This window comes from Suncus etruscus, chromosome 12 (assembly GCF_024139225.1).
Source record: "Suncus etruscus isolate mSunEtr1 chromosome 12, mSunEtr1.pri.cur, whole genome shotgun sequence".
In the NCBI taxonomy this organism is placed as follows: Eukaryota; Metazoa; Chordata; class Mammalia; order Eulipotyphla; family Soricidae; genus Suncus; species Suncus etruscus.
The window spans coordinates 83,959,533-84,031,621 of NC_064859.1; the positions used below are offsets into that span (position 1 = coordinate 83,959,533).

Below are 72,089 nucleotides of genomic sequence, written 5' to 3' on the forward strand. Positions count from 1 at the left end.
CACTCGTAGGTCAGCCACGTGCAAGGCAAACACCCTACAGCTATGCCATCACTTCGGCTCCTGATTTTTTATTTTTTAGAATTATAGAATATTTTATTAATTCCAAGGAACAGAAATATGGCACATACTATATTCTCTGACCATAATTCAATGTAGCTGTATTTTATAATAAAATGGTTGTTTAAAGTAACCTGACCACTTAGAAATTGAAAATGTTTTTTGTAATCTATTTTTTAATATTTTTCTTTATTTAAACATCTTGATTACAAATATGATTGTGATTAGGTTTCAGTCATGTAAAGAATACCCCCGCTTCACTAGTGCAAAATTCCCACCACCAATGTCCCAAATCTCCCTTCATCCCACCCCACCCCCACCTGTACTCCAGATAGACTTTCCAGTTCCCTCATTCATTCACATGATTATGGTAGTTCTCTGTGTAGTTATTTCTATAGTTGATTTTTAAGACTTAACATCTATTTTAATCTGGAATTACATTTGTATTTAATACTGCTAAGGTTTCTAATTGCATTACTTTTTTCCAAAAGGAATTTACTTTTCACATTTACTTAGAGCTACAGTCCAAAGGCATGCTAACTGAGGCATAATTGTTTCCCAGGCACAGATAAGAGAGTTCTTTTTCCTTTTTATAAGTCATACAGCCTCTCCATGCATTGACTCATCTGGCGCAGAGCCAGACACTAGGGGGTGCTTTAGAAATATTATTTGATGATGAACTCGGATGTTGTCCACTTGCTTTTCAGAAATCATTCCTGTAATTCATGGCTGTGAATACTTGTCAGCATTTTGCTTTTTCTTTTGACGATTTCTTCAAAGGGAGAAAGAATGTCTGAAAAGTAAACATTCAAAGGCCATAACTGTGTTCCAGGGGGGTGAAATAAAAAATCGTGTAGGTACTTATAGACATATAAATATTTCTGTGAGATAAAAAGAGATCCCTGCGGCTCACTCACAAAGAGCCTACAGGAATTTTATCAGTCAGCTGGGCTTTGTCAGAATAAAGTGGGTTTGTGAGGGCCCAAGAGAACATGTGTTTTTCTCTGTCCCACACCCTTCTTTTCTGGAAGCTGGATGTAAGTAAGCATCACCCATCACATTCGTATGAAATTTTGCCTTTGTTTTATTTTTCATAAATGATGCGTTTCTACGTGTATTCTATCTAAAGCAACTATTCGCAACCACCTACACAGGGTAAGCATTTCTATACTTATTCTCTAGATGGAAAAAAACAACACACTTTTTAGCAAGGATAATGAAATTACCCATAAAGTTAAGTTTGACAGCTGATTCACACTTCTTTCTTTCTCTTCGTTCTTTCTCTTCGTTCTTTCTTTCTTTCTTTCTTTTTTCTTTCTTTCTTTCTTTCTTTCTTTCTTTCTTTCTTTCTTTCTTTCTTTCTTTCTTTCTTTCTTTCTTTCTTTCTTTCTTTCTTTCTTTCTTTCTCTCTCTCTCTCTCTCTCTCTCTCTCTCTCTTTCTTTCTTTCTTTCTTTCTTTCTTTCTTTCTTTCTTTCTTTCTTTCTTTCTTTCTTTCTTTCTTTCTTTCTTTCTTTCTTTCTTTCTTTCTTTCTTTCTTTCTTTCTTCCTCCCCTTTTTATTCTTTTATTATTAGTTTTTTAAATGTCTTCACATTCTTAAGCACATAAACCATCTAAATCAGAGGTTATAAAAAGAATTGTGACACATTTCATCTACCTGCAAATTTTGCATCATCTGTTGTGGAGCTCGCGCAGTCTTGTGGGAACTATACAGAGTGGAACTCAGGGAAGGAAAATCATGGGTAAGATATGTTATATGGGCTTGGGTTTCAAAGGAGGCGTCCTTCTGATTAGGAATAGGAGAAAGTGCTTCCTGGGGGATCACTGGCATGTCGACATTTCAAAACAGCTTTGTAAAACATTCCAAGCTTGGAGAGATAGCACAGCGGCGTTTGCCTTGCAAGCAGCCGATCCAGGACCAAAGGTGGTTGGTTCGAATCCCGGTGTCCCATATGGTCCCCCGTGCCTGCCAGGAGCTATTTCTGAGCAGACAGCCAGGAGTAACCCCTGAGCAACGCTGGGTGTGGCCCAAAAATCAAAAAAAAAAAAAAAAAAAAAAGCAAAAACACACTTGCCAAAGTACAGGGGATATGCATAAAGCAATGAATATTTAATTTCTTGGTGGATCTCTTGCCTAAGAAACACAGGAAGAAAAGTTGACAAGTATGCTCTTAAATGTTTCCCAGAGCAGGGCTTTCCAAGAGAATTATCTAATTATTTTCCTTCCTTCCTTCCTTCCTTCCTTCCTTCCTTCCTTCCTTCCTTCCTTCCTTCCTTCCTTCCTTCCTTCCTTCCTTCCTTCCTTCCTTCCTTCCTTCCTTCCTTCCTTCCTCCTTCCTTCCTTCCTTCTTTCCTTCTTTCCTTCCTTCCTACTTTCCTTCCTTCCTTCCTTCCTCCTTCCTTCCTTCCTTCCTTCTTTCCTTCCTTCCTACTTTCCTTCCTTCCTTCCTTCCTTCCTTCCTTCCTTCCTTCCTTCCTTCCTTCCTTCCTTCCTTCCTTCCTTCCTTCCTTCCTTCCTTCCTTTCTTTCTTTCTTTCTTTCTTTCTTTCTTTCTTTCTTTCTTTCTTTCTTTCTTTCTTTCTTTCTCTCTCTCTCTTTCTCTCTCTCTTTCTTTCTTCTTTCTTTCTTTCTTTCTTCTTTCTTTCTTTCTTCTTTCTTTCTTTCTTCTTTCTTTCTTTCTTTCTTTCTTTCTTTCTTTCTTTCTTTCTTTCTTTCTTTCTCTCTTTCTTCCTTCCTTCCTTCCTTTCTTTCTTTCTTTCTTTCTTTCTTTCTTTCTTTCTTTCTTTCTTTCTTTCTTTCTTTCTTTCTTTCTTTCTTTCTTTCTTTCTTTCTTTCTTTCTTTCTTTCTTCCTTTCTTTCTTTCTTCCTTACTTACTTTCTCTTTTTTTTTCTCTTCTCTTTCTTTCCTCTACTTAGCAAAACCTAGGGACTACTTCAGGATGGTGTTTGGGGACTGCCTGATCCTCTTATTTCTTAATACAACGCATGTGCTCTGTACCTTGAACCATCATTTTAGTCTGGAAATATTTATAATTAGTATTTCTAAAATGCAGTTCTTAGTGGTCATCAGTTGACTATCTTGAACAGTGGTTCCTTGACTAAGAAACATAAATTTTAATTTAAGTTTTGCTGAAAAGACACAGGAAGATCTGGGCTATCATACAATTCTAAAATTGTAAAAGAAGATACTTATTGGTTAAAGAAAAGAGATGGGCTAAAGGAAGTTGTAGCGACTAATAAGAAAAGTGATAGAAAAGGGATGGAGTGATAGGGCACTGTATAAGTCACTTGTCTTGCTCATGGCCAAACTGGGTTTGATTCATGGCATCACATATTGTCCCCTGAGTTCACCAGGAGTGATTCTTGAGTGCAGAGCAAGAGTAAGATCTAAGAACCACAGAGTGTGGCCTCCATATTAACAAAAATAGAATTATATATTTGAGACAAAAAGAATATTGATTATTACTACTGAATCTATAATCTCAGAGTTCTAACTACAATTTCATACACTTGTTAAACTTGTATAATAAAAGAATATTCTTCCCAATAGTTAGACTCTGTAATGTGTATATATATGTAGATATATTATACAAAACATGTTTGCCTATAGTACTTTTGAAAATATGTTAATATGTTATATTTATTATAATATACTTTATTTAAATTAGACAGAAAAGTGATGGGAGTTAGTAGTCATCAAACACGTCCAGAAAATCTTTTAAAATGCATTGACTTTCATTAAGAGTATGTGTTCATACCTGTATTCATTTATCTTTCTCAAATCTTTCTTTGCCTCTAAAGGACATAAAGTTTAAATCCCCATATAGTTTATATAGCACATTCTATAACATTATATAACACAGTACTTATTTCTTTTACAACTCATAAGAAATGACATTCTTATTACAGCTTTTTCAGATTATTGAATTTGCAATGAGCTATTTAGTATTTAATAAAACATGCAACCTATGTCTAATCCTTCAGTCTATGGGTGAAATTATTGTGAACAATGAACAAAAAATCCAGGTCTTTATAATATTTAGGGTTAGCATACTAAGACTGCAAAAGAAAATTGATGATGAACCTCCTTATTAGTTTTCTGCTATACTTTGCAAAAAATAATATAGGAATAGTGTATCACTTTTTAAATGCCACAAGTTTAACCATTAGTAATTTTTATCTGAAAATGGATCATTATTTGTCTGCCAGCCTTCTCAAATAAGTCATGTTTTATGCTGGTAAATCCTCACATATTTGGAAGTAAATGAACAGTAAATAGCTCTTATGCCAATGCTCACATCATGAGCCAGCCTCTCTACTCCCACCCAAGAAAATGAGCAAAATGTGAAGGGTTTCAGAAAGAAAATTTGAGAAATCAGTTAATTTTTTTTAACAGTCAAATGATACTCTCATTAACCTGTATCATGAAAATGGCTAAGTCTATCTGGAACCTCATGTAAAGGTCAACTCTGTTCTATCTCCCACAAAAACTCATTTTGGAGAAATTGTTGCAATGAATTAATAGCCTCTTTGGCAATGGCAAAAGCAAAACATGTTCCCTTTGAGACATGATGAGAAAATGAAGATCAATTTATGAGGCCTTGGGTTCACCCGAGTGATAATACATTTGTAATGAAGCAAAATCAAGTTATTTAAATAAGTTTACTGAGAGAAACATGAGGGCGTTAAGAGAATGCTTGCTCAAGAGGAGATGACAAGGCAAAAAGCCCTTAGTGATAGTACTTTGTGCTCCGTTGTAATCTTTGTCTCACAGTAAAGATCCTTGAACATCAGAGATTGTTTTCTAGCATTTTAATTTTACACAACTTGTCTAATATATATTTTAAATATTGGCAACTGAACTCAAGAGGGTTTTAGCCTGAGAGCCTTGATTATAATTTCAATATCTGTAAGCTTCAGATTTGAGTTTCCTTATTTTAAGGAATATCAAAGAAACAAGGGAAAAGTCTAAACAAAAGTAAATCAGACACAAGAAGATTAAAACGTGGCATCAATTCCTTTTTTTAACATATTTATATGAAATAGGGTAATTTGATATCAATATCTAAGGAAAACGCTGTCATCAGTATTAATGAATTAATGTTGGCTTGTCTCAATTCACAGAATCTTAAAATTAAAACTGATCATAAAGGAAATCACATTAAATCATTCTTACAAATGGATGTAGTATTTTAAATATTAAGTGCCTAGAATAAGAAATGGGAAGAATGCTTGTACATGTTCTGTTCCTTTTTTTTTCCTCCCCTAGTGTCTAAGAAGCCAAGTCTCTGGTATGTATCAGAGAAACAGGCAATTTTCAGAGTGAAGTCAAGTGAAAAGTATGCAGATGGCAGTGTAAATGTTAGGAGAGTTTGGATAAAAATATGCCAACTATGTGCTATTTTGCTACACTAACTATAGAACCATTTCACCAATGCCATAGAGAAGATCCTTGCCAAGTGGAATACCCTATTTATAAGTCTATCAAAAAGAGGAAATAGTGCCAAGAACAAGATAAATCTATTAGCTGTATTAAGAAAAATACTTAAAAGCATACTTGCTTTGAAAATGAATGTTAGCGGTTAAGAAAAAATATATAAGTAGTTGTATATCTGGGTGTTGAAACCTGTTGCAAGAACATTAATTTGTCACCATCTTATCTTCACTGCCAGAGCTCTGCCAACTTGCTTGTTTGAAGTCCTAAATGGAGCTCATAAATGGACTCTTTGGAGATAATGTCAAGAATAAACCATCCTCCCTATTTGGTAAATAGTTAAGAAATCTCTGTGGATTCATATTGCTTTTTATTTTATTTTTTTTTTTTGCTCCCTCACCTGTTGGCACTGTTAATTTAATACTCATCTGGAACATTCTTCAGATCTGTCTTGAATCGTCCAGTCTTTCTAATGCTAGGTATTTTGGCTGGTATCTCAGCTGCAAAGAGGAAAAAAGAGGCCTAGTCCAAGAGAGTGCATGAGCACACAGACTCATGTCACAGTGTCATGTTGGGAGAAGCTGAGCTGCCAGCCTGCATGTGCCAGCATTGAACACATGCCAAGACAGTCCACTCCACACCATTCCTTCTTTCTTCCCTAGTACCCCATAGAACAATGTGTTAAAAAAAATGAGAGACTGAGAGGAGGGTTGGATTGTCACCAAGGCCTGCTTCTGCTGCCTCCTCTACTATATCAATAAAAAGACATACTTAAAGATAAAATTTATTTTTTTGTTTCAGCCATGCCTCTGAAAACAAAACAATTAATTTTCCTCATCTATCCCTCAATTTTCTTTGCACCAATGTTATCTATAATCATAGTTTGTCATGTAGTTTAGAGAAAGGGATGTATAAACTGAAGTTCCTAGCAGACACTATATGATAAATGTTAATTTGCCTCCTCAAGACACAATACAATAAACCATAAATAATCCACCTCACTAATGATCTATTCCTATTTTTAATAATATACTTAAATTATCTATAAATCAAATGAAATAAAGAATATTACCCTGTTAATATTAATTTCTACATGCTGGAGTAGTTTAGACATTAGCCCTCTATCAAATTATTTGATTATTTTAAATAATACCCATAGTTATTTGACAAATAATTATCACATGTTACATAGTACAGACATATAGTTTACAAAACTGAATATAGGGACCAGAATGATAGCACAGTGGATAGGGCATTTGCCTTGCACAGAGAGCACTCAGGTTCAATCTCCAGCATTTCGTGTGGTCTCATGAGCACTGCCAGAAGTAATTCTTGAGCACCACGCCAGGAGTTACCTCTGAGCAATGCCGGATGTGGCCCAAAGACCAAAAAAAACTATTCAACTTAATATGCCACATGTTTTATGTATATGATTGTACTATGATTTAAGACATAAATCTAATTATGAATTATAAATATGTCTACATAGTACATTAATATTAGTACATATGAATTATAAAATCATGTGTACATAAAGTTAATGTTACTATGCATGACTTTATTTCACTTGAATAAGTAACATATAAAGTGATACAACAATTTATTATCCTGTATTTTATATATTATAGTCATATTCACAATTAAAACGAGAGATAATATTCCAATAAAAATATGAATTGAAATATATTTTGTATATGCCATTGTATAAATATAACTCATAGATCAAATTATTTAATGATCATCTATGCTTAAGAGCAATATAACAAAAGGACAAAAACTAACACCTTAAGAAATGACCGCGTCACCCAGCATTAAGACAAATGACCGCGTCACCCAGCATTAAGACAGTTAAAATCCTGGTCCTGCCCACTTTGGGAACCCAAGTATGCTGATTAACTTCCCCAAATCCTTATTTTCTTCCTCCATTAAAAAGGAAAAGGGAATGCATGTTAGATTGATATAATATGTGGGAAATGTTCGACATAATTTTTAAAACATAATCAATAAATGATAGCTATCATTGTTTATATTATTATAAGAATTAACCACTATTGAAAACTAATTTTCACTATTGTTTTTGATGGAAGGCTTAGAAATATAATTAAAAAGTAGCCTTTTAACTACCGGAGATTTCTATGTGCAGAGCTGGTTGCTGTGATTTCTGTTTTGCTTGGGCCTCAGTTGCAGAGCAGGGTCGGTTGTTCTCACTTTCTAGTGGTTGGATAATATTCAAACTGATATCCCTTGTGGGGTAAGATCTTGGGGACAAATATTTCTTCTATTTCAAGGTTTCTTAAGTTTCACATGTGATTTAAAAAGCAAATAAGCCCCTTAATTGCTTCGTTAAGCTAGTCAACACAAATTAAGAAAAGTCAAGAGGAAAAATATTAAAAACTGCTGTGCTTGACTTTTGGCCTCTTTCTTCCAGAATATGTCTTGCTTTGCTAAGGAAGGGGAGTTTGTAGGGTGTGTGTGTGTGTGTGTGTGTGTGTGTGTGTGTGTGTGTGTGTGTGTGTGTGTGCGCGCCCTTGAATATCAGTTCATAAGATAGAACGTACTCTGACCTCCTCGGTTCTGAATTTGAAATTGAGCTCTAGCCTTTTGGGGTTCAATTCTGTTTATTACTGGTGAAACATGATTTCTCAACTTCTTGAAAAAATGCCTAAATGCCTTGTAAAATAGTGCAGGGGGTAACCCAAACTATTTTGATGACTTGCATTCAACAAGTTTAAAACATCAGTTTTCTTCTTCTTTGGCACAAGCAAAGCATTTAGAAAAGAATGATCAGGCAATCACCTGAGGAAGCCCAGGCTGAGTGTGGGAGCTGAGTGCTGTGACCATGTTAAAAGCTGCATATTTATAAACATATGGATGTCCTACGTGCAGTGGGGAGAGCATTGGCCTGGTAAGGATATTCTAGTTATCTGCAAGATAAAATGATCCTGAACTTAAACTTTTGTTCTTGCACAAACTTTGGAAAAATTATTTTATTTTGCCCTGATAAAACCTAAAATATAGTAAGTTTGTCATAGAGTTTTCATAGAGCTAAATAGATCATATGTAACCCTGGTTATACTACTACTTCTGGAATCATTTGCTTTGAGTAAGAAAATCTGTTAGTGTGCTTTAACTCCTCTTTATTAGTAAATAGTCTTTCTAGAGAGGGAATTTTCTGCCTACCAAATTCTGCAGAAATGTTTGGTAACCATGACCACACTTCATTCTCACATTGACTTCTTGTTTTGTTTTGTTTTGAGCCACACCTGGTGGTGCTCAGGGGTTACTCTTGATTCTATATTCAGGAATTACTCGAGAGACCATAAGGAATCCAGGGATTGAACCCAGGTTGGTTAAATGCAAGACAATGCCCTACCCACTGTACTGTCACTCTGGACCTTCCATTGACTTTTTGATATATATTTGCTTCTCTCATTTAAATGATGATTATATCTGTGCTAAGAGAAAGATATTTTTCCTTTAAAGCACTGTGATTTACAAAGTTATTCATAGTTAAGTTTTAGACATACAATATTTCAATGCCAATCCCAATCACCAGTGTCAACCTCCTTCCACCAATTTTCCAGAGTTCACCCTATACTTCTCCCCACCCCAGCCTATCATCATAGCAGGCACCTTTTCAAGTTTGGTTGCTAATGTTTGGGTCTCATGGTTTCAGTGTGGTTGACTCCATGGTTTAGAATTTTTATTCTTTCCTTCCTTAACAGCACCAATGCACCTGAGTCCTCTTTATTCCTGCTCTTAGTATTTTCACAGCTGTCTTTTTCCTCCTCCATTCTATTTCTTGACTTCTCTTCACTATGGAATGTTCTAGAAAATCCCCATATAAACTTTTGCATTTTCTCATGAAGTTACTTAAATGCCACATTTAAGTACAAAATAAATGCTTTGTTTCTCATGGTAAGTTGATGAGGAGGAATTAAAACCTACTGTAAAACAAATGTGACTTCCTCTTTTGAAATCTGTTGTTTAAAAACTGAATTATTGAGATCCTCACAAATAAACCAGAAATCCTTGCTGGCAAATAAGAATTACACAAGTTCTTCCTTGTTCAGGAAAGTCCTCTTGGTAAAATATATCTGTTCAACTCTTAAGCATTAAAATAAAACACAGCAGCACCATAACTTGCTTTTTCTGCAGTCTACTCACCTTGGTACAGGTGAGATCCTATAGAAAAATTTGTATTGCTTATAGGAACCTACTAGAAAGCATAATATCTGAAGGCATAAAATCAGATTCATGAGTTATAATCAGAAGAACATTTATCCACATATTCATTGTTGCTAATAGACCATGTTGAACATATATATGTACATATATGTATGTATATGAATGAATATGTATGTATGTAAATGAGTTAGGAATGAAAACTTTGAGCATAGCAAACTCAATAAGTCATAAACTATGACTCAAGTAGCTATTTTTCAAGCATTGAGACCTTCTAAAACATCACTGGGGGAACAAAAGTATGAATGGTATATAGGGTGAAGACATTTCATTTTTAATAGATATAACCAGGAGTTCATATTCATAGTTCCAGGGAAAGAAGTTCAATTCAGTGATTATTAGTATTCAAGGATATTGAATATCCGTTCTTCTGGGATGTCTCTTATATCACAGTTAACCTCTACCTATAACTGGAATTCTGGGAGATGAAAGTAATGTCATTTAGTAAACTCCTAGATACTTAAGTTCTACCCCTGTTTCCTTGGGCCCAAGCCAAGTGGACCAGAACCAATTCTAGGCTCTGTGCTTATTGGACCTGAGTAAATTGACTGGTTCTTTGCCTTCAACTGAGAAAGACAAATTTCTCAGGGAGGGAGTCTGGGTCAAATCTTTCAGGCATGTGTACTTTATCATTGGCAATTACCTTGGGCCAAGAAGTCTATGCAGATAAACTAAGGTACAAAATGTACACAATTAAAACATTTTTCAAAAACTTTAATTAAAGCAAGCTAATAAGGGAACAATCAAGTCTTTCTTACTCCTATTTCTCAGTGTTCTAATGATCTCAGTGTTCTGATTGTATATCTAAAACAACTTATCAGAGAGTTTTCAAATAATTCTCCTAAATATCAGCTAGCATTATGTACTTCTTTATATGCTATTAAATAAAATAAAATTAAGTTTTAATAATAATAGGAAGTGCTTGATATTTCTGTAGCCCACTATTGCTCTAAATAAATGTTCATAAACAAAAGACTGAAAATCGGGTCTAAGCTGGAAGAATGTGTGATGATTGCTTGACCATTGAGAGCATGTAACACATGTGCACCAAAGATAATGTGTATGAGACATAATACCAGAAACATGCTTTTATGCAGAAAATAATCTCTGCTACAATACATGCTGGTAAGTAAAAGACATAGAATACACCAGATATATGGGATGAATTCTTGGCACATTAGTTCTGGCAAGACCTATGATGCTTAAAAAATGGGAGCTCATGAGTAATTAATATGTAAGAGTATATCTCAGTCTTCTGGACAAAGACAGGGAAGAAAAAGTATCAGGAGTGTTACTTAGGGAACATCATACCTTGGACCTCATTGTGGCAAAATTTATGAGAATCTAATCAGAGTCCTTTTCCATCAAACAATCCAATGGTGCTAGAAGCATGGTATGATGAACCTAAATTAAAATGATTGAAGGCCATGAGACACTATTCCATAAATACACCAGATTGATCCAAAGAACCCCCTAAAGCCGTCTAGAAGTTCAAAATAGTAAGCTAAAAGAATCCAGAGAAAGGCAAGCCAAAGGCTTAATGATTTCTTACATCTGTCCCCTGGAAATTCATCAGTCCCAGATCCTGTCATCAGTTCCAGATCCTGTTCTTGGAGGCTATCCTTGAAGAAAGAATGACTCCATTCTGAAAGAAAAGGTGAACATAAGACAATCATTTGAAGGAGCTAGTAGCAAAAGGAATCAGCAGGAGGACATTTGCCAAGTATCAGCATAAAAGGGTCAAACTGCAGCCCCAATGCACTAATTGCACAGGTAAAAAACAGTGAGCGCTTTCTAGACAAGCCTAAATTATATGTTTTGATATTCTTAGTCCAAAGGGACTTCCACACACTCCAATACTGTGTGTTCTTGATGGCAATCCCAGAGATAGTTCCAAAAATTTCTTCCTTCCCACATTAAGTTTTAAGAAAACCACAAGAGTTTTTCCTTGTTTTCTTTCTCCTTCAACCTGCTTTGATTTTTCTCTCCCCAATGATTTGAATCAAGGACCATATTGTACATGTTGGGCCTTTCTTAATTCCTTTGCCTAAATCTTTTTTCTCTCTGCTCTATGGTCTTCCAACTAAAATTAGTTTTTTTCTTTAACTCAAGTCTTACTTTCTCCCCATAATGATCATTTTCATTTCAAGTAACTTTCTAACTTTCATATGTCATTATTGTTTTGCAGGGTTTATTAAAGAGACCTTTTAAAGATTCATAGTAAACTACATATCAAGAATCACAAGAACACTTATATATAATCTAATTCTACCATCTTTCTGATGAGGTAAGCAGACACAGGTCCAGAGATGTGATTTTCTCAAAATCAAAAAAGTAGAAACAACAATCAATTTAAAATAAAAAGAAAAAAGAATGTCATGTCTCCTGAAGTTCTACGAAGGATATTCCCTCACTTTTCCTCCCTTATGCAATACTGGAGATCCAAACCCAATAACTATCATATTTGCAGATAAATGACAAGAAATGAATCAGGAATCTGTCCTGATGTTCTATCTGCTGTGGATCTAGTGATGATCTCTCTTTTTTTGCAGCTCTGATTGAATCAAAAAGAATCTGAATAAGCAAGAAGCCAGGCTTGGGTAAGGCCATGTCCAAGGTCCTGCACACCTACCCCAGAGGGAAAAGAAAGTGATTCATTTCATTCACCTTGAAATTTCCTTCGAAATTCCCTTTAGGGCCTCCTTTACCTCTTGTGTAGTTTTGGGATATGAATGTGCTCAGGGGTAAGAGAGGCTTTAATCCCCAGGGCCTTGCTCTATAAATTTCATTTCCTCCCTTTATTGCAGTTAACTGCCCATGAACTCTATTAATATTTTGCAAATTGAGATCCCTAAAACACATGTTACTGTTAATTTTAACCTCATGTTAACTAGGATGTGGTCAAATTTTCACAATAAATTCCAAAGATATTTTGATATGCGTTGGAAAAATGCTTTTAAAGGTGGCTCTGGGATATATTTTTCCCCCTAAATCCACACATTTCCTTCCAACTCCTGCTGCTAAGGAGCAGACAGAAGTAGATTGTATTAGAAGAAGAGCAAAAAATAATTGCAAAGCAACTAATTATGAAGCAAGAGTGGCAGAAAGAAGAATCTAACATTGTAAGAAGGAGAGTAAGAAAAAATAAAATAAAATAAAATAAAAAAGGGGCCGGCAAGGTGGCGCTAGAGGTAAGGTGTCTGCCTTGCAAGGGCTAGCCAAGGAAGGACCACTGTTCAATCCCCCGGCATCCCATATGGTCCCCCCAAGCCAGGGGCAATTTCTGAACGCTTAGCCAGGAGTAACCCCTGAGCATCAAATGGGTGTGGCCTGAAAAACCAAAAAAAAAAAAAAAAAGGACAGTAAGAGAACTTTGTTTCTAAACTTGCCAGAGTAAAAATTGGTCAACCTGGGCTGAGAGATGGCATGGAGGTAGGGCATTTGCCTTGCATGCAAAGGGAAGTGGTTCAAATCCCAGCATCCCATATGGTCCCCCGAGCCTGCCAGGAGCAATTTCTGAGCATAGAACCAGGCAGGAGTAACCCCTGAGTGCTGCTGGGTGTGACCCAAAACCCAAAAACAAACAAAAATAATGGTCAACCTCTTGGTTAACAAAATTGGAGCATTCTTTTGCAGAGAGGATATTATTTATTAGAAACACTTTATTATTCTATAAACACAATGCTTCCCTCAGGGCAAATGCCTTGGGTTTTTAATAAGTTGAGTTAAGTGGATGTTTTCTACCTCCAATTATGCTAAGTACACTTTGTGGGAAGGTTCTCCATTGACTAGAGCACCTGTCTTGTTGGCACAAACAGTGAATATGATTACTGGTTCCACCCACATGCTATCTGAAATTCTGGAAGCATTGCAGATAGTGACTCTAGGACCACAACTAAGTGTTAGATCTCTGTTGTACTGTGACACAGAATTTGTGTGATCATCACAGCAAAAACAGGAAAGGATAGAATTTTATTTCCATGAACTCACATGTGTAAGCTCTAAAATTGATTCATCAGAAATAAGAACTATCTCCATTCCATCCTTCCTTTTTCTTCATTTCTCCTTCATCCTCTTCTTTCTTGTTAACTTCTTTCCTTAGTTTCATGAAACAATTTATGTTCTTTATATCTACTTCTAGGACTTTCTCTGGTCCAGTGGAGGCTCTTATATTTCTTTAATCTTTCTGTGGGTTGGCCACACCCAGTGATGCTCAGGGGTTACTCCTGGCTATGCACTCAGAAATTGCTCCTGGCCTGGGGGACCATATGGGATGCCAGAGGATCAAACTGCAGTCTGTCCTAGGCTAGCGCAGGCAAGACAGATGCCTTACCATTTGCGCCACCACTTCAGAGCCCTCTCCCCAATTTAAAAAATAATACTCTCTGGAACCTCTCTATAAATATGCCTTCTTTAAGTAAATAAACAAAAAGTACCTTAAATTACATACTATGTGATAAATATCTCCTCTTTCCCTTTGTTGTAGTGGCCCCTAGCAGACAGTATCATCCAGTTTGGGGAATCATTGTTTTAGCCCTCACAGATATGGTACAATAATACTCCTGAAAAAAACAATCACGAGGCCACATTTAATCATTAAATTATATTTAAATTTATGTCATGGTTCAATTAGGTAGGAGCATTAATCTAGTCAAGGCACTCATTTCTACAGAAATATTTCACACATTTAGCATTGAAAAATAAGGCAGACAGGACTGGAGAGACAGTACAACAGGTAGGGCACTTGCATTGCATGTGGCTGACTCAGATTCAATCCTTGATATTCCATATGGTCCTCTGAACCCCACCAGGAGTAACCCTAAATGCAAAGCTAGGAATAAGACCTGAGCACAGCTGGGTGTGGCTCCAAAACTAATAACAACTAACTAACAACAATAACAATAATGAGTTGAGGAAGAAGAGGAGAAGAAAGCAGTGGCCAGAGGAATAACTTAAGAATCTGAGAAAATGTTTTGCAATGTGGAGGCTGGGTTTCTATCTCCAGCAACACATGTTTCTCTAAACACCACTAACATAGAATTGGGAATTGCTCCTGAGTACTGACAGGCATTCCCTTCACCCCAGAAACTTAAAGTAAATAAATATTTAAAAAAAAATTTTTGGTTTTTCGGGCCACACCCATTTGATGCTCAGGGGTTACTCCTGGCTAAGCACTCAGAAATTGCCCCTGGCTTGAGGGGACCATATGGGATGCCAGGGGATCGAACTGTGGTCCTTCCTTGGCTAGCACTTGCAAGGCAGATACCTTACCTCTAGTGCCAACTGGCCGGCCCCAATATTAAAAATTTTTAAACAACCCTTCAGTTAGTAACTGAGTTAAATAAGACATTCAGAGAGTTGAGGAATAATGAGAACATAAAAATAATGTCTAACTTCATCTGCTTCCTGTCTCTATAGAGATCAAAGATACACCTGTGCCACAAGGGAACCCAAACCCTCTGTATGAACCCCTTGAAGTCATTCTTCTTTCCTTGCTCTTACACCTATTGTCTCCCACTCTCATCTCTAAGATAATGTTCACATTCTCAATTAGCCTTCTGGATATCTTCATAAAGCAATTCATTAAGTGGGAGCATGTCATTGCCAGAACAATCAGGAATGAGTTTCCCTAAAGAACCAGTGACAAGAGAACTAAATAATTGAGACAAAACTATGTGACCATTGGACACCCAGCAACATGTCACAGATTTTACTCATCTATTTATACTTGGCCAAGATATGGAACCATGAGATATACTGGATTAAATTACAGAATGAGTTGTTTCTCACTTTTTAATTCTATAATCCCTTTAGGATCCTAGAAATTGTAGATGATCTCAACATTTTATATTTAGCAGATATAAACATTTAGCATATTAGAAACTAAACCTGGGGAACAGATTCAATTGTTCTTTCTTTTAAAATAATAACATTATATTTAGAGAAAAGTAACAATTTTGTGAAAATAACTTATTTTTAAGACAGACTTTATTATTATTTTTTGTTATTTTTAAGAAAGAATTTAATGAAAAAAATTTTAAGCTTTGGTTTAATAGAAATCTCATTCTTTTAACTTTATCAATCTCTTGTGATATTGTAGGTCAGGTAAACTCCGGAAAATTCAACACACTATATTTTGGAACATGTGTTAAGTTTACCATTAAATGGACATATAATTTAAAAATATTGTCATTAAGAAGTAAAACTTGTAATATAAATTCCCCAAAGCAATATATGGCACATTATAATAACTGTGCTAAATGCCATTGTGTAATGCCATTTTACTCCATGAAGCTCTGCTTCCAATGAGGAAGAGCCTCCACAAAGACACCCCAAATTTAGATGAAAGAAAACTGATCACATTTGCACTATATTTGAAGGCAATGTCAGTATCCATGGCTCTATGTCTTTCTTAACTTCCATAAGAAATTAGGGTATCTCATTTTTAAGTATTGACTGAGGCAAGTGTTCATGTGGTGACTTTGGCTCAAAGCTGTCAAATTGGAATCAAATAATATACATAGAATTAATATTCTTCTTCTTGTCTTCAAGGTACTAAGCTGCAGAGAACTCAGGGTCATTATGCTTTACATCCCTCCAGCTGTAAGAATTTTCTGTGCTCTGTCTCTGATATTTAATCTCCAGCCTTGGTTTGAGTACTTTCAGGGATTAGGAGGCCATCTAATTTAGTCATCCTCTAAAGTGAGAGCACGTCAGAAGTTTATAAACCCTAGTTTTTTGCCACTTGGAGTCTCTCCAGTCACTTCTCTAACAGTTCTTAATTTACCAACCCAGGCTATTTCTCCACTGTAGAGTTTACTACTATAGAATTAGAAAAGAATGAGGCTGGGTGGGTGGGGAGGAGGGAGATTTGGGACATTGGTGATGGGAATGTTGCACTGGTGATGGGTGGTGTTCTTTACATGACTGAAACCCAAACACAATCATGTATGTAATCAAGGTGTTCAAATAAAAAAAAAAAAAAGAATGAGGCTGGGGGCCAGCGAGATGGCGCTAGAGGTAAGGTGTGTCTGCCTTGCAAGCGCTAGCCAAGGAAAGATCGCGACCACGGTTCGATCCCCCAGCATCCCATATGGTCCCCCCAAGCCAGGGCAATTTCTTAGCGCTTAGCCAGGAGTAACCCCTGAGCATCAAACGGGTGTGGCCAAAAAAAAAAAAAAAGAATGAGGCTGAGGACCAGGAGCTTTAAAGATAGATAAGATTCAAACTTGAATATAAGCTGTATAAGGAAAGTTTCTTAATTATTATGAGTTTTAGGTTTTTCATCTTAAAAATAAAGGTAAGAGGCATATTATTTTACAGGTTTGTTGCAGGAGAAAATGCTGATCATGGTCCTTGTATGGGTCTCAAAATGGCAAACCCGGGCTTGTCTTGGGCTGATGCAAGAAACATTGCCTGAACTAGAAATCAAAATGTGTTTAGAATATGAGGAATAATATGACAAGGAAGATATAAGGAAGATTGTATCTCAGCTGGAATCATCTTTCAGCCTGATTTCACAGTGGATCCTGGAGCAGAAATAACACCTGAGTCACCTGCTTCAGACTTTAAGGATAATAGTATGCTTTAGTTCTATATCAGGGAGTCATTAGCTATATCTTCAGGAATGAGGAGACTGCTATATGAGAAAGGAGTAAACAAAATCCTTGATGATATGGTTCCCAGTCAATATAATAATTTAAAAAAATAAAAAACCATGATAATGAGGTATGTGTAGGTACTAAAATCTTCTGTACTACTTTTATTCTCAGGCTTTTCACATAATCTCCTCCAAGATTCAGATTGCTTCCCTAGGTTACATGCTAGAAAAGGTAGGCAGGACTAAGTCTAGCTTTTGAAACTGGTCCTGAAAATCAGGGTTCTTTTTTTTTTTCTGTTTTTTTTTGGGTCACACCCAGCAGCACTCAGGGGTTACTCCTGGCTCTACACTCAGAAATCGCCCCTGGCAGGCACAGGGGACAATACGGTATGCTGGGATACAAACCAACGTCCTTCTGCATGCAAGGCAAACACCTTACCACTGTGCTATCTCTCTAGCCCCCAAAATCAGGATTCTTGTTTAATGTTTAGTCCAACATGTTGTAGACCCATCCATGCCCTATCCTACCTTTTCTTCATTACAACTTCCCCCATCCAGGTTACTTTCCTGGGATGTTACTTGAGTTATAGAAGTCAAGATCCTTGAAAGGATGATTAGTCAAGATCTTGTCACACTTTATTTGTTTGTGTAATCCTAATTTTTCATTTACTTACAATTGATTTATTTTATTATAGGATTTCAGAGGGCTGACTCTTATGTTTATGATTATTTGTTATGTGTGGAAATATTTGGTCTCTTCCAGTACTTTTGGCTGATTGCATGGCTACTCACCTACCTGCTCTACTCTAGCTCCAGTCCTGGATGTGATATTATCTATTCCACCAATGAAGTTCAGTACATTTCAACAAAATAAGATCACTTTACTCAATCCCCTCAAATCCTTCCTATATCTCCATTAATCATCATTTTTTTATTAAACCTAAGAGTTATTTTTGTCCACCTCCTCATTTATTTTATATGTGATTTATAATCCACATATAGGTGAAATCACCCAGTAGTTATTTCTCACATCCTTACTTATTTCATTTATCATAATCACCTCAAAAAAGCCATTTATTTTTTCCCCAGAAGTCAGTGTTCTGGGGGCTGGAGCAGAGAAGGTAAAGCCTTTCCATTTTATGCGGCTGTACCAGGTTTAAAATCCCTGACATTCCACATGATTCCCCAATCCTAGTAGGAGTGACTTCTGAGAGCAGAGCCAGGAGGAACCCCTGAGAGCTATAGGGTGTGGCCCCAAAACAAAACAAACAAAAAAAAAGTCAGAGTTCCTCCTTTTTAATGGTAGAGGTGTGTGTGTGTGTGTGTGTGTGTGTGTGTGTGTGTGTGTGTGTGTGTGTCTGTCTGTCTGTCTGTCTGTCTTTATTCAGACAAATATGTATGCACATTTAAGTTAATTCCATATTTTGGCTACTGTATATTTTATCTTAAATAATTTAAATTACTAAATGGCCTACTTTTTTATCCAGTGATTACAACTCAGGCCTGGTAACAGCCATAGAGTTATAGTAAAATGAATCTGTTTCTGGTAGAAGCATTTAGTATCCTGGTTTCAGGAATAAAAATCATCAATCCTTAAGGAAATCATTGAAAATGATGCCACAGTGTTGCCTCCTAGCCCTAAGAATGATATTTACTTCTCTTAAAGAAATCCAGGACCCCACCTTGCACCTCTCTCCAGTGATATCTAGAAAAGAAATATACTCTCAACAAAGGCTTCCCAATAGCTATGTGGATAATGCAGGAGGCCTTGTTCCCCAGGAAAGTTTCTTGATAACCCATGACTGTGTGGGGATCTGGGCCCCGGACCCCCCAGCTGAAATCAGCAGCCTTCAGAGTATCTCAAACTTACTGCTGGCCTCAAAGCTCAACTTGCTTGGCCCAGACCCCACATCACTCTAGGACACCCAGGCTTCAAAGGAGGCCCCTCAAAGCAGCCCCCTCCTCCTCCAAACACTTCTTGCCAAAGCCCAGCTGAGGCAAGCTTGAAGCTAAATATTTGGATTGAATGGGAGGGAGAAGCCATCCCTCCGAGGGGTATTTTACCCAGGCCATAGGGAGAGAAGCAGCTTGCTGTGCAGGCATGCTGGGCCCCACGGTACTGGAGAACCACAGAATTCTGTTCAGTCAGCTGAATGATGCCGCCTGCACACTGCGCGGAGGGAGCACGCCCACCATGTGCTCTGAACTTTCCAGATGGCCTCTGTCATCTCCATTCACTCTCTTACTAACCTGAAGGACCTACCAGGTGGAATGACTCTCCCTTTGTATAGGCAGACATGGTTCAGCCTCCAGCTCCACCATCACCAAAAAAAGAGGTGTGACCTGCTCAGAGCCTCATGCCAAGAAGGACTAAAGGCTAGACTCTAATTCTGGCCTTTAAAGGCACGTTCCAGTCCTGTCTTGGCAATCTAGGATTTCTGGTTAATAATAAGAAAGCCAGAGTTTCTGTGAGCTTAAGCACACAGCCTGCATACAGCTTCCAAAATCATGGTGGAGGAAACAAAAGAATTTATTTTTTGTCAGTTCTGTGACCAGAAGCCAGTTCTAGTTAACCTTCTCAAACTTTGTTAACTGGAAAGTGGAAAGTGTAGGCAATATGAGAATCCCACAACCACACTTCTGGACTGTATGGTGGACCAACTGAGTCAGTATGCATTCAGGGGGATGGAGAGATAGTACAGAAGGCAGGGAATTTGCCTTGCACACAGTTAGCCTGCCTCATCCCCAGCACTTCACAGAAATGATTCCTGAGCACAGAGCCTGGAGCAGACGTTGGTTTTTTCCAGGTGTGAACCCCAGAATAAAAAAATAAAATAATCAAATAAAAACCTATTTTAAGTTAGAGAAATAGCTCAACAGGATATAGAGCAGGCTTTGTTTGCAGTAGGTAAAATTTAATCTCCAACAACGTGAGTAACTACAAAGACACTGAGTAAGAGTAAATCCTGACAACTATTAAGTTTGACTTCCTACAGAACAAACTGGGGATTGAAACACATAAAATGAATCATTATCCTCTCTAAGAATTTATCTGAAGAATATGAAACCATTCATTTGAGAGGACATTTTCATCTCAGTGTTCAGAGCAGCATTATACACCATAGATAGAACAAGACTTTGTGATGAACTCAAAATATTACTTAATCCAAAAAAAAGATGAAATTGTATTTGGGGGAATGAAAGGGAAAGATTACAAAGTGATTGTGATAAATGAAATGAGGAAAGCGAATGTTGATTATTAAGTGATTTCACTGAAATGCGAAATATGACTTATTAAAGTTTAAAAAAGAGCAAGAAACAGGAAAATTAAGTTCTGTACTCAGTGGAGAACTCAGTGGAATTCTCAGGGGTAGAGGAAAGAAGTGTGTGGTAAAGGGAGAAAAGAAGAGGGGTCTTTTGGTAGTCAGATGGTTTGGGAGATTTGGGGATGTTAGCATTGAGAATCACACAGTACACACGTATATTATGTGTAAAGCTGTACCCATGAAATCCCATAGTACTGTAAACCAGTAAGAAGTCAATTAAATAATGCCAAATAAGAAAACAAAAATCCCTTTAAATAAATAATGCAAGTGATGATGATGAAGAAGTAGGGAAAATGATCATTTTCATAAACTAAAAGAATCTGGGATGGAAGTTATCTTCAACATCATCTTGCCCCTCTCTTTCCTTTCACAATTGTAAAAAAGTAATTTGCTTACACTGACCTAGGAAAATAATGGCAAAGCCAGACTTAGATCTCTCAGATCCACACTGATTAATTGCCCTTATTTTCTCTTCATGTTCCCAAACAGTAAATAAAACACAGCACTGTTCTCTGTTCACTGTCTATTAAGCAGATAGAAGAGAAGATATGTCCCAAGTTTATGGATGAGGACATGTGAGTTATAAGAATGACTTCAAATTGCATGGGGAATAAGAGGTGGCCTGGCCTCTCACTATTCACTTATTTGAGATTCACTTTAAAACTGTAAGCAAATCAAAACACTCTCTGTTCATGCCAACTATTTTTCATCTAAACTTCAGGAAGGTTGTTGCTAGAATAGCTCCTCCATCCATTCCTGCAGTGATCATTCCTTAGGACTGTTTTAACCAAGTCCTATGTAACTCTAACTAGACAAATAAATCCATTATTAACAACTCTGGCTACCACTAATGGTTATGAATAGCCACTGTAGGCAGATGGCTAGATATATGGGTTACAATAAAGTTATCTTAGGTATAATCTGACTCTACATTATATATGTAATCTGACTAGTTATACGCTAGTTGATATTTTGTATCCAGACTTTATTTAATTTTCTGCTGCTCTAAGACACGTTGCTAAGAAATTGGGCAATGTTAACCATTCTTTTCTTAGTATATTGTCTTCCTTCTCTTCTAACAGTAATATTCTAGATGTTTCAGTAGGTTATGCAATTTTTCCGGTTTCCTTCACTCACTCTTCTTCTTTACTACTATCCTTCCATCAAATATCAGTATTCTAAAGCTAATTCCAACTTTATTTTAAAACAATGACTCCAAAATTAGAATTGTCAAAATTTTTCTCCAGACCTCTGAATTGAATAGTTTGAACACACCTTCATTTGAATGCCCTATATGTGGCACAAGTTGGGCATACTTAAAGGTAAATGTTTTTTTTTATAATATCTTGGAAAGTTCTTCTCTACCTTATGTGCCTTAAAATTCTCCATACAAATATCTTTACACTTCCATATATAAAATTTCACTATACATATCCTAACTTCTTTACTCACTAAAACTCTTAAAAATACCATAACATTTTTATATGTCTGACTCTACTCTATTTAAATTGTTCTAATTCAGTTTAGTGACTTTGGAAGATACAATTACTCCAGACTCCACCTTAACATCCTTGCTATAAATTCAACCCAATAACACTCGTTAGATCATTCCAAAGATGATGTTTGATGATGTTTTCCTTTCTAAAATCCAGTTATGTCTTTTTCTTCAAAAGTTAATTCCCCAACTTTAAACTGTATTACAAAGCAATAGTTATCAAAACAGCATGCTGTTGGAATAAAGACAGACCCTCAGATCAGTGGAATAGGCTTGAATACTCAGAAAATGGTCCCCAGACATATATTCACCTAATTTTTGATAAAGGAGCAAGAAATCTTAAATGGAGCAGGGAAAACCCCTTCAACAAGTGGTGTTGGCACAATTGGTTTGCCACTTGCAAAAAAGTGAACTTAGATCACCAGCTAATATCATGTACAAAGGTAAAATCCAAATGTATTAAAGGCCTTGATATCAGACTTGAAACCATAGGTATATAGAACAACATGTAGGTAAAACACTCCATGACATTGAGACTAAAGGCATCTTCAAGGAGGAAACTGTACTCTCCAAAGAATTGGAAGCAGAGATAAACAGATGGGAATATATTAAGCTGAGAAGCTTCTGCACCTAAAAGAAAATAGTGCCCAGGATACAAGATCCAATCACTGAGTGGGAGAAACTATTTACCCAATATCCATCAGATAAGAAGCTAATATTTAAAATATACAATGCACTGACAGAACTTTACAAGAAAAAAATAAATAATCTGTCAAAAAATGGAGAGAAGAAATGAACAGACACGTTGACAAAAAAAAAGAAATACAAATGGCCAAAAGGCACATGAAAAAATGCTCCACATCACTAATCATCTGGGAGATGCAAATCAAAACAACTATGAGGTACCATATTACACCACAGAGATTGGCGCACATCACAAAGAATGAGAACAAGCAGTGCTGGCGGGGATGTGTAGAGAAAGGAGCTTTTATTCACTGCTGGTGGGAATGACGTCTAGTCCAACCTTTATGGAAAGCAATATGGAGATTTCCTCCAAAAACTGTGAAATTGAGCTCTCAATACGATCCCGCTATACTTGCTCTAGGGATAATATACTAGGAACACAAAAAGTACAATGCAAAAACCTTTCCTCACACCTATATTCTTTGCAGTGATCTTTACAATAGCCAGACCTCAGGAAAAAACCCAGATGCCCTTCAACAGCTAAATGTGCTAAAAAAAAAAAAAAAAAAAAACAAACGGTGGTACATATTCACAATGGAATATTATGCACCATCCAGGAGGGCGGAAGTAATGAATTTTTTCTACACATTGGATGTACATGGAATCTACTACCGCTGAGTGAATAATAAGCCAGAGGACGAGAGATAGGTTCAGATAGTCTCCCCTCATCTAAGGGTTTTAAGAAAAATAAAAGACGTGTTTGCAATACTCCTCAGAGGACACAAGAGAGGAGATCTAGAAGGTCCAGCTATGACATGAAGCTCACCACAAAAAGTGATGAGTGCAGTTAGAGAAATAATTATATTGAGAACTGTCATAACAAAGTGAATGAATGAGGGAAGTAAAAAGCCTGTCTAGATTACAGGCGTGAGTAGGGTGGGGAGGAGGGAGATTCAGGACATTGGTTTTGGGAATGATGAACTGGTAAAGGGGGGTGTTATTTACATGACAGAAATCTAGCTACAATCACATTTGTAAGTAAGGTGTTTAAATAAAGATATTATAAAAATAAGTTAATTTCAAAATGTTTTATCAGGCGTCCTGTGGTCCATATTCTATTTGCTTCCTCATGATCTCTGAAACTTGGTTATACTGAACACTGTCATTAAATATACCATGCTCTTATTTCTTAAGCTTCTACTCTTTATAAAATATTTTTTCACTCTCTGGTAGATTCTTCTGTTAAATAGATGCTTTTTATTATCCATTGCTTCCTGAAGGGAGTGTTTTTTGTGAATCAATCCTCAATCCTCTCTAGATAAAGTTGATCTTCTTTGATCATCTTCCAGGTTGTGCTGTAACTTATCTAAAATGACCGATTACCCCATGTTTACTCTACCTTTAGGGAACATCATGGGTGGCATAATATTCATCATCTTTCTGAAAATCAATAGCTTATTCACAAGCCGGGACAGGATAAATACTCACCAAACCCAAATCTCTTGCAAATCATTTTCTTATATTTAAAGGATATATTTATAAAATAATTGACTATTAGCAACCCCTTCTTCTCCCTGGAGATCAAGGATGGTACAAAAATGTTGCAATTGTCTAAACACTGTTGGCTTCTCCTGGCTATTTCTCTCCATTGCCAATCTTAGGTGCTTCACTAATATAGCAAGACAATGATACTACTCTTATTACAATTAATTTTAAAATATAGATGCGAGGGCAGAGAGATAAGAGAGAAGATAAGGCACCTGCTTTGTTTGCCACCCTGGTCTTTATGACTCTGGTTTGAATCCCCTGCATTGTATCTAGTCCCAGAATATCACCAGGGCACAATTCTGATCTCAGAGGCAGTAACAACTCCTAAGCATATATATCGGGGATATATCCCCGATCAGATATATAGATGTGATGAAAATGACAGAAAGATGTTTTTAATGTGTTTAGAAGCAGTAATATCTGTCCTCTTCACATTAGCTCAGGCTATCCAAGATTCCACCATGCTATGGGAAAGGAAAAGGACAAGTTGTCATGGGTTCAGATATTGAGATAAGTGCTCTCCACTTTCCACTCTGGGGTTAAACGTAAAGTAGACTGGAGCTTTCTGCCTAATTCTTAAAAATTAAGTATATTTGCCTTTTGCTCAGAACTCACAGCTAGTGGAGAAGAAAGAAAGGTGCAGTCAAGAAACCACAGATGGCACGTGGTGCTGGATGTGAGGAGGCGCCATTGAAGCTTTGTGAGGCCCAGCTGACGGGTCAGAGGGCAATCTCTGAGGCCTGAATGTCCCAGTATGGAATGAGAGGAGTTTGAAGCCAGATTCTTATTTTCTTTAAAAGGGGGATAAAAGAGGGAAGGCCACAGAACAAATGACCTTGGTAAGGAGACAGCCCAGCAGAGATGGAATCATAGTTGCTGACAAGAAGCAGATGGAGGCCCAGGCCACAGCTCAGGGGGGCTTCTGGAGTGCTGAGGGGCATGAGTTTGACCATGACCAGTCAAAACTGTATGAAGGAGGACAGCACAAAACCTAACCTGAGACAAAGGACCTGCCCTGGCCACCTAGGGTGGATGGAGTGAACCTGAGACTTCCCCACAAACCCCTAATTTCTGCCCTGCTCACTGAGAAAGTTAGTGGGCAATTTTGCATTTGCTTCCAGCAGGAGGAAATGGGGAAATAAAATTGTCTTGACTGGAATTGAGGTTTCAAGGGAAGTAACTCCTTCCTGTTCCCTCACCAGACACCTGCACACACAACAAAAATACTTGGATTCATATAATTTTCCCAGTATGGGAAAGATTTAACATTTACCTCAGATGGAATATTAAGGACACATAATTTAAGATTATATTGATTTGCAGAAAATAATGAGGACCATGTTCCACACACCAAGATTTGTGATTTAATAAATTTCCTCTTATTTACAGATAAATGGAAGTCTTGGTGGAATAAGCAGTGCGGGTTCAAAATTCCTAGAATAATCTCCTTCTTTCTCTGCATTAGGACCACCCAATGACTCAGATTTAAGTTGGAATTCCTTTTTGACACCATTTTTTATCTTTCCTATTTAGCTAATCACCAAATCCTGGTACTTCCATTCATAAGGCATTGCTCCATAATCCCTTCTCTCTGCTTACATGTCACTCACTTGGGCCAAAGGTTTGTCATCTCTTAATATTAAAATATGTTTAATTGTTCTCTTTACTCCAACCTTTCCCCCTTATAATTCATTTGCTGATGAATCTAAGGAAGTAATCATATTATTTCAGTATTGATTCTCCCTCCAGAGTTTATAGAAATTGCAAACTTCTCAATCCATAATAGTCCAATCCAAGTTATATAGCACATAAATTTGAGAAGACAAGGCAATATCTCAAGAGTATAGGTCATGAGCTTAGCTACCCTTGGCTTCTGAATTTATGCACATTATTTTACTTCTTTGGGTTTTAAAGTTCAGATATAACTGTGGGAAATGAAGTATTAAGGAAAATAGGGTGTTGGAGAGAAGACATTTGGTTTAAGACCTCATAATTGCTTTACAGTGGTAATTCATCAGAAATATTTCATCAGGAGCAAGGCTGTCATTGTTGGTGTTACTTCTCCATGTCTGGCCCAAAGGAAGAAGAGGCATATATGGTTACCTCAGAACAAGGTCTAACCTGCTTTCCTGGCTCACCTCTCCCTACCCTGAATGCACAATGCTACCACATACCGTCATTTCCTTTATGTTTTTGTTCAGGATTTTGCCAAGATGGTTCTTTCATAAAGCATACTTTGATTCCACAATTATTTTCTCTCTGCTTTTTAGCCTCAGGACATCAGAGAGATTATCATGCACATTATATGATACCCATTGCCTTTCTATTAGAAGACTATTTTGAGTATATTCTTTTAAACCAAGTAAATTATAGCTATCATAATTGAACACATCCCACTGGGATCTACATTTTTAATTATTTTCATTTGATAATCAAATTATTCCTAAACACTGTAATGAGCATGTTATTTGCATTTTTCTAGATAGTAACAAACATGATTTATTAACATTTATATCATCATGGCTTTATCTTCCCTTATACTTTCTTTCCCTTTATTGTCATAGTGACCAGGGTTTGCACATTTGCTTGCTAAAGGTGCCTGCTGGATGCTAACACATGAAGGCTCAGTCCTGGCTAGAGAATTTATACAATTTAATTGTGGTTCCTATACATGCCTAGCTTAGTGAACAAGTGATCACACATTCTATTGTGGCACCAGAGTTTCCAGATAGGAAAGCTGCTTGCACTTTGCTCACTGCATGGGTATGGCATGGGAAATGAAACCCATAGTCTCAAGCTTGAAGGCAGGTGCTTTTTGCCACTGAGTCAGCCCAAGTTTCCCCAAACTATAGAATCCCAGATGCTTGTTTGTCAAGTTAGGGCCACTCCCAAAAAGTCTAAGAATCAGCAGGGACACATCTAGTGGTTTAGAGACAGGGGCAGGACATTGGATGATAGATGGAACTTACACATGTATCTACCACTTGTGCAACATCCCCAGTCACCCTCATAGACTTTTTGGTTCATTGTTCATGTTTAGGCTATGCTCAGTTTTCCTGGGTTGGAAGGAACAGCACTAAATTTTTTCCAGAATATATGATTTAACTCTTATTAACAGTGCTTTTAGCTTTGCAGTAGTATGATGATGGTGCATACTTATAATTATTTTACGTGTTGGAAAAAAATCCCATGTATATTTATTTTTTAGATAATTCCTAAAAATAAAGGAAATTCAGTTTTGAGAAATAGGCAGGGGGAGAGAGATACAGAGAAATCTAAGAAAGGAGAAAACAAAAGACACAAAGAAATAATAAAACTGGAAACAAGTGCCAGGGAGAGTTTCTCCTAAACAAAACAATCACAGAATCACTATTCCTGAATGAGTGCTTGAACAAAGAAATATTCCTGTGAGAGCAGTAAAGGAGAACAGGCACTTTTACTTTTACAAAATGGCTTTTTAAAAAGAGAAGGGATATGCATGTACGGTGTTAGGATTTAGCAACTAAGACTCAGAACACCCAGCTGGATCTGATTTTCAAGTAAACAAGGGGTGTGTTTTTTAAATATAAGTATGATCCATGTAACGTTCATCATTTATCTAAGCTTTGAATTTAATGAGGCCTTCTGCATTTTATCTGACAACCCTAATGGGTGGATCCTTGGCTTCTGGAACACAAGGAGACTAAAAGAAAAGGCAGTGGGAGGCTGCTGACTTCTGAAATGCATCTGGGAACTCACAGTAATTTGACACATAAAACAGTGAGATAAAAGAAATAAATGATAGAAATAATTATTGCATGCCACTTGCCCTTATTCATCCTCAAAACCAGACTCTCACTGGAGGTAATACTTGGACATATTTGACATTACAGATACATCAAATCTATACTTCTTTTGATTTCAAAATCAATAAATGCATATTTTATAAAATTTGGAAATTAAAATGGATATTTGTAAGTAAAGAGAATTTGGAGGCTAGAGAGCTCATATAGCAATGAAGGTGTTTGCAATGCCTCTAACCCACAGGATTCAAACCCAAAATCCCATATTGTCCTGTTTTCTATGTGCTATTACAATGACACCAACCTAATGGACTTGGCTTGCATTTTGCAGGGTACATTCTGGTTCTATTTGCTTCCAGATCTGTGTGTCATTGTTTGTCTTTTTTTTTATGAGCAAAACCAACTTTTGTCGCTTTGCAGCCATGATGGGGGCCAACTGTAGCTTTGTAGCTTATCCCTTTTGGAATCAAATAGCAGCCTTGTAAAAAGCAGTGTTGCAATCTTTAAATGTCCATAAATAAGGATTTGAACATTTATCTCATATCATGTGATTTGGCAAAAGTAAATAGAAAGTCTCTGTTGAAGAGTAGAAGTGATGACCAAGGGAAATAAAAGAAAACAGGAGACTTAGGCTAAGAATGTGTGTTAATTGCAAATGGATGAAGGAGCAAAATATGGCTGGTATTAAAACATCAGTTTTATATGGTGGGCAATACCACTTTATATGGGGAGAGGAGGCAAGTGACTGCTGGCATTAGAGGGAAGTGCCCCTCTAAGTCTCAGGAAACTTTTCTTGCTTTCTCAGGAAACCTTGTTTTTGTAGACATCCTCCCTTCCATTAGTAGTAGGAGTATATACCAGATCAACAAAAATAAACCAGTTGCTTACTGTTGGAAAGCAAAAGCTTTTTCGGAAGCTCATCGAAGTTCCTGAAACAGTACAGGAATCTCTAATGAACTGCTGACTCACTGAGGCTGGAGAAGAGAAAGCAAAGCACCAGAACGAGACATCCCAGAACTGTCTAAGATTAGAAGCAAAGGGAAGACACACTAACTTTGGTAGAAAGTGAATATTGGGAGTAATTTTAAAAGACTCATAAATATTAAATCATAAAAATAACATTTTAAATAAAATAATTTAGTGGAAGGACATAAAGAGAGAGGAGCTCAAAAGGAAGGAGTATATTCCTCAGATGTTCAAGGCACTGAGTTTGATTCCTGAGCAGTTTAATCCCTGAGCACTGCTGGATGTGGCTTGATGACACGTCCACAAAACTTTGGAGTTCAGCAATGCTGTAGAGCTGGCCTGAGCCACTGGGCCAATTACTATTAGAGTGGCCCTCAAGTACCTAAATACTTTTGGGAAGCTCAACCCCATTAAAAAAAACTCAGAAAATAATTTAAAAAATACATGAACAAAGAGATAGACATTTGTAGGTTAACTCCCTGGCACTGTATATGGTCCCTTGATTACTTACTGACAGGAATGTACCCAGAATGCAAAGCCACAGTGACCTGAGAATCCCCAGCTAATATCAAAATATACCAAGAAGGGTTAAGGAATGAAAACTAGGAGGACCAACGAGATAGGAATTGTATAGTTGGAAAATAGTTTAGGGGTCATGGGTATTCCTCTGATAACAACCTTCTGGACAATGGACAATGGGCATGGAGCCATAGATCAGGTCAAGAAAGAGTGGTTTCGGGACTCCTCAAGAGGGTTCAAGAATATAAGGCAGACAATAGATTTGTGGATGACATTTGAGTGACTTCAAAACAAAGAAGCCATAGTTAGCAGAAATCAGTTTGTTTGTGTTAGTGGAAGTTGTCAAGGTTCATAGTTTGTGAGTTAGATTTCTCTAAAGCACTTCAAAATGAGAATCACTCCTTTTGTCTTTGCTGAGGCTGATTGTGTTCCATAATGGCTTCCTGGCTCCTCCAACTTTAATATATATATAACCGTTATCAAGTGGATACTTTTTTCTTTACAGAAGACTCTAAAGTCTTTCACCTACCTAAGGAAGTTTTAGGTTGGAGATATATATTTTAGAGTAATAGAAAAGGTTCCTAAGGTAGGGAAGATGTTGCCCTTACGTAGTAGGCTGTATTCACTTACTGTTCATTCAACTAGCGCTCCCTATCCACCTACCCAATACCAGAACCATGCTAGTCTTCTGGACCTGAAAGACAAGGGCAATAATTTTTCATCTCGCACCTCATCACTTCAAAAGTTGCAGGGACATCTATTAGTCCAAGTACTCTCAAAATGTTATTGTTTGGAAGCCACATCCAACAGTGGATAGGCTTTGGTTCTGCACTTAGGATCACTCCTGACATTGCTTAGGCCCCAATATCAGGATCATAGTGGGGTTAGCTGATTGCAAGACAAGCATCTTAGCTATTGTACTCTCTTTATATGCTCAGCCCACTAGTATCCTCACTTTCAAAAACACTGTAATGTGTATATGTGTGTGTGGGGGGGGAGATTAGGGACTTAATAAGCATATCTAAGTTCTGCTACTGCTTTGCAAAATGACAGCGAGCATGCAACTTCTCCAATCCTAGGTTCTCAGTGTTTTCATTTGCAAAATGTGGCTTGTATCTATTTTAGAGTATAACTGTGAAGGTTAACTACAGTGCATTTAAAAGCATCTGGCAGCGTGCCACTTTCAGAGTAGGTACTTTTCAATGCGGACTATTATTGTTGCTAGTTTCCCTGAGGGCCTCAGCCCCACAGCTGCTGCAGCTACTCTGTGCTTGCTACCTCAAATACTGCTGTTATCGTAAGTGTTCCCATTACTCTTGTTGCTTTTGCCACCATCCATAAGACCACAATTATAGAAATAATTCACCCAGTAATTTTAGTATTTTATAGGAGAGTTTTTAAAGGTAATATGAACTGGAAGGTATTGCCACTTTACAACAATGAAAGTGGAGATAAATTATATGGAAGCTACTTAATAAGTAGTCAGGTAAAATCGCTTTATGTAATCTCAAGCATGCTTTTTCTTCTTGCCTAAAAAGTATCAGTGTTGCCTATAGGAGACTCCCTATATTAAGTCTCTTGCAGTTCAAATTTAAGAGTTGAAAAGTTACCCAGAATTTTTCTGAGCATGAAGTTAATTAACTGTTTCAAGTTTCTGATACCAGAAGCTCAGAGGGACAAATGTCACACTTCAGATCTCACTGTTTCTTCCATAGGGTCTCTTTATTTTTTTATAATAAATTTTATTTTTACCAAAGTGAATTAGAAATCTTTCACAGTAATATTTTAGGCACATAGTGACATTGAATCAGGGTCATTCCTACCAACAATGTTGTCCTCCTTCACTCTGTTCCCAGCATGCATCCTATATCTCTCTCTACTCCCTGGGCTGCTAGTATAAGTGGTCCCCTCTGTGTCTAGCTTGTGGTAGATTGGATATCGATTCTGTTGTCATTGGCTTTGGATTTGGTCTTAAGTCTGATTATTTTTTATTTCTACTTAATGTTCATATGACTGTTTGATCTTGGTAGCCTCCATTATTTTCCATAGGGTCTAACTCTTAACAAAAAGCTTCAGTGGCATTCACTGTGCCTTACTGTCCTTCCAGTAAAGACAGAAACTCTTCACTCTCCCTGGTCCATATGTCCTATAGTGTCTGTGTGAGATTCCAGAAATGCCAGAAATTCAAGTGAAGCTCACTAGTCAATGGGAACATGAAGTACTTATCAAACAATATTGATGCTGACTTCTAGCACATGCCGAAGAAAAGTGATTGAAACTTCTTAAAAGGAATCAAGGAAAAAAAAAGAGAGAAATTGTAGATCAGGAAAGATGTACAGAACAGGAAATATTTGCATAGTTTTTAGGTGAGATTTTGGTTCTAAAATGATGTGTCAGGTACTTTTGGGCCTAGATATGAGCATGTACAAATTGTGGGTGTAATATTGCATGCTGTTTGCTTAAAAATGGCAAATGTGATTGTGATGAAGAGTTGAGGCTATTAATATGAGCAGTGGATACTTGATAGTAAACATGAAAGCAGACAGAGGGAACACAAGATTTATTATGGTACTTTGGGAGAGTAATGAAGATAATAAAGGATGAAAAGAGAGAAATTGGCTGGGACAAGAAGAAGAAAGCTTCTTAGTGTACTTTTGTTATGGCAGAAGTCCTAATTATAGCTAGTTCGTTTAAGACTACTCTGAGCCAGCATGCTCCTGTCTATTTGGCTGGCTCTTGGAAGAGGATGGTTAATATGTTTGGTTGGGATTGGAAACTGTTTTAAGGGTCATACTAGGAACTCATGTAGTATAGCAGGTAAGGCATTTGTTTGCACAAAGCAAACTCAGGTTTCATCACCAGTATTGCACATGTGTAATACTGAGCACCACTAGGGGTGGTGCTGAGCAAAGATCTAGGAGTAAGACTTAAGCATAGCTTGGTGTTTCCTCTCCCTCCCCCCCCCCCAAAAAAAACAATTAAAAAGAAACAAGGAAATCAGAAGGGTAGAAGGAGTCCAGTAGTTTCAGTATGACCAAAACTTTCAGAGAAGAAAAGCCTCTGGAGAAAATGAAGAGGACAGAGCTGCAAGCTTACATGGGCAAAGCTGGTATCTGTGAGTCCTTCTAGCAGGGGTCTTCAAACTACGGCCCCTGGCCCACATATTGTATTTATTCCCATTTTGTTTCTTCACTTCTAAATAAGATATATGCAGTGTGCATAGAAATTTGTTCATAATTTTTGTTTTTACTATAATCTGGCCCTCCAACAGTCTGAAGGACAGTGAACTGGCCCCCTATTTAAAAAGTTTGAGGACCCCTGCAGGAGCTGTGTTTTTTTTCTCAAGAGACCTTGGCCCTCAAGTCCAACATCTCATGTCTTATTAGTACAATGAAGAATCAAAACCATAAGGAATGATTTTCATCTTAGACACCAAGACAGTGCAGTCATTGTCAAAATTGCTACAATAGTTGGTTGTATAAATATTACAAGAAAGTGACTACAGGAAACTACTTGCAGAATGGCATACAAACAACCTTTAGTTATTTAACAGGATTTTAGAATCACTCGGACTGCACAAAGTCTTTTTTTAGAATTAATGTGGCTCTGGAAACAGTACTTACCTGCAATGTATCTTCACTATGACGATAGCTACATAGATCTGGACCTATGACAAAACAGCAAAGAATATCATACACACAGTCATGGTAACACTTAAGAAATATGAATGTAAACAGGGGAAGCTGCCAATATCAATATCTTGGCTTTAATTTTATAATATGATTTGTAAGACATTGAATACTTTTTTGCTTACTTTTAGTTGTTGTTCTACTTTCTTCTATTGAATGCAGAGAGTGATACTAAGTGAGGTTACAGATCCCTCATTCCACCTCTAAATTCTCTTCCACCTAAGATGACTTCAGTTTTTTAATCTAAAAATATACCTAGAGAGGATGAAAATCATCAGTTAATTAGGATCTTTAATTGCCATAAGTCTTGAGTAATTTTCTGAAAGAGAAAAGGAAAAGCAAGAAAAAGAGTGTGATATTGATTATGGGAAGGTTGGGTATTCACTGGACAGAGAAATGAATATTATCTTGATAGTTCAATTAAAATATTTCAGGCATATATTGGAAAAAAGTGAGTGGTTTCCACAAAGTTATGGCCCTGAAGAATGAATCAGTTTTGAGATATAATGAAGACTATGTTCTTAATATATTACGATTTTTGATGGAATTAGAAAAAGTAGATTTCAGGTATACTTAATGAAGAAGAAATAGTGAATTAAAGAGATGTAAATATTTATAAACTTAGTGATAATTTCAGTAATGTTTATCTATTATACATATGTTTATCTATAAATACAAATCATCCTTTTTTACATAGATACCCATATTATTAAAAAAATTAAATATTTGTTCATATCTAAACTCTTTGAGATTTTAGTGAATTTGTTCATGAATATCTTGCAGAAATGTGGTTAAACATTCCAAAGGAATTTAAAAACAGCTGAGGAAACTGTTTTCCAGTTCTTATCTCCCTATTGATAGTTTTACTCTCTATTCCTCCTGAACACTTAAAGAAAATAAGATGGAGCTGTTCTTGAATTCCAGGTAAATGGAGAATTGGGGAGTGACTCTGCCAGAGCTCTTGCAGGGCCTGTAATTAGGCACTTCCATGATGAAAAAGAAGAGTTGGAAGAGCAGGGCAGCACCCTGGGACAGGACTGACTCTTCATGGCCTGACCAACCCTGCACTCTTCTTCCTTTTCTTTTTTCCCCACCCACCTTTCATCATCCTCAGAAGCCCATGTGTGTGAAAAGCAACAGAGGAATGTGGGTGGGTTGACTTGTATAATTAAATCCATGTTGCATCGTGTTCTTTAAAATTAATAAGGAATTCATCCCATTGAAACTCACCATGACATCTTCCCTCTGACTCAGATTTCTTTTGCTTTTCTCTCCTTTCCTTGGCTAAAAGCATTAGACATGGGGCTATGGTTCAAATTAGTATCCTACATTTCTTTCTCTTTTTTTTTCTAATTGAACTTTTCTGTTCAGTAAAGAGTTTCATTTGTTTATATTTTACTTTTTCTTCTATCCTGCCACCTATCCACCCTTATTTCTTCCCCTTTCTTCTCCTAGAACCAGACTTAATAAAGGAATAAGTAAAAGGTTTCTACAATTTGTTTATGCACATAGTTGTAGAAAGCACAGAGTTTACTGAACTTGTATGTACATGATGACCTCACACTATCGTTTTGTGGGTGTTCATTCCCTGGGTTTTATATCACAACTCTCTGAAAACTGTGCTCTCATGTATGTCCAGGTGGGTCTTAGGAAGCAACTTATGGGAGGCAAAAATTGAGCAAATGGTATTCTAATTTCTTGGGTCATGTTGCAAGACACTTTTTATTAGGGATAATAGTTTGACTTTATTCCCTTATAAAAGTAGATTTATGTAATAGTTATATGATATACATCTCCTGCCACTGTACTTGTAAGATATCAGTTGTATCAGTTAGGATCAAATTCAACTGTGTAACATAAATCCCAAATAAGTCAGTAAAACCGGATTAAAAAAAGTGTTTCCTTCCTCATGTGGAAGACCAGCTGGGCTACTATGGTGGCCTCATGCCATAAAATCTTCCTCAGCAATGCAGACCCCCATTATAATGTGGGGAGTGTCCCTCCATTTCATTATCCAAAGAGGTAGTTACAGCAACATCTTTAGAAGTATCTTTGGAAGCATCCAAGAATCCATCCCTCTCTAGTATATATCCTTCTGGCTTATAACCACAACAGGGGCCTCTGTTCAGCCTCAGACACAAAATCTACTTATCCGATGTACAAATTGGATCAAATCACTTACACTTCAAGAGATTAGATTTTTCTCATACATGGAATTGGTAATATAGATGTATATGATAAAGATCAAAGACGATGATGAATTAAAGAATTGACTCCCTGATTGGCATACAAACAAATACCATTTTCTGTCATTTTCAAACTTCTTGCTGAGTGGTTTTTCCATTGTCAAGGAAAACTAGTGTCAGGTTTAGAGATTTATGATATGTTCCTTGTGAAAATAACTTTCAAAGTGGATAGCCTGTGCTCTGAAATCCTTGTCTAGGTAGTAAACAAACCTCACTAGTGGGTCCACCTCCAGTGAAGTCATATTTCTCTTTTAATTCTCACCTTTTTAACTGTTATAACTCTTTTTTTACTTCCTTCTATTGGAGAATAAAAGGTTAATACTTATTTTTCCTATAGTACTTTTATTGCAATATTTTCTAAACAGCTACTTAGGAGAACTATTGGTGGGTCACACTATTTACTTAATAGGTAATGACTAGTACTGCTTAATGATAAAATAGAGTAGGTTAAAAATTAGGATGCGTGCTCGCTTCGGCAGCACATATACTAAAATTGGAACGATACAGAGAAGATTAGCATGGCCCCTGCACAAGGATGACACGCAAATTCGTGAAGCGTTCCATATTTTTTTAAAAAAAAATTAGGATGCATCACAAATAATGTAATTTCACATTAAACATATTTTATGTATATGTGTGTTCATGCATATATCCTAGGTCATTGTAAAATATGTACATTTTAATTTATTGATGCATTCTAATTTATAATTGTATTAATGTTGATTTTTCAGGTTTATAGTTTTACTGTGCCACACCACTATCCATACTGTATGTCAAATTTTTCCAGCATTATTCCTATGATCCAACTATCCTAATCAACCCCAATATCTGAGTAGTACCCTCAGTTCTGCAAGACGTATTTCAGAGTTTGTTCTTATTAATATATGTATAAAGTGTGAATAAAAGCTGGTTAGAGAGCTAAAAGGATCAAATCTTATATATTGAATATAGTAGCTTAGAATTTTATCCCCAGAATCTCATGGCTCCATAGAGTTTGCTCGATGGCCTTCCATCACTACCAAGTGCATCTCTGGTATCTCTTAGCAACAATGAACCTCAGAACAACCAGGTTGCTTAGCTGTACACCTCAGACCAGATAAAATATCTCTGACAGTGAAGCTGAAGTCTCCTGAACACTGCTTGGAGGCCACACCTAAAACAAGTGGATTGTGAACTTTGGTAAAAAGAATCCAGTGGGGTGGGGGAAGAATCCGGTAGGAGGAATTACTCTCATAGACATTAAAGCTTGCAATTGGAAGTTGGTGAGAATACAAGGGGTAATGTTTGCCTTCAACTTTGGATCAACCCTTAACACCACATATGAAAGAAAAGAAAGAAAAAGAAAGAAAAAGAAAAAGAAAAAGAAAGAAAGAAAGAAAGAAAAAGAAAGAAAGAAAGAAAGAAAAAGAAAAGAAAGAAAAGAAAGAAAGAAAGAAAAAAGAAAGAAAGAAAGAAAGAAAGAAAGAAAGAAAAAGAGAAGAAAGAAAGAAAGAAGAAAGAAAGAAAGAAAGAAAGAAGAAAGAAAGAAAGAAAGAGAAAGAAAGAAAGAAAGAAGAAAGAAAGAAAAGAAAGAAAGAAAGAAGAAGAAAGAAAGAAAGAAAGAAAGAAAGAAAGAAAGAAAGAAGAAAGAAAGAAAGAAAAGAAAGAAAGAAAGAAGAAAGAAAGAAAGAAAGAAAGAAAGAAAGAAAGAAAGAGAAAGAAAGAAAGAAAGAAGAAGAAAGAAGAAAAAAGAAAGAAAGAAAGAAAGAAGAAAGAAAAAAGAAAAGAAAGAAAAAGAAAGAAAGAAAGAAAGAGAAAGAAAAAGAAAGAAAGAAAGAAAGAAAGAAAGAAAAGAAGAAAGAAAGAAAGAAAGAAAGAAAGAAGAAAAAAGAGAAAAGATAAAGAAAGAGAAAGAAAGGAAGAAAGAGAAAGAAAAAAGAAAAGAAAAATAAAAAGAAAGAAAGGAAGGAAGGAAGGAAGAAAGAAAGAAAGAGAGAGAAAGAGAGAAAGAAAAGAAAGAATGAGAGAAAGAAGAAAGAAAGAAAGAAAGAAAGAAAGAAAGAAAGAAAGAAAGAAAGAAAGAAAGAAAGAAAGAAAGAAAGAAAGAAAGAAAGAAAGAAAGAAAGAAAGAAAGAAAAAGAAAGATGACAAAAAGAAAATAAGAAAGTAGAAAGAAAAGAGAGAAAGGGAAGAAGATGGTAATGTATTAATAGGGATAAGTTAATATAGAATATTATATACATATGGCCTTTAAAGAGCTAGATACATAGATTAACTATACTGAATAAATATTTCAGGAATAAACTGCTACAACTAAATTTTCACACAAGTGCAAAATCATTAAAATTAAGTAAAATTCAATTTGCCTTTCAATTTTTCTTTTCTTTTCTTTATTTGATTTTTGGGCCACACCTGTGATGCTCAGGGGTTATTCCTGGCTCTGTGCTCAGAAATTGCTTCCTGCTTGGGGCCCATATGGGACTTCCTAGGTCAGCTGAGCGCAAGGCAAATGCCCTACCATTGCACCACCACTTGGGCCCCACAATTTGACTTTCAATTTAAACGGATCTTTCAAACAATGACTCAACTATACCATATCACATATACAAACTGAGCTGCAACCTGACAAAAGCAGTCACAGTGGGTGTCAGTTGTCTTAAGATAGGGGCCGGAGAAATAGCACGGAGGTAAAGCATTTGCTTTGCATGCAGAAGGTCGGTCGGTGGTTCAAATCCCGGCATCCCATATGGTCCCACGAGCCTGCCAGGAGTGATTTCTGAGCATATAGCCAGGAGTAACCCCTGAGCGCTGCTGGCTGTGACCCAAAAACCAAAACCAAAAAAAAAAAAAAAAAAAAAAGATTAATATCTTGGATCTTTTTTTTTTTTTTTTTTTTTTTTTTTTGGTTTTTGGGCCACACCCGGCGGTGCTCAGGGGTTACTCCTGGCTGTCTGCTCAGAAATAGCTCCTGGCAGGCACGGGGGACCATATGGGACACCGGGATTCGAACCAACCACCTTTGGTCCTGGATCGGCTGCTTGCAAGGCAAATGCCGCTGTGCTATCTCTCTGGGCCCAATATCTTGGATCTGTCACCAAAATCATTACATATATATTCCACAGGGGGAGCTCAATCACTTGAATATGCTAATTGTAAGGAAATGTGAGGACTATTATCTTTAAGAAATCACTAATCCAGGGGCCGGAGAGATAGCATGGAGGTAGCGTGTTTGCCTTGCATGCTGAAGGACTGTGGCTGGAATCCTGGCCTCTCATATGGTCCCCCAAGCCTGCCAGGAGCTATTTCTGAGCATAAAGTCAGGAGTAACCCCTGAGCACTGCTGGGTGTGACCCCCCCCCCAAAAAAAAATAGAAATCACTTATCCAGTTGAAATGTCTTTTACTAGAGAGATGTAGAGAAAAATGGAGACTAGGATGCAACTTGCATGTCTGTGCTGTAAGGAGATGTGATGCGGTGCAGTATTGAATCTCCCCTTAATAAAAAAATTGGTATTTCCACAAAATATCTCTGGCCTGATTTATAACCTAAGTTGTCTTCTGAATGCACATACAGTCCAAATAAATCCGCAAAAAAATTTATGTTCTTGAACATTTGACCTAAGTTTAGATTTCCAGTCACTCCCCTGCCTGATGTCTTCTCCCTGCCATGTAAATGACTCCACCACCTCAATGCTCCAGCTCAAGCTTTTCCCTGCCCCAGATGACACTGCCGCACTCTCGAAGTCCCTTAGATCTTATAAATGAAGCCTTCTCTATACAAATATGGAGAAATGGCTTTTTTTTTCTGTGATGTCCTTTATAACTCCTCAAATTCAGCAGAGGTAATGGTTCCCTTCTTGGCCTCTAAGGGTATATGTAGAAAATGACATTTACTTTATATTGAATCATGCCTATTTATCTGTTTTTGTCTTTGTTTTAATTTTGTTTTGTTTCTGCAATGAACTAAATGTTCTTCCAACATACGACCTTATCTTTTCTTCCTAAATTATGCTTCCACAGATCTTGGAATCTCTCCATGCCCTTAAAGTTATTTATTGAAATACTGAAAGTCTTCTCAGGGTCAACAAGTAAAAAGAAAAAAGTATCTATTTACAACAGGTGTGCTTTGAATAGACAAAGCTGTTATTTCACAGGATCTGTTGTGAAGAAATAATCTTTGCTAAGAACTGCTTTTAAAAAAGGTGAAAAGGATGATTCTTTGTCATATTGAAATTCCTATTGCACTCCACAGAGTAAATCATATTTTAAGTAGATCATGAGGAAGTCTTTATGTCTGCTTGAGGGAAAAAGATGTCTTCCCTTAGAATGCCGTGTGCAAAGACAGAATAATATTGATGTCCTCAAAAATATAATCCTCTTGAAGAAAATCATCCTTCTCCCAATTGAAATGTTTTGTTCTTGGAAGCATCTATCTTTATTGTCATGATTAAGGAGCATTATTTACAATAGTATTAATGCCTTAGGTGTCCAATGGTATAATATCATGCCCAACACAAAAATGTTTATATTTCTCCACCACTGTCTCTTGGTGCCTTCTTGTCTAACCTTCTTCCTTATATCTTTTCACATCTCTTTCCTTGATAATCTCCATGCTGTTTTCTAAATCAAGTGATTTACTTTCATTGAACATTTTCTATTACCTAGCTTGGTTTCTTTATGAGATAAATAGGTGAGCTTTTTACATAAGTAAATTTTTATATATTTATTAAGTATAAGTTTTTTTTTAATTTGATGCCAATAAAAGTTATTTTACTTTAGGGGGTTAAATGTATACCTACTGAAAAATACTTTCTAATTACTTTGTTTTGTTTTTGCCACACCTAGTGATGCTCTAAGTTTAGACCTGGCTGGGATCTCAAAGATCACTCCTAGAGGGATATAGAGACTATGTTGGAGGCCAGGTATTGAATTTAGGTTGACTGTGTGCAGAGCAAAAACCTTACATATTGCAGTAATTCTCCAACCTCTCTATTTTTCCATTACTCTTAGAATTAATATTATACAGTCTTCTTCATTAATTTGATTACTTTAAATATTTCATGAAATTAATTGGGCCCAAATTGGCATTTTTTTAACTGGCAATTTTAGCAAATTGCAGTCAGTAGTGTCTTCTGGGTTATCCACAGATTTAAATATGGTGGGATTTCTTTCTTTTATAAGACTTATTATTACATATTGCACAGATGTATCTATCACATTTTCTTTATTTATCCATGAATGGATAATTAGCTTTCCACATCTCAGCAATTGTGAATAATGTATAATTTCTTTTCTGAAACCCCAAATAATATTCTACATCAGTCTTATTCTTCAAGTCCTGTTCCACTTTTAATTGGTCTTCTTGAGCCTTAATTACTTAATACTGTAAGATTTAGTTCCACACTGTGGTACAGTTTGTTTATTTAATCTACCTATGCTTCTTTAAAGTTGCCAGTCTTCCACTTGAGTCTACACTATGTGATTTGTTTTTTAAAAATATGCTATAAAAAGAAGTGTCATGTATCAGATTCCATGAAGATAGACAGGATCCAAAGTCTCTACAACCTTACCTTTCCATGAAAGACAGGTGCTACAGTTGACTGTTACAAAGGTATATTTTATATAAGTAAGAAATCAAATTTCAACGTGTTAAACTTTTAAGATAGGAGAGTTTGTCAATGTTAGCAGGTAGGACAAACAACCATGACTAATATGCTAACCGAACAAAGTTCTTCAGAGGATTAAAAGGATCCATTACATACAAGTTTGAACTTAGAGCCTAAGAAAAATATACATTAAGAATATGGAGAAGTGTTTGTCATTAAGTTGATAAATAGTTTCACAAAAGAAAATGGGTATTCTTAAAATTAAAAGTATGAAGAACAAAAGAAATGTAGTTTAGAGTTGGGGAACATTAGAATTGGACTTAGAAGTTACTTAACCTAATGATTTCCAAAGTTTTCTGAATATAAGCCTTTGGTTCTGAATAGAAAACATAGATTTCTACCTTTGCCATATAATATATGTGTGTGTATTCATATAGATATATAGTATATATGATATATGATATATTTATCATAAATACACATATAAATAAGAATATCAGGGAAACATTTTAATGCCAATAATTAAGCTGATTTTTATTATTTTCTAGTATTGTAAGGGCTACTCCTGGAAGTAGTCTGGAACCAGGGGCCAGTCCTGATGTTTTCCTGAGGAACTATGTGGCACCAGAGATCAAGTTCAAGGCCTTGTACAGGGAAGGCATTTAGTTATACCACTAGTCACATACTTGGTTGGTTTTTGTATGAAAATAAAGTGAATCACAAGATATTTTTATATGTAAATAAAATGAGTTACAAAAAGTTAATAAGTTCTAAGGCAACAGAACTTATTTAATATTTAGGAAACTAGAACCTACTTCCATAAAGTCTAATGCTTTACTTCTGGGTGCACATAATAATATTCTAATAGAGTGGGCCAAGACTGACCCTTTGTCCCCGTTTTCTCTGATAAATCATGTCAAGACCTGCAAATGATTTTACCCCTTAACAATGAAAAGAAGATGTAATTTTAAAATTACGTTGGATGTACAGTAAAAGCAGCATTCCCATAATCAATCATCCAAAATCACAGAGTTATTTGGAGCTATTTGAAGGAAAGTAAATTGAAAACATGTTGTTAAACAATGCACCAAAGAGTTATCAAATCATAAACATCTAGATTACTTTAACATGTTGATTATTCCACATTTAGGGTCTCCTTACAAAGTTACCCTGGACATGCAGAGACATGGAAAATTCAATGAATCCCTTCCTAAGTTGTTAACTGTATTGGGTTCAATCATTTGGCCATGTGGGAACATATGTTAAAGTTAAAAAATTATACATACATATATACATACACATATATACATATATATATCCTTTTTGGAGCTATTATTCACACTTTCCACTAAGCAGAAGACACGAAGGCCTGTTATTAGGACATGTCTCTGAGGATATAAAAATAGCTTGGGGAATGCAGTGGTATAACATTGAACACATTAAAACCTATCTGGAGCTTTGGAAATCAAATATACAGACATTCCATAATGACCCTAGGGTCTTAGCATAATTCCTGAACCTGAAAATTCATAACTAAATAATGGCAGTACATTTATGACATAAAATGCTTTAAACCATTTGTTTATTATTATATGTGGATTTGAAGTTTTATGTTTAAGAAAATTGAAAGCCTACCCCTCTTCTCCCCCTTGGAGAGGTGATATACCAATTACCTTCAAGAGTCCTTGTTTTTCTCACTGGAAGAGAGCTAAACCAGGACTAAAATTTAATTCAAGGCATCTATTGGGTTATCAAATCTATGATCACACACTCTTGTTAAACTAAACCAAATTAAATTAATCTTTGTTGAAAAATAAATGATGTCATTCCTAAAGGATTCTGTTCTATTCCAGGATGATGGCCTGACTTTCCTAAGTAGACTGAAAGAAAGCAAACTCTAAAGTAGTTCTTGAAACTGAAAGAGAAAAAGTGCCTAAAGTGTGTAGGTGTCCAGAAGAAGCCACTACACATGAGTAATCTGAGATTTAAGGAGTCATCATTATAAGACTAAATTATATACGCATTCTTCCTGAGATCGGATTCAAGCAACGTACTCTAATATTAATCTAGCTGTTATTTCTTCTTTGAGTTCTAAAACCAGTCCAGGAAAGATTAAAAGTCATTCATCTGATGGAGAATCACAGTGCATCCTCTGACTTTTCTTGGAATGGATTCCTTATGTGGACACAATATGAATTGAGTTGCATCTGGTTATTGTTTCTAGAGAATTCTGCTGAAATGCAAACTGAGCCTGTGTATTGTGGCTAGATTTATCAATGCCTACTCACGTGAGAAGGAGAAAGGAATTGGAAGGTGTGACAATAGGAAGTCACCCTGCAGGCCTCCATCTAGGTTTCTATCACAGCGACATGATCTGGAGAGCAAGAGAAGCAAAGGACAGTGGCGTTGTTTTTCTTAGGATTCTGATATGGTAGAGAAAGTAGAGGAAGAAATCACAGCCATGGGGAAAACTTGAAATCAGACTGCTACACCTTAATCTGTACTCCACCACACTGGAGCGTGGAGTATTTGAGCAATTTCCTTACAACCTCACTGAGTCTCAATTTTCCTACTGAAAAAATAAGAATAATTGTGTCTGTCTTATGGAGCTATGGGTATTAACTAGTCTTCAGACATAGGACCTGGCATCTCACAGTATCCAAAATTTGGAAAAATGATAAATCTTCTATAATCCTGTAAGCAAAGAGCACACACTTAACATCTGTCATGTGTCAAGAACTTTACCCCCTACTGATGCCTACTTCACACACACACACAAACACACACACACACACACACACACACACACCCATCCCTCACTTTCATGAATATCCAATAAACCAGTCATACAATGACAAGCTGATGTCTCAATCTTTTTTACTATTTGACCAACGTAGGGCACAAAAGGAGAAAAATTCAAGATCAAAGGGGCAATGCCAGTCTGTGGCTTCTCAAAGCATGCAGAGGTGTGCTTTGCTAAGGGGAGGGTCCTCTCCTAGCTTTACTTCCCTGATTCTTCTTGTGCACGGCTGCATCCCAGCTGCTGGCGTAGTAGGCCTCGATGAGTGTTTTGTGGTCTTGCTTCTTCTGAGTCCAGAGGGTAAAAACTGAAACACAAACTAAAAATGTCAAGTTCTATTCTGCTCCAAAGGCTCCCGAGGGCTGGGCAGAGGTTTTGCAGTTTCACCACAAGCATTTACAAGGGCCGCACATTTTGGCAAGACCGAATCTCCAGATAGGCTAACCTCTGCAGATCCAGAATGCAGCTGAATTTCAAGGGTCATGAAGGGGGAGTTTCTGGGGGGTCCTCAAAAAGCTAATTCAACCTTGGGTTTATCACCAGGCTATGCTCAAACCCCATTGTAGCCAGAACTTGCTTGGTTTCTGGTTTCAAAATGAAATTTTCACACGACCCAAATCCCAACCCACCCTAATTTAAAGAAACAGGCACTTGGCATGAGATCTGGGTAGATCAGCAGTTGCTCACATACAGCTGTGCACATCTGGCACACAGGTATATGATTTTGCATGAAGATAAATTGTGTGGGGACCAAATGCACAGTTGTTAAACTAAAAATGAATAGCTTCTTGGAAGCAATCTTCCTGCACAGCAGGGCCTCTGCGTGAGCCTGATCGTTTTCATTAGGCCTCTCGCAGAAAGCACAGTCTTTTCCAGAAGTTCTGCTGGGTAAAGGAAGAAGTATGCCCACACCTGCAGTTGGCTTGGCTGCTTCTATCAAATGAGAATTTGAATGCAACCTCTGACAGTCATGGTCAGGGAGCCTTCCCAGAGGAGATATAAGAGTCCAGGATCAAGAAGGAAGGCAGCTCCTTCCTTGTGACTGCTTTAGTCTCCTTGAATTATTTTACTTCTAGGAGCTCATCCTTACGGGAGAATACTTTGATGAAATTTTGCCAAAACGTAAGGTCCTTGTCTCGACTTAGTGAACTAAGATGTCACTACTCTTGGAAATCTCATGGAAATAGTGTTATCCTATCCACTCTACCAGCCATCTTTTTCCCAGTTCTTGTTATTATAACTCAGAGAATAGCAACATGTTTATACGCTATGAAAATTAGAGGCTCTTCTGCAAGGTAGTTCACTGACCTGATCTTTGTTTCTCAGATATTAACCCCTTATTCACTCAGAGCAAATATTTTCTCCCAAAAGAGTAGCTTTTATTTTTAGCCCACATTTCTTCTGCCATGAAGACTTTTTTTTTTCAATATGATTCAATTTGTTTATTTTGTCTTCTCTTGTCTTTGCCAAAAAAAAAAAAAAAGGAATCATATCTTTGGAAAGACCTTTGAACTCCAGGTCTTGGAGTGTTCTGCATATATTTTTCTCAATTGATTTTATATATTCTATTCATTTCATTGCTGGAAATGAAGGTTAAAAATATTAAAATTAACCACTGATAAAAATGCCACTTTCTCTTTTGTTGGTAGAAGCAATTTATTTGGAGTCCACTATAATAAATCCTATGACTGTAACCACTGAGAAATAGAAGGTTTGTAAGAGGAGTTTTTCTTGTTTGCTAATTCTAAATATCCTGGTTACAACTCTAAATTCTTTATTTATCCCTGCACTCAATCTTCACCTTCTTGTTCCTCTGAAGTCATGCCCCAAAGTTCTTTAAAGCCACGTAAATTCCCCACCTCATCTACTTTAATAGGTAACCATGAAACTGCACATCACATTGTAAGAACTATTGTATTCTTTCCAGGTGTGGGGTGAGACATAGTCACTTGAAATTAGGGGAATAAATAACAACCAAACCATACCTCTATTATCATTTCTATGAAAATCACATGATAGAAATAAAATCTTGAGGGAGTAACAGAAATTGCTATCATAGCATACCACTTAATCAAAAGCATCTAATACTTCCAAGTAAGAGACTCAGTTACCAGGCCAATGAGAAAGGATTTTTGCCTTGATGCAGTTAACCAAGATTTTATTTGCCAGTGCTATAATTGGTCTTCTAATTACTGCCAGGGAGCTAGAAGTAACCACTAGGTGTGGCCCCCCAAATAATATAAAACAAAAGGCCAGTTACCTTGTGCAGCCTGACTTAGGACTTCCTGAGTGCTTTATCCAGGCTCTTCTGTTCTTCCACACAATTAAATAAGATCAAGATGACAAAAGAGAAAACGTGAAGACAGAGCAGAGGAAGAATTGTTTTTTTGTTTGTTTGTTTGTTTGTTTTTATTTGTTTGTTTTGGGGCCATACCCAGAAGCACTCAGGAGTTACTCCTGGCTGTGCACTCAGAAATTGCTCCTGGAAGGCTCATGGAACAATCTGGGGTGCTAAGGATCAAAGAAGGGTCAGTTCTGGGTCAGCTACATACAAGACAAACGCCCTACCCACTATATTATCACTCCAGCCCCTAAGACTTGGAATTAAGAAGTCAGTTAAAAATTTTTCCCCATCTTTCACTCTCAGAAAAGTTCCTTCCAGTTCTGAACCTAAGTTTCTTTCATTACCAAATGAGGTAAATAACCATAAAAACCCTGCTTTAAAAAAATGTTCTTATCTTCTAAGAGTTGTACAAAAATATTATTTTTCTAAACTAAAATGTTTCTTTTAATTCCTATTTTTCTGGCTTTGTTTTATTTTATTTTTATTTTTTACAAGAATTTTGTTCAAAAATAAAAAGATACTTTTCTGCTAGATTCCTTCGATCTCAATGATCTATCTTTCTATCTAGGAATACACAGTGATTGGGTGGCCCTGCACTCAAAGCTAAGTCTGTTTTTAATGTTTGTGTAACTGAGTCATTAAGAAGAGGTCTTCATTAAATACTTTAAAAGTAGAATAATTGCCCAGCTTATAAACCAACATTGGGAAACTTTTTCTATAAAAGTTCAATCTATACTGAAAATCATCAACATCTATTTAATGGCAACTGGTACATCGTGAACTATTTTTCTAATTGGGTTCCAGGAAGACCTCCTCTGTTGATAAGGAAGTACCAGTAATCAGCCATCAGTGCTGGACTGAGAGATCTTTGAGGATTCTGTAAAATATCATCTTGTGGATTTTCCTGGCAGTTATGACATTCTTCAATCATATCTTTTCATTCTAGCCACATCATTCCAGACAGCCAAACCTAGCCTTTGCTTCTTAGGAAATTGGGTAAATCTTGTAAGCTTCTTCTGTCTGTTGCCAGGAGCGCATCTATCCTGGATGTGGATCATGGAGTGAATGCATAGGGTACAGTTGACACTGAGTATTAAGAAATCCTGGATTAGCTAGGAGTGAAGTCAAAAGTTGTCTGTCTCTAATCCATTTAATTAGCAGCTACAAGAGCAAGACATCTACACAGGAAATTCCATGATGAACAGTGTCATTGGGTTTTAGCATTCATTTTCCCAGTGCAATCATGTGTGACCCTCATGAACATTCATACCTGAAACTCACCACTTCCCAGACAAAAATGGAACCCTCATTATATATTTTAAGTTTCAGACTAACTGCTAATGGGATTTCTCTTTATTTTGCATTTTTATATTTCATATGAGCAGCAAAACCATCTCTCCTTTCTATCTGCAATCAGAATGGCCCTGTTTATGCCCTACATATCCCTATCAAACCTTATTTCTGGAAAAATATGGTAAGTCATTTTTGATAAGGAATGGACAGTTGAAGGAATCCTACTCTGAGACAACAGATGGCATCATAGCTGAGACAGACATTTTTTAAGCTTTAAAGACCTTTTACATGATCACTGAGGTGTACACATACCTTGGGATAATGTGAAACACTGGGGAGTCAGGTATTGCAAAGATAGAGAAAGAAACTGGAAATGGGGGAAATTGGTGGCAGAAAATGAACACTAGTAAGGGATTAATGTTGGAACCTTATATTACTAAAAATCAACTATCAACAATGTTTATCTCTGTACCTTGTGGTGGTTTGATAATTTAAAAAAGTTATGGTGTTCTGAACAATGGTTAAATTTTAATGAACCCTGAAGTATTCTTAGGAAGTCTTTTCCTTATAACAGAGAGCAATTATTGTTTCTCTGCAGAGCCTCAAGATCCTACTGATGCTCCTCTCTGATGGACATAACTTTTTGCCATGTAACCAGTAAACCAGAGTTTTCTGGTGAGATAAACTACTTGCTGCTTCTGTACTATTTGGTGTGCATCTACTTGCCTTATACTACTTGCAGCATGGGCTGCCTATCTGTAGAAATCTAAATAACAATAAATGGAAATGTCTTAGGAGTGGGGGGTGCTGTCAGGACAAGAAACATTCTTTAAGAATCTGGCTACTGTGAGGGCACAATCCATCATCTCCTAAAATACAGTTTAAAGTACAGTGTGTGGTCTCATTCCCTTGGGTTTTACTTGGCCAAAAATTTAATTTAGGTATTTGGGTATGGGGGGGGGGCTGAAACTAAGACGTGAAACAACTGGTTTGTCCCAAAATGTACATTTCAATAATCCTAGCTGTACAACCCACTAGTGTGTGTTTTTATATTTTTAAATCTTAACACATAGGGCTCAATAAATGGCAACTTCATTACAAGAAAACCAAGAAAGCTGCACTGACCATTGTTCCCTACTGGGACCTTGGATGAGACAGTATGTCTGTCATTCAATGACAATATATAAACCCTCAGGCCACTTCACCATCACAGCTAAATCACTTATTTCCAATTTCAATGAATACACTCCAAACCTAATCCTAGAGAAAGACCAATGTCTCTAGGATGGTTTTACCATTACTGTCTCATTCTAAAAGTCATAACTTGCATGTTCTTCCTAAGTAATGGTGGCTTTTAAAAAGTGAGGACATCTGACAGAATTGGGGATCCTCAATGTAGAATGGGATGCCTTTATTTGAGAAACATCAATCTATAGCTTTGAGTTGGCAAAGAGAAAAAAACCTTTGAAACAATAGTTTTATTAATAACATATTAATTTGAATTTACTTTGTTGCTAAGGACTGCCAAACCAGGGAAATGCTTTAGATGTGCTTCAATGATCCATATTTATGTATGTGAGAGAGCTCTTTTCCATCAAATATTTTAAATCTCTGAGCCCCAATTGCGGTTGTTTAATTTTTGATGGCTTTGTTTCAAATGAATTAATTTTCAAGTTAAATTGTGCTTTGTTTATTCCAATAGCATTTATTTTATTTTAAGATGATCAGAATTATGTAGCAAACATAATTTCAAATACACATTTATTAATGCTAATTATACAGATTCTACCAGCCAGAAAGAATCATAAGAACTTATCTTATTATAGCTCTGGTACTCAAACATGACAGCAAACATGACACATGACTTCAACATTATGGATAAAAATTAGGCAGACCAATGCTCAAAGGAACCTGGTGCATTTTATGCCAATGTGACCGTTTCTAATAATAGATGTAAGTTCTTCTCTTAGTTTTCTACTTCTTTCCAGTTTTGTTCCTGACTCAACTTGATATATAGAATATTTTTGTTATTATTCTCTGAGCATTCAGATAAATCATTGTAGGTGAGATATAAAATAGAACAAAATTCTGAATCTTTCTAGTAATTCTAATTGAGTTTTTTAACTTGGTGGGAATGGGCCCACACCCCTAAGTGGAGGGTTTTAAATGGGTTGAGGGAACTGGACTATACCTAACTCTGCTAAAGGGCCGTCCCTAATGATGCTCAGGGGTGGTTCCAGGGATCAAAAGTGTTGGTCACATTTAAGGCAAATGCCTTAAATACTGCACTATATCTTCCTTATTGAAGATTTTGGATATTTTGTTTGTTTATTTGTTTAGGGGACCACATGCAGCAGTGCTCAGGGCTTACTCCTGGCTCTGAATTCAGGAGTCATTTTTGGTGATATTCAGAGGACCATATAGATTACTAGGAATCAAACCTGGGGCACCCGACCCACTGTATTATCTCTCCTATCCCTTACTAAAATTTTTGTCAATGCTCTGATCATCTTTCAAAAAATACATATACCATGGTTACCTACAATTTAAAGAATCTATGAATCTTCTTAATCCATAGCAAGAAGACCATCATGATCAGTGATTGATCACTAAGGTATTTCCAAGCATGGGCACTTCAGAGTCAAAGTTACATGGCTGTGGAACTGTGATGATTTCCCTTTTACTGCAAGCATCTCCTTTGCAGAGCTATAATAAGAGCTGGTTCCAGAGAGGCATCTGGAAAGCATGTTGTATGACCTCCAGCTGTGTTCGGTTTCAGTTTGTTCCAACTGGTGACCTTGCAGCGCTCTATTTCTTTCACGACCCAGACATGTTCTGTCTCTCTGGCTGCCCTGTACCTTCCCTTGCCTTGTAGGTAAGATTGTGCCAAAGACAAGATGACTCCACCCAGGACAGGGACCTTGTAGCATTAACTCATATTAGGAAAAAGTCCTTTAGCCAATGCTAAGCAGTTTGAACTCTCCTTCTTCGATCAAGATCTCTCTTCACAATGTCTTCATACTTTATAAAAAGGATTATTTCTGCTGACACCAACCATACCAAATGTGTTAATTCTTTGGGAATGAAAACAAGTCAGAGAGAAAATGCATTCTAGCTTCCAAGCTGCCACAGGGATCAAAAACCAATACTATGTCAAGGAGGAATGTAGGAATTCGGTTTAGATGTCCTTTCTCATCACAGGTCTCACCCTTTCAGTTTAGAACAGTGGCCTTGTCAAAGAACCTGAGAACCATTTCTTAAATCACCTTCAGCCTTTATCCCATCATTATGTAAGTCTATGTGTTCAGGTCAGTACCCATTAGTCACATTAACTACTTAGAACAATTACAGGTAAAATAGTACCTCAGCCACACTAGATATATTTCAGGAATTCAGTAATCATAATTTGAAGTTATTGTCTTAGACAGCACAAATATAGAGCAGTAGCATCATCATAGAAAGTTTTATTAGACACAATGACCTAAACCTATGTTCAGTAGTTACCTATTCTGTGATAGCACCCAACTGAGTTTTTTTTTTCTTTCTTCCTTCCTCCTCCCTGACCGAATTTTAAAATATAAAAATTAACGAAGTAAAGAAATTCCCTTCTCTTGAGTTGCTCAGAGGTTGTAGGGACAGCAGAGATTTAATTATAGCCCCACAATTTTCTGAACTTCAGTAGTAGAAGCAACATATATAAAATCTGCAAAAACTTAACATGTTGCTAATTTGGAGAAGATTGTCCAAATGTAGTGAAAATATGGCTAGTCAGTGAAATGAAGCCGAGACAGTGATAAACTTAGAAGACAGAAGAGAACCTGAATTGATGAGATGGTGTTTGTTAGTCTTACTTAGTTGTTTTTTTTATAAAAGATAATTCTTCCATAACATAATTCTCAAGTAGTTGTGATTCTCAACATTTTGGCTTTGTAAAATTAAAGTTCATTTTCTCCATTTTTTTACAGAAACATATTTTAGAGTCTTTTTTATATATATTTTTTATTTAAACACTTTGATTACATACATGATTGTGTTTGGGTTTCAGTCATGTAAAGAACACCACCCATCACCAGTGCAACATTCCCATCATCACTGTCCCAAATCTCCCTCCTCCCCACCCGACCCCCGCCTGTACTCTAGACAGGCTTTCCATTTCCCTCATACATTCTCATTATTAGGACAGTTCAAAATGTAGTTATTTCTCTAACTAAACTCATCACTCTTTGTGGTGAGCTTCCTGAGGTGAGCTGTAACTTCCAGCTCTTTTCTCTTTTGTGTCTGAAAATTATTATTGCAAGAATGTCTTTCATTTTTCTTAAAACCCATTTGCCTGCCCTTTCCCTAGTTTAGAACATCCCACCAACAAATTGTATGGTTGCTGGAAAATCTATAGTTGTTTCATGTTTTTTGTGTAAGTAAGCATTTAAAAGCTCGAAGATGTACATTAAACTGACTTTGAGAAGAATTATTACAAGCAGGATGACCCAAGGAAATGTTCAGATAAAACCCTTAGTAGATTGTAATATCAGAATAAAGGAAAGCCAGAGAGACCGTAAGTGGAATGACACATACTATGTATTCATATAGCACACTATCTCTGGCACTGGACACTCCCTTTCAAGTGACTTAAACTCTTCCTACCGTCAATCAAGATCAAAGTATGTGAATATGTTCCAAATACATACAGATGACACTTAGAAAGCAAGAGAAGATTCCTTTGAATTCCTTGTATATAGCAGCATTGAAAGCCTGCTATGGCTGGATTTATATATTTTATTGAATATATTTAATGGAGAGAGACCAGGCCTACTAGTCTGTGGTGAAAAGACTAATAATAATAATAATAATAATAATAATAATAATCGTATAGTCTTTGCAGTTTCTAAAACGTTTCCACTGCTTTCCTGTCATCTGAAAATCTTCATTATAGGTAGATTATATAAGGTTTGTTTTCCCAAGTTTTCAGGTGGCATACCAAAGGTTCAGTGATGAAATCATTTACCTTTATCACATTCAACTAGGAAGCTAAAACCATGCCTTAATTTCAAAATGTAAACTTTTCAAATTACTTTCAGAAGGCAAGTTATGTAATTGTAGAAAATATCCCTAAAATAATATTTCTCTAACACCTTAATAAAAAATATAATTTGAAGGAAAAGTGGAATACTCTCATATATTTGATAATAATTATCATTAAGAACAGAAATGATATTCAAAGCCACCATAACCCTTAATTCTCCTATTCATCAATAGAATCAATATATTTGGATATTTTTAATAATATCTTTATTTAAGTACCAGGATTACAAACGTGTTTGTAATTGGGTTTCAGTTTAAAAAGAAAAAAGAACAACCCCCCCCCTTAACTAAACAACGTTAAAATGTTCAAGTGGCCATTAAACTCGGTGGCCTTTTAGTTACATAAGAATAAAGAAGAGTCTGATGAGTTAAAAATATTATTTTAAAATAATGAAAACCAACTGTGTCTATCTTTACTCATCATTTTGGTAGATCTGAAAAATATGTCGAATTAATGCTGCCTAAGTTAGTCTGCCTGGAGTCATCAGAAAATGCAATAACATCATTGCAAATAGATCCAAGCTTGTGTTGTTATAATTAATGGGAAATAATAAGATAACAGTCACAATCATGAATCTAAACTGACCATAGAGTTAGGCACATTTGCTTTTAATTAGCTTAAATGTATTCAGCTGAATGCAGCTCAAGTGGTAATTGCATTCTTTACAAGTTTCTAATAATCCTTGGAATGGGAGTTTAATGATTTCCCTCTAATGGGTACAAGTCTTGCTTCCTCACATGTCAAGGCCAGAGTAGTCATTAGGAGTGCTAGCACTACAATAGTCAGTCTGCAGATTTAGACTTGGGTCCAAAGCCCACACATGAACCACTCTCTGTGCTCAGTGTGGGAAGCAACATGGTCATTTGCTTGTGGTTTTATGCTCTTTCCCAGGAATGCTTCTCAGGGGCAATTCTGCTATTGGAGAGGGTCTATTTGTCATTTCCTATCAGATGAGCCCTTTTACAGACTCTACAGTAGGATGCAAACAGCTTTGCTCAGCCATTCTGGCTACAGGAACTCCACTTTATTTTGAGATAGTCACTAACCTCCACCCAAATTTCCAGGACATCAATCTGTGTTTAATGGGTGGGTGGCTGGAGGACTGGACTGATCACAGCATTCCAATCCAAGAAAACATGCCTGAGTGTACACACAGTTTGACAAACCGCTTGTAATGTTCTTACTCAGAGAAAAAAAAAAACTTAAGCCTAATATTACATATTTACTTTTTTTTCTCTCCACCCCCTTTACTTCCTTTCTCAACTTTTCCTTCTATTTTTCTTCACTCCTCCTCTCTGCATTATGCATAGGAGAAAAATGGCCAACAAAATTATAGACCTTGTCTTAGAAAATAAGTTCCTCTGTTAGGTACACGTGTCTTTTTTCCCCTCAATTGCCATCAACACTATATTTTACTCTGGCAATATGGCTGTGCACCCCTGGGTCTGGGAAGCCATTAAAATCAAGCATTTAGAAAATTTCTATTCATCATAGACACCTACTTGAAAGCGAGAGGAAGACCATGTATGCTCTGCACAGAAGAAAATTGCACAGATAGAAAAGAATACAAAATTTTAGCTTGAAAGTTTGAGTATAACTTACTTAAAAGATATTTGAGTTTTCCCAATATTTGCAGTGATTTCCTATAGGGAACAGTACAAAGTTATTCAATAAATAAATGTTAAACATAAAAATGAGAGTAGAAATAAGAACAGATGACAGAGACATAACTATACACACATATACATACACTCATAAAATGAACTTTTTCTTGTAGGCATAACACTTTTAGGCAGTTATTAACTTTGCATATAAACTTAGAAGACAAATCAACCATGTTTTATTTCTCACTTTATAGAAATCCTTTCTCCTCATTGGTTAGGGCCATACCCAAAAAGTTTTTGATTGACTAGTGGTCATATCTGGCTCCTAATGGAATGATTATGGGATCTTTGATCTCCTCCATCAGTTTCTATTTTCTCAAATTTAAAAATTATAAATCTAGTTGTATTTCTCATCTCTAACAGTTACAATTATATGAAATTATAAGACATAATAAGAAAGTCATCTTATGATTAACATGCCCTAACAATAAAATATATTTATCTGTGAGTAGTTTTATCAGAAGGGACATACTTATTGGGAAATCCTTAGAGATAATTTTGCATCAAAGGGGATACAGAGAGATAACCAAAACATTTCTATTCACTTCTTCAAGAATTCTTTGGCAATTCAGTTTAGCCTTAATTTACTCCTAACTTGCTTACTAATAGCATTTGCTCAGACTAAAACATTTCAAAGGGGGTGATATTGGCCCATAGAATGTCCTCAAAAATAATGTTGATAGTAACAGTACTAAGTAAGTGCTAGAAAAAATAGCATGGGCTAATTGTTACATGCATCTATATAATTCACTCAGCTATAAATCATGTCATTATCATTACCACAAGACATGGTTATTCAGATTACCCCCAACAGTGTTATGTTCACTGGAATTTTATTTCATTTTAATTTACAGCAGATTCCCTTTCATTGTTTCCAATTTGACTAGATACAATGATTTTATGCCAATAAATCTTTGTATCTTTTCCTTCCAGTGATCCCCAATATACAGTCAAACCTTCAGGTAGGCATAATAACTTGTGCTTTTAGTTTTCTGGTTTCTCTGTAGCAAAGTTTCACAAACTTATTGGCTTGAAACATGCCTTTATAATTTTACTATATGTTAGTTCTTTAAACAAGATTTAGCTGGACTCTTTCTTTGCTCTGGATCTCAAGATTTCATTCTCAGCATCCATTCTGCGGCTCTTTTTTTTTTTTTTTTTCAAACTCATCTGCTTGTTGGGAAAATACCATGTTCTAGAATTGTAGGACTGAGGTCCTTATTTCTGGTTGGCTACCAAATGTAGAATGATCTCTGTTTTGAAGACCTCAACCATCCTTGATAAGTAGAGCTCTTCCAGTTGGCAATTAATTCTTCACAGCAGCAGGAGAATCTTCAATCAGTAAAATGGCACCTTCATAAAGGAAAAACAAGCACAGAGTTGATGATTCTGTTTGTCTGCTACATAATACCAAATAATCATGGTGGTGGCCCATTATCTCTTATATATTTTATAAAATTTTACATATTTTATTAAGCATAAGCTGACTGGTTCCACCTACATACTCCAGCAAAGGTAATTATGCCAAGTTGTACTTCACTGGGGATCTCTTAGAATTAACACATTTTTCTTTTTGTTTTGTTTTGGTTTGGTTTGGTTTTGGTTTTGGTTTTTGGATTGTGAGTCATACCTGGTGGAGCTCAGGGGTTACTCCTGGCTCCGTGCTCAGAGATCACTCCTGGCAGACTTGGAGGACCATATGGAATGCCAGGTTTCTAACTGGGGTGCATCCAGTGTTGACCGAGTGCAAGGCAAACACCTTACCAGTGTACTATAGCTCCAGCCCCATAACACATTATTCTCACCATCTTTACAAAGTTTTCCACTGGTTAATTCTCTGATACTCCCTAAAGTCTAAAATGCCATCAAATTCATAGACATAGGACCACAAACTATATGTTCATGCTTGATCCCTTTTGAGTCACTTTAAGATCACTCATATATTCATTCTGGAATAAATTATAATTGTCAGCTCTTCTTGCCAGTCTTCACAACACTCATTTATGGTAAGAAACTAGAAGAGAGTCATCCCATAGGCCTGCCTCACTCCTCCATCATCTCTACTACAGCACCCTGCTTTGGTGAGTTTTCCACATAGGCAGTAGCTGGCAAATACATCTTAGTGGAATTCAGTGAATTGAACCAAAGCATAAAATTACAGAATCTGCAAGGTTGAAACAGGAACTTCAAGGTCAAATAGAACCCCATTCCTTATTGCTCTTGGCTGGAGGCTATTGGCATTTCTTCATGTTTCTATGTCCCATCTGCTATCAAACATTTTTATGACATTTATTTCCTCATTATAGTACTTATTGTGCTTTATTTATATATCTGTGAGGCACATGAGAGTTGGAAATTCTCCTTTCCCTTGCAATCTTTCTTTCCCAAAGCCCCAGGCAGCCAAGACTCCCCAAGCCTGTGACAGGCCTCCAGGGCTCCCGTGACAGCATTACTTTCCACTTTCCTCTGTGTCTCTTCTGCCTCCTCTGTACCTCCATCATCAATTTCAAACTTCCTGTCCTGACATTCAAGGCCTCCTTACACTTTGAGTCTGTCTTTATCACCTCTCTTATTTTTTCTATGTCTCCCTCCCTAGCTCCCAATCCAAATTCTGGGCATTCCTCCAAATTTCTCCATATTCCTGGAAACATTATTCCCCCATTCTCTCCCTCCCATTTCCCCATCATCTGTCAAGCTTTCTCTCATTTCTCTTATCTTCTCTAATCCTAAAAAAATATGAAGGAACTATCCTTTGACACAATAAACAGATGTATGTTTAACATTCTACTAGCAATTTTTGACCCAGGAATACTTGACCATTGAAATCTCCATAATACAGCTATAACACTACCTTGATCTTTGCCATGGTAAAAATTATAGGTACTTCCAAGGTTGGTTATGGTGTTATAGAAAAGAGTTCAAAGTAGAACAGAGATTGTCTTGAATGGTTCATGTGACTACATCAAAAATGATAATTATTTGTAAATTAACATTCTGCCCTTAGAGGTCTCTTATTATTTTATATACAAGATAAAATAAGTAATGATCTTACATTCAAAGTTGCCTTCTCGGAGTTAACAACTAGTGTGCTTGAGATAAACTTTATCAACCCTGATGCTTCCAAATGTAAATTATTTTCATGTTACTACACAATTACAATAGGAAAACAAATTAACATGCATAGAAGCCACACACTAGGAAATGCATGTAGATTGACACCAGTTATTTCTCCTAATAACAATGACTACCTAAAGATTATGTCTGACCACCAGTTGTGCTGGACTATGGGGAATCACATAATTCCTCCAGGAGCTTATGCCTTTATCTTGAGATCTTCATCTTTAAATGGTGTTTAAATTTCTGCCTTGCTTAACTCTGCAAGCCCTTGGGAATATAACATCAGAAAGAAAGAGAACTGAACATTCTATCTATGAAATATATGAAAGCACAAGGTATCGTTTTCTTCAAAGTTGGTTATAATGCCTTTCCAGAAGGAAATAACATGATATGTCAATATTCTCTAGTAACCTGCCCTTGTCTTCTTGTAATGGTCTTCGTTCTCACATCCTCACCTCAAATTATTCACTGTACTTTTATTTCAGCCCTAGTTAACATTATTATCCCCTCACTGAGCTACCAGCTATGGTCAAAGGTATATATAGTTTTAGACATTTCCTGCCCAAGGGAATAACACTAGACTGTCAAAGCCTTAACCTCTGGAGAGTTAGCCACAGTTTGGGCTTAATTTAGGCAGTTCTGAAACTTTACTTCATGTAATAGCAATATTGGTAAAATTAGGAGAACAACCATTAATACCTTTCATGTGTGATTTTCATAGTCTTGTATTTATGACATACTATTTCTTACACTGTTAGAAAGAAATAGGTTATATATGTTACTAAGATAATACATTATTATTTTATTCTCAAAAATATGTTTGATTACATATGACTTTTAATTTCGTTTTGGGGCCACACCCAGAGATGTTCAGGCATTATTCCTGTCTCTGAACTCAGGAATTAGGCCTAGTGGTCTTGGAGACCATGAAATGCTAGGGATCTATTCTGGGTCAACCAAATACAAGGAAAGTGCCTTACCTGATGAGGATCTGGCTCTCATAATGGTATTTTTAAGACATGGAAGTTATAGTGAAACTAAGATAGGTTCATAGAAAATAAAACACTTAAATAGATATCTCTAAGTTGATCAATTTAATCCTTGAATTTTTTCAAATATAGTGCTTTAATTTCACTAAAAAAATTTAGATTTCAACTTAACTTTTACTTAAGGCATTTGACCACATATTTTATTATCTTTTCAAAGAATAAAATGTTATTAAAAGCTCCAAATTTTTAGGGATATTTGGTGTGGAAGTCTCTTATTAGGAGACTTCCACCTTTTACCTTTATTCTTATTATTCTGTTATTTTACTTTTGATATTTACATATTAAAATTATCAGAGATAAATATATCATTGGCCTGTTTAGTTCCCAAGATTATTCTTTACTTGGTAATAGAAAGAAAGAAAGAAAGAAAGAAAGAAAGAAAGAAAGAAAGAAAGAAAGAAAGAAAGAAAGAAAGAAAGAAAGAAAGAAAGAAAGAAAGAAAGAAAGAAAGAAAGAAAGAAAGAAAGAAAGAAAGAAAGAAAGAAAGAAAAGAAAGAAAGAAAGAAAGAAAGAAAGAAAGAAAGAAAAAAGAAAAAGAAAGAAAAGAAGAAAGAAAGAAAGAAAGAAAGAAAGAAAGAAAGAAAGAAAGAAAAAAGAAAGAAAGAAAGAAAGAAAGAAAGAAGAAAAAGAAAGAAAGAAAGAAAGAAAGAAAGAAAGAAAGAAAGAAAGAAAGAAAGAAAGAAAGAAAGAAACATACCTTATAAGATAATATCTGGAATTTGGCCAAATATGGAGACATTGAAAGTAGTAGAAATAGCTTAAAGAACTGGGACTCATATCTTGCATATTTTAGGTTCTGAATTAAATCTCACAGCTAGATCCAGACAACTGGGAGTTGTCTAAACCTATACAACTATAGCCTAGTCTATTTCCTTTACCTCTATTTTATATTTGAATTAATTCATTTTGTGAGCGGTCCTCAAGACCCACTGAAGAGTTTTGGCCAACTGAGCCCAAAATTTAATGCAAGGTTTCAAAGATGATCTGCCACTTATTCATGTGATGCCAACAATTACCTTACTGTATCACTTTAGTGGTGCTCAGAAGACATAAGGAACCCCCCTCCCCAGAAAACCTTCCCTATTTCAATGTTTGAAAATGCAATGGCAATTTTTATTTATATTTTAAAATAATTTATTTGAGCACTGTAATTACAAAATGTTTGTAGCTGTGTTTGTCATCTAATGAACACAACCCTTCACCAGTGTAACTTTCCTGCCACCAATATTCTCCATATTTCTCCTCGTCCATCCCCTGAATTTCTTTTAGACAGGCATTCTTTATCTCTCTCTTTCTTTCTCACTCTTTCTCTCTTTCTCCATCATTGTCACAGTAGTTGTTAGTGCAGTTTTTTTCTCTAACTGAACTCACCACTCTTTATGGTAAGCTTCATATCATTGGTTGGTCCTTTTGGCTTTCATCCCCTTATACTCTGGGTACTATTATCATACTGTCTTTTATTTTTTTAAATCCCACAGATGTATAAAACTGTTCTGTGTCTGTCTATCTTCCTCTAATTCATTTAGCTCAGCATAATAGTCTCCATGTCCATTCATGTATAGTACAGACAAATTTCATTTATCCTAAAGCTGCATATTATTCCATTGGATAGATATACCACTGTTTCCATGGTTAATTTTATTTTGGGGGTGGGACCATTTTCAGTTTTATTAAAAAATCTAAATGCTGTTAACATTTAGTTTTTTTTTTACATGGAACCAGGAACCTGACCAGAAATGATGCCCCTGAAACTGGAATACATACTGCAGGTACCAGCAGCCCAGAAGAGACTGACCCCCGAGAGAAGTGGAGACGGAGTCTGGCAAGTCCATGATTAATTTTAAAGTCATTCAAATACTTGGAATTTATTCACCAAATTTTCTACAATAAATTTAACACCATGCTAAAAAGTCTTTTTTGCCTTTACAAATTGTTCATTCTTTTTTAATATATAAAAATGCATCAAGACTTTTTTTATTTTGTTTATTTTATGGCCACACCCAGCAATGTTCAGCTTTACTCCTGATTTTGCTCTCAGGATTACTCCTGATGGAGCTCAGAGTACCATATGGAATTCCAGGGATAGAACCTAGGTCAGCCACATGGAAATCAAGTATCTTAACCACTCTCCTGCTTCTCCATATCTTCAAAAAAAAGTTTGTATTTTATTTTTTATTTTATTTTGTTGTTTTTGTTTGATTTTGGGCCACACCCATTGATGCTCAGGGGTTACTCCTGGCTATGCTTGGGGGACCATATGGGACATGGGGGATTGAACTGTGTCCACCAGAGGCTAGCATTTGCAAGGCAGATGCTTTACAGATTGCAGCACTGCTCTGGCCCCTGAAGTTTGTTTTTTAATATTATTTGTTCTACATAATTTACACCAATGTTCTATATACAGACTCCTCTCGTTCCATTATTAAATTTGAGGACTGTTTTTCTGATTTGGAGATTTCAGCTGATAATTGAATTAGAGAAACTAGGTCAGTTTAAGTCCAGTTCTCTTCAAATATATATATATATAAATCACCTTTGAAAATATCTAAATTATTAATTGAACTTTCTTCTTACCCTTATTATTAAGGGTATCTTATGTTTTGAAAGCATATAACTCAATGTACCCCAAAACTGTGAATCTGTATTTAACTGGATTCAGTTTGTAGGGTGACAAAAGAACTAAAGCAGATAATAGTTGGGAATATTGATTTCTTGCAATGTTCTACCATAAACTGATCAGCTTAACTAAATAATTATTTATTTTATTATAATTTCAGTTGCTCAATGTTCATACAGGGTATAAATGGGTCCTCTAGAGTCTCACAGGACAAAGTTAAGGTGAAGGGAAGGATACTTTCATTTGATGGTTCCAAAGGAAATATGCTTCCAAACTTCATTCAAGTTGGAAAATAATTTTGATTCTTCATAGTCTTTGGAGATTCACATTTGTTACTTGAGTGCTAATCAGGAGTTGTTTTCTGCCTCTGATGCAATCTACTTTCTTCCCCACATTTTTTACATGCAACTTTTCTAATCTTCATAACATTCATTGGCTATCCAGACCCAGCACTGTGTGTCCCTCTAAAATCCTCATTTGTTTTAATTTGTTGATTTGTTTAGTTCTTTTTTTTTTTTTTGGTCTTGGGGTCACACCAATAAATACTAAGTGGTTACTCCAGGAATTACACTTAAGTGGGTTTGAGGGATCATATATAATGCTGGGGGTCTAACCGAGGTTGGCTACATGCAAGGAAAATGCCCCATCCATTAGACTATCATTCTACTACCCCAATTCTGTTTTTAAAAATTTACTGTTAGGGGTAAGAATATAACTCCTATATGATCCAATGATTCCATTCTTTCATCTACTCACTAAACACAAAAACATTCATTCAAAAGATTATATATATATACATATATATATGTCTTATATTGATCATTGCAGTACTAAGTATAGACAAGTCAGAATATAGAAACAACACAAAAGTCCAACTGCTGATGAAAAGATCCATAAGTTGTGAATTACTAAATAGCTGAAAAAAAGACTAATTCAATTTGTTCCATTTAGGATGAATTATATAATATATTTATCAAAATAAGTCAGAGGGAGAACAAATAACAGTGATCTAATTTATACATTGGAGTGGGTAAAGAAACTGTGGCACATCTACACAGTGGAATGCTACACAGCTGTTAGGAAAAATGAAGTCATTAAATTTTCCTATATATGTGTGGACATGGAGATTATCTTAATGAGTAAAATTAGTCAAAGGGAAAAAGACAGACATAGAATAGTCTCACACATCTGTGAAATTTAAAAAACAATAAAAGAGAGTATGGTAATAATACCCAGAGACAATGGAGCTATGGGCCAAAAGGACTAGCTCATGATATAAAGCTTACCACAAGAGTAGTCAAAAGGGTTAGATAGGGGCCGGGTAGGTGGCGCTGGAGGTAAGGTGTCTGCCTTGCAAGCGCTAGCCAAGGAAGGACCGCGGTTCGATCCCCCGGCGTCCCATATGGTCCCCCCAAGCCAGGGGCGATTTCTGAGCACATAGCCAGGAGTAACCCCTGAGCGTCAAACGGGTGTGGCCCAAAAACCAAAAAAAAAAAAAAAAAAAAAAAAACAAAAAAACAAAAAGGGTTAGATAAATAGATAAACTAAAAAATATAGTGACAATTATAGTGAGAGAGAAATATAATGCCTTTCCCAAAGACAGGCAGGGTGTGGGAGAGGAAGGAAATAGGGAACGGCTGGTGTTGGGAAAAAGTTACACTGGTAAAGGGTGGTGTACATTTGATGACTGAAACACAACTATGAACATTTATGTGCTTAAATAAACAAATCATTATAAAAATTATATGTTAGATATAAAGTAAAAACAAAAAAACATAGTCTTGAACATTGACACACCCTGGGTATTGGAATAAAAGAGCAATTTTCAAACAGTAATGGGAGAAGATCAAAAGAGATTTAGTAGAATGCAAATAGTGAGGTCTATTAATTTTGCATAGCAATACCATAAATTTTTACACTATTATAACTGTCTAAACAACAATAAAAATAAACAATAAAAATTAAACTAAATAAAATAAAGACACATATTAATGTAGGCACTCCTGTTTTATGGGCAATTTTTGTCTGTGCCATACACCATGACACATATCACGAAGATAATAGAATGCTGTAATCACAAGTTTGGCAGTAGGTCAACATCTTAAAGAAAAGGAACACATTTTAGAAATTCTGCTTATCTCAATGAGACATGCATTATTCTTGTTTACAAAGAAGACTCAAAACCAGAAGATAACATATAGAAGATGACACATCTTGAGACTAAGAACAGAGTGAAAAGTAAGGTTCCCATAAACAAGTGGGGAATTTTTAAACCACATTGATATATTCTCTCTCCATTGCTGTTGGAAATAAACTACAGGAAATCACAGATGAAATAAGAAGGGAAGTAAAAAGAAAAGGCAAAATAAACAATGTTTTATTAGAAAGAATCCAGAAATACCAGGCCTGAGCTTAAGTATACTGATGTGAACAACATGAAACAAATGAAAATGATGAAACATGTAAGGAAAGTATACAATGATATAATCATAGAGGAGTCATGAGCATAGAAATGGAAGAGCTGTGAATATAGAACATAGAAACTTAAATGAGAAATCCCAGATGACAGAAAACACCAAATACACAAACATCTAGTCTAGAGCCAACAAGCTTCTTCAAGGCTGATATGTTCCAAGATTTTGAACATGGGGGGGGGGGGTTGTAGTGGGTGGAATCAGGAATTTCCCATGGAGTATAGTATAGTAAGAAAACCACACATTAGCAATGTGTACAATAGAATAATGATTCCATTAAAAAGAAATATGACTATTGGCTGAAAATTAGACTTTCTTCACTTTATATCCTTGATTTCTTCAAACACTTTTATATTTTTACCATTATTCTGTCTTTATAGTCTACCAGTTCTAAGACGATTAATTGTAAATAATTAAAGACTTTGGGAATCCTTAAGAATCATCCTATCTTCTTCACACAGGGGATTCACTCAGTTAACAAAAAACATAGACATTTCTGGATCAGTCAGTGAACCTTAAATCTAGTCAGTTCTAGCTTTACCAGTCTTCAGCTTATCAACCTAGTACTTTTTCTAATATAGCCTGTGCTTCTCTCTCAGTCGATAAATTAGCATCTAAAGAGATATCTTAATCTACTTAGTAAGCAACTATAAAAGAGGATTGTGTTAGAGGCTTTTGTTAAAGTCAACTTTTTATATTATTTTAGGAAGTTTTAAAAATCTGTACTTCCATGCACTGTGATGTCTTCAGTCTTCCTTAAGTAGAACAATGAGGGGCTGGATCTATAGTATGGTGGGTAGGGTGCTTACCTTGCACACTGCTTCACTGGATTCAATCCCTGGCACTTCATATAGTCCCCTGAGTCATGCTAGAAGTGATCACGAAATGGAAGGCCAGGAGTAAGTCCTGAGCACTGTCAGATGGTGCTCCCCAAACAAACAAATAAATAAAAACAAACAAAAAGCAGCTTTTATATGGGACTATATGGGAGAATATATAGCCACCATATGTCTTGAGTTTGATCCTTAGCACCACATGATTTCTTGAGCATCATTTGAGAGTCCCCCTTAATCCCAACACTAGAAAAGGAAAGAAAAGAAGTGAGCTGAAAGGAAAGGTCCAAGGGTTGAAGCACATGCTTTTCATGTGGAGGCCCATGTTTGATCAATAGCATGCATAGTCTCAGAACACCACTGAGAATGACCCCTAAGTCATAATCCAGGAGTAGTTGCCCAAGCACAACTGTGAACCCAATATATTTTCTTTTAGAGAATTTTGGAAGAAAACTTCAACAATCAATATTTAAATTATGGAAATATGTGTATAGATCAGAATAGACCTTATCTGTAAAAAATATGTTAAAATAATTTTATGTGAGGGGAGCAGAGCAATATCACAGTGGCTAAAACATTTGCCTTGCACACAACCCAGTTTTGATCCTTGGCATCCCATATAGTCTCACAATCCTGCCAGGAGTGATTTCTGAGCACAGAGCCAGGAGTAACCCCAGATGCCATTGAGTGTGGTCAAAAAAACAACAAACCCAAAATAATAAAAAATTTTGTTAAATAAAAGTCTATTCCTTATCAAGAATTACTAATATGAATACATGTATAATCATTACCTGGGAACTAAGTTGGCCTTCAGTACCACATCTGCGGCAAGCAAATGTAGTTGTCAATATGTTACTTTTTAACATTAATACATAATGAGGTGGGTTGTATTTTTTGTTTGGTTTTAATTTTGCCCTGTTTTTATTGTGGGGCTCATACCTGACAGTTTTCAGGAGTTATTCCTGACTCTACACTCAACAATCACTTCTGGCAAGGCTGGGAGAACCATTTAAGGTTCTGGGAATTGAACCCAGGTTGGCCAACAGAAGCAAGCACCCTACCTGCTGTTCTATGACTCCAATCCCTACATAATAAATTTTAAAATGTGTCTCATCATTTGTAATTGCTGGAATATGTTCTGCCCAGTTCAAAGTAGTACCATTTTTATTTCAGTTTATGTGAATGTCCCATTTTCCTGAAGTCAGAGCATATAAAACTGGTTATATTTTGCCTGCTATTATACAGGGAACTGTGTCTTAAAAGGAAAAATTATAATAAATTGATATTATTATTAAATCACCCAACCCAATAAGAAATAATTTAACATTGAACTACAACTCTCAAAGAAATCTCACTTGTTGAAAGTTAGAACAGAAGTTACTCATTTTGTTTGGATCAAAATAAACCTTTTTATTATTGCAATGTCATCTTAATTTAGAGATAGCCCTACAGGATACTGTAGAGTTTGCAGTCAAGGATAAAGAGGCCAACCACAGCTGGAGAAAGAATATAGTAATCAGATGCCAAATATGAATTCAAAATTAAGCCAAAATTTAAGGATCATAATGCACATGGGGGAAGAACAGTTGTAAGACTACATAGTTTTATAGGCAGAGTAACAAGAACCAAGAGTTAAAAATGCTCAAAATGACAAATTGATTGTATAGTGGTTAGGGCCCATATCTAACAATGTGACTGATTTGAGTTTGATTCCCAGTATCATATGGTCCCTCAGCAAAGCAGGATACAGCTCTGGAGGCTCAAAAGTACTGCCAAATGTGGCCCTCGAGAAACCCATCATCACCAGTGTAGCCCAGGTATCCCTAGTACTGAAGGACCTGAGTAATATTTAATCCTGTTCCTCCAAAATCACTAGTGTGACACCTGCATTCTGCTTGTGTAAGTCCTAAATTAAAGCACACACACACACACACACACACACACACACCCTTGAATTAAAGGAATCTTTTGTGTGTGTGTGTGTGTGTGTGTGTGTTTGGGTCACACCCGGTGGTGCTCGGGGGTTACTCCTGGCTGTTTGCTCAGAAATAGCTCCTGGCAGGCACAGGGGACCATATGGGACACCAGGATTCGAACCAACCACCTTTGGTCCTGGATCGGCTGCTTGCAAGGCAAACACCGCTGTGCTATCTCTCCAGGCCCGAATTAAAGGAATCTTATTACATATATTTGTCTCTCTGTGTTGATTTTTACCATGCAGTTTTGAACTATATTCTAGAAGAAAGTTCTTTTCCGATTTTGAACTAATTTGTAGCTTTCAAAGTACGGATTACAAATATTTGAGATGTCTATTCTAAGAGCATAATTGACCTATGAAGAGAGAGGGAGTGAGCCAAAGTAAATCTTGCATACTTATTCTTTTGCATATTAATTTTTTGTTTCATAGAAGAAATACTCAAAGGAAAAATGTTTGAAGTATTGAAAAAATTTTGAAGTATTTGAATTTGTGTCAACTTGATATACTGAGAGGTGCCATATAATTCAGACTTTACAGTTAAGCAGAGATCACATATCTTCCTAGACAAGATGTAGTAATATGGGCTATTGGAGGGGGCTGGGATGTCTTGCTGCAAAGCTGTATTAGAAAAACACAAATTTTCCAACTGCCATTTGCACTGCAAAACCTGGCATAAAGGAATAACAAGAAGAAACAGACATATCTTTTTTGTTTGTTTGTTTTTGTTTGTTTGTTTTGGGGCCACACCCGGTGACGCTCAGGGGTTACTCCTGGCTATGCGCTCAGAAGTCGCTCCTGGCTTGGGGGACCAAATGGGACGCTGGTGGATCGAGCCGAGGTCTGTCTTAGGCTAGCGCTGGCAAGGCAGACACCTTACCTCTAGTGCCACCGAGCCGGCCCCAAAACAGACGTATCTTTTTTTTTTTTTTTTTTTTTGATCATAATGGCTTACATATCTTTCACAGTAGTATTTTAGGTACATATTAACATTGAATCAGGGGAATACCCATCACCAAATTTGTCCTCCCCCTATCCCAGTTCCCCTTCTACAACCCATTTACCCCACCATCACCCCCCGGACTGCTAGAGTAGGTGGTCCCCTTTTTGTCCTGCTCACTATTAGTGATCATATATCTATTTGGTCCTGGTACCCTCCACTGTCTCCTCCTCTATTTAAGAAGCGGAGCTAGATAAATCGAGTTATGTGGCTTTGTTTGAAGGAAAGAAAAGCAATAGATTGGGGTACAAAATAAGAGGGAAAAAAAAGTCAAATATGCTGAAAATAGGTGGAGTCCTTCCAGAGGATTTCAACCTGTTTGAGAGAGGATGTGGAAAAGGCAATTGAAACACCACGACAATACATAAAGAAATATCAAATTAAATATCCAGTGAGCACCACAGCAATAAAGACAAGCACAACAGTCTCGGTTCTGAAATCAACTCATGCCGGAGTGCAAAAAGAAAGAGAAAGACAAGATAAAATAGAATAATATTGGAGACATCAAGTTCAATCTCTACACTAATATAAAGACGTCCAAAAAATTGATCAATCGATAAATAAATATGTGGAAAAATGATTGTTTTGTGCTTTTTTAAAATTTCCTTTTCCCCCTGCATAGGCACAGTAACTATTGGAGATATTATAGAGGGAATTCCTTTGGCCTAGGAGATACAGGGTTTCTCCCCCCCTCCCAAGGTGTACTGTCATGGGATTAACTATAGACTCCTTGCATGATCATTTACTCTCCCCTCAGTGTTTTCGTGCAAAACAGACATATCTTAACAGGAAGACTTTAATTTTATTTGGGATACATAGTTTTCTGAGTTTATTCCATCAAGAAGAAGTAGCAAATTTTTTAAATTAAGCTGAATTTATACACTTTTCTTTCATGCTTCTCAGAGTAAAATTGTAGAAAAATAGAATCCTACTTTCTTTACCAGTCATTAATTTGTTCAAAATTTTTGTAGACAAATGCACATATTATAGGCTGGGTACTAGAAATAAAAGCAGTGTTAGGAAAATAAAATGCTTGCTTATTTAAGTAACAAAATAATTGAAACAAAAGATGGAAGCTAATGACTTTGGGGGAACAAAATAGATGGAAAAATAATGTGCAATTTTTGATGACAGGGATCCTTTCTTACTGCAACAGAGATCATGTTTTTCTCGTTCTTCTTTATCTGAAATGTAGTCACATAAGGATCCCATGAAATGAAATAAGACCCACATGCTTCATAGCATGGTAGTTCCTATCATCAAATGTATGTTCTCTGGCTCTGTATCAGCGGACCATTAATTCACATGTTCACATATTTTTAATTGTCCAATTCATTTACACTTATGTTAAGCCTTCCTTTCTGGCACACATCTCATTTGGTTATGACTATACCAAGTTATATATTGGGGCACAGACTTAAAACTTCCCAAAACAGATTCTTTGCTTGAAACATACTATTCTTTGCTTCAACAATGCTTCAAATACCAAAAAATCTAAATATTAAAATATTGGGTCTGGAGCAATAGTAGGGTGCTTGCCGTGCAAGTGGCTAACTTGATTTGGATTCCCACCATCCCATTTGGTCCCACCAGTAATGATTCCTGAGATCAGAGACAGAAGTAACCCCTGAACACTGCTGAGTGTGCACCTCAAACAAGACAAAACAAAAACAACTAAATATTAAAATACTCTTTAAGTTTTAATCTGAGACATAAAACATTAGTCTTTAACAAAAAATATTATAATTGATTAACTGCTATATTTTTCTACTTGGTTATCTTATCTGTTCTCCACCATGACACCTACCTAGTCTAAAATGTCCGTGGGTAGGGGCATATTGATTTATCCATTTACTTCCTGGCTCTTTAATTCTGTTTTGTTAGATCCTGTCGTAACTACCAGGCTGAAAGCCAATGTTTGTACTGAGTGGGAGTTAGAGGGAGGCATAAACAGAATCAACCCTCTTGTGCTTTAAAAAATCAGGCTAGAATTATATACATATTTCATGTCAGAAAAATAAAATGTGTCTTGGCAGCATATGGGAATGGAACACTTGGAAATGAAGTGAAGAACTGGCAGAATTCTCTTTTTTCTTTGGCCTCTAGCCTAACAGTCATTCAACGTTTTACTCTTTGTTTGTGTGTTTGGGGGCCACACTCAGCCATGTACAGGGCTTACATTTAGCTCTGCACTCAGAGATCATCCTGGCAGTGCTCAGAGAACCACATAAAGTTCTGGGGATGGCACCCTAGTCAGTCATACGAAGGCAAATACCCTATTTGCTACACAATTGTTCAGGCTTGGCAACTTTTGCTTTTAAATGACTCTCCTTCCCCTTCTATTAAGACTGAGCAAGTGCTAGGTATCCCTGTTGTCATGTCCAGTAATGGCAAATCTCAGAGTGCTTGCAAAGAAAGAGCCACTTCCACAAAATGGCATTTGTTCTCTCAACAATGTCAGGCTAGTGTTCAAGCCATTGATGTGAACCTCCTCAACTTTTTTGTTGAGGAAAAGATTCAGATGACCAGACCAATTCGAAGAAAGACTACATAATCTAAATGGGTATCAGATCTTCACTGGATAAAGAAATAATGTCAAGGTAATTATTTGATTCAAAACTATTTTACTAAACCCTTGCCACCTCTTCATTTACACTGGCCTGTTTCTCTAAAGCCCAGTGCTTTCTAGAGTGCCCCCTTTCAGAGTTGTAGTGTCTTTGAAATTGTGATCTTCACAAACTATATCACTGCTTTTAACCATTAACCTTTTCTTTTCACTGACCATCTAAAGAACATTCCATTTCTAATAGTGTTCTCCTGAGTCTTAAATCTCCATAAGTATATTTATCTACTCTCTAGGAAAACCTGAAGAACTCTAGTTAGGGGGTTACTTGTGTTCATGTGGCCCCTACCTAATGGTTCTAGGAAGTGTCAATGATGTACCAACATACAGAAAACTTCTTGACCATTGCTTTCCTGTCTCCTGTCTCATCTCAATGGTGTGGTCTTCTCACCAGAATGTCAGTTAACTTCCAGCATCTCTATTGCTTATTTCCTTATAACTAGTTCCCAGTAGTGATAGACTAGAAAGTCTCACTCTATAAACTAAATCCTAAAATGCTGTGATGATTCTAACAACCACTATGCTAATTAAAATTATTCAGTGCCTGTACTCTCTGAGGACAATAAACTACAGTCATAAAATATCCATCTATAAAAGGACCTAACGCCCACCAAAATGTCACCTTTGGAACCCCATCCTTCCAGTTTTACAAACAGCACAGCAATATAGTTCAATTAACAATGAGACCTTGCTGGACTGGAGCAATAGCACAGACGGTAAGGAGTTTGCCTTGCATATGGCCTACCCAGGGTTTGATTCCCAGCATCCCAATCCCACATGGTCCCATGAATCTGTTAGGAACAATTTCTAAGCTCAGAACCAGGAGTAAACCTTGGAAACTGCCAGGTGCATGTGACCCCCAAACCATAAATAAATAAATAGAAATAATTAATTAATTAATAGAATGAGACCATGCAAATTCAGGTAGTGTCTCAAAATATAATTGTGGAAACAAGCACTGAAATTAACCCTCCACATATTTTTTATTTTCAAAGATGTCAAAAATTGTTAGAAAAATATTAACAAAAAATATACTGAGATTGATAGATTCCCTTTCTAGGAAATGCCTCTATGCTTTGTATTGTAATATCAAATACAAATAATGTCCTTCCCTCCTTCCTTCCTTCCTTCCTTCCTTCCTTCCTTCCTTCCTTCCTTCCTTCCTTCCTTCCTTCCTTCCTTCCTTCCTTCCTTCCTTCCTTCCTCCCTCCCTCCCTCCCTCCCTCCTTCCTTCCCTCCTTCCTTCCTTCCTCCCTTCATTTCTTCCTCAGCAAAAATATCCTTTGTTTTAAATAGTTCATAAAGTTCCAAGGAAGGATTTTGGTTGTGAAGAATTCTCTTTCTGCCATAATACGAGTAATTAGTTCTTTTACCTTATCCTGTAAAATAATGCTAAAATGTTCCGATGTCTAAAAAATGTATGTGCACAGTTCCATGTCTGAGCTTTCCTTTTTGACGTGATAAAGATTGGAGTCTGGGAACCTTGCCTTATCTAGAGTTGAGTCCCAGATCTTGGCATTTTTCATTGAACTTCAGGAATTTAAGTTGCAGTCATGTAATTGTAGTTTTTGTGCCAAAAACAACTTTTGATTGGGTCTTCTACACATACTATGTAGGTCATGCATTCTCCCCCAAATGTGAGTGTTGACGAACTAGCATTGACTAATTTCTGAGAATGTTCAGGGAAAGGGAATAAGCCTAAAAACTTGTGAAGTTTGCTGACTTTTGGTTGAAGGGCTATTCCTCCCTCAGTTCGTGTTGTCAACTGTTTAACCAGTCTATATCATTTTTTATAGATTGTGAACAGGGAGGACCTCAAGTCTGACCCCTGTTGGGCCTCAGTAAATCTCACAGCACACAATTAAAGACCCTTTTGGGGGGCTTTGCTTATCTATCAGTCCATCATCTCCTCCCATTCAACTCTGGATATTAGCAAAACTTCTTTAGATCTGCGGTTCATAGTAGGAATTTTTTTAACATCTGCTCACTATCCAAATAATTACTATATCTAATCCAATTTATCATGTGACTTGCAGGGACTATTC

At 36.4% G+C, this 72,089-nt stretch overlaps 1 non-coding gene across 1 annotated transcript; it reads left to right on the top strand.

Annotated features, from left to right (window-relative positions):
• Window positions 1–36,054: 36,054 nt before the first annotated feature.
• LOC126024996 (U6 spliceosomal RNA) lies at window positions 36,055–36,161 on the top strand. The gene has a single exon (XR_007501051.1). It is a non-coding gene; the product is annotated as a U6 spliceosomal RNA (small nuclear RNA).
• Window positions 36,162–72,089: the final 35,928 nt, after the last annotated feature.